The sequence below is a fragment of the Haemaphysalis longicornis genome, unplaced genomic scaffold, assembly GCF_048455015.1.
Source record: "Haemaphysalis longicornis isolate Haplotype H1 unplaced genomic scaffold, Haemaphysalis longicornis Haplotype H1 scaffold_7, whole genome shotgun sequence".
In the NCBI taxonomy this organism is placed as follows: domain Eukaryota; kingdom Metazoa; phylum Arthropoda; class Arachnida; order Ixodida; family Ixodidae; genus Haemaphysalis; species Haemaphysalis longicornis.
The window spans coordinates 9,292,645-9,358,859 of NW_027526422.1; the positions used below are offsets into that span (position 1 = coordinate 9,292,645).

General features: G+C 49.4%; 2 protein-coding genes across 3 annotated transcripts in view; one reads left to right on the forward strand and one right to left on the reverse strand.

Moving 5' to 3' along the window:
- The window catches only part of Thoc6 (THO complex subunit 6), an 18,693-nt gene extending 6,155 nt beyond the window's left edge, over nucleotides 1-12,538 (forward strand). For both annotated transcript variants that reach the window (XM_077675904.1, XM_077675905.1), the window contains exons 8-13: nucleotides 1,540-1,642; nucleotides 2,511-2,563; nucleotides 3,946-4,014; nucleotides 8,085-8,198; nucleotides 11,602-11,727; nucleotides 12,400-12,538. In XM_077675904.1, coding sequence (XP_077532030.1) covers nucleotides 1,540-1,642; nucleotides 2,511-2,563; nucleotides 3,946-4,014; nucleotides 8,085-8,198; nucleotides 11,602-11,727; nucleotides 12,400-12,480 — 546 coding nt within the window. In that variant the 3' untranslated portion in view covers nucleotides 12,481-12,538. The remainder of the gene's footprint in view (nucleotides 1-1,539; nucleotides 1,643-2,510; nucleotides 2,564-3,945; nucleotides 4,015-8,084; nucleotides 8,199-11,601; nucleotides 11,728-12,399) is intronic.
- Nucleotides 12,539-21,032: 8,494 nt separating this feature from the next.
- Nucleotides 21,033-60,686, reverse strand: LOC144145002 (uncharacterized). Its single transcript, XM_077676501.1, has 4 exons — nucleotides 60,468-60,686; nucleotides 44,787-44,966; nucleotides 22,972-23,108; nucleotides 21,033-22,103 (listed from the first exon to the last, which is right to left on the reverse strand). Exons 2-4 carry the CDS (start codon nucleotides 44,854-44,856, stop codon nucleotides 21,033-21,035), a joined length of 1,278 nt encoding a protein of 425 aa, XP_077532627.1. The 5' UTR covers nucleotides 44,857-44,966; nucleotides 60,468-60,686.
- Between the last annotated feature and the right edge of the window lie 5,529 nt (nucleotides 60,687-66,215).

Consider the following 66,215-nt stretch of genomic DNA (forward strand, 5'->3'; position numbering starts at 1 on the left):
GATGTTGCATTCGTTGCGCTAACATGGCTAACCACTTACCAGACGAGGCTTACGAGGCCAACAAGGCTAAAAAAGCATGGAGGAAGAAAAAAAAAAAGAACGAAACAGCCGGAACCGTAAAAAGCTGATTCTCATGCCAGTGGATTTCACAAGAAGTTCCATTTCTGGGTCCGTTTACACGGTGATGCGGAAATTTTAGTTCCGATTACCGAGCGTTTTTTTTTTTTTTTTACATTATCTGAATACAAAACCAACCAAATTCCAGGCAACTGTTCTGTTTAAGCGGCAATTTCGTTTTAAGCGATTTCCGTTTATCGAGATTCTACTCTAGTTGCCGAAGCGAAGGCGAAGCAAGAAAAGAGACAGCAATCACATTGATTGGGCCACACATGCTCACATGCTGTCAGTATATGACTCGGCGCTATTAGTAGATCACGCCTGTGCTGTTAGGAGCAGGCCACTCGAGTGTTACAGCTTGTATTCACTGGCGGGGCACGCATGCAGGCAACCATGTGAGTGCGCCGTTACTCGTTACGTCGGGCTCCGTGGGATGGCGGTACTTGTCTGTGCTAAGCACATGATTTGTATTGGACGTTCCAAACTCTACCCCACTGAACGCAAAGTAATGCCTCAAGTCCAATGTGAGTGCGATTAATAACATCTGTGGTGACACCACCGTTGAGAATTGAGTTGAAACTGAGCATACGACGCACGCCGGTGTCTTTTTTTTTTTTTTTTTCTGTGGCATGCGGGTGCAGTGGCACAAGTCGCACCTTGTCCGTGTGTCGCATCGGCCATGTTTGTGGCTATTTCCAGTGTTGTCAAGCGAAGAAATTGACAGCTAAACTTTTCAATGAATACCACCTATAGTTAAGTGTTTTGCCAACTGTACATTGAAGCCGACATAGTATAGCCAGCATGGCAATCACTCAATTTCTAACTGTGGAGCTTGCAATACATGCGTACCCCTTACCTAATGCTTTCGGTAATGTAGCTTGCATTAAGTGAGTGTCGGTTAAGTGATCTAATATACAGTAACAGTTGAGCTGAGTTACATCTTAATATTTAAACATTTTGTTGCTGGGGCGGCCATTATGAGTGTCCTTTAATGTTTCCTGTTGTGAAATTTAAAGTGTGAGATGCGTGTTGGCAGGGCTTGGCAAGGCTGAAAGTGTGGGCTTGTTGGCTGCCCATGTTTTCAATTCTTATATTTACACAAAATAAACAGTAAGTTACAATTCACAGAAAGCTAGAAAACTTTCCAAGTGGCCTCAGAGGGGCCACAAGCTGGGGAGGCTTTCAGCCCCAGTAAAATCTCCTTGTGAAGCAAGTGCCGAAATGACTGAAGTGTAAAAAATTTGCAAAAGTCCAGATTCTTTGAGAGGATGTTCAGCCGACGAATCAAGTATGTGGGGGAGCTTACAAGCATACCTGCAATAGCATTTTACACTTTGACTCAATGGGATCACATTTTTCTGATGCTGTTGGAATACATGCTGCCGATTTTTCCCAACTCTTGGTAACCTCCTTGGCTTGCAGTCCACCCTGACGCGGCACACAGACTATGTTCACGACCTGGCGTTGGCGTCAAACAACGTGCAGCTCTATTCCGCTGGGGAAGATGGGGCTGTTCTCTGCTGGGGTAAGGGACCCTTGTTTATTCGCCATGGCTGCAGCATGCGTAATCATCTTTGGTACAAGCTTTTACGTCGGTCACCAGTTAATGGTGATCACTGCTGCACAATTCACTAATGCATATCTCTAAATGCAGGAGGCTTGTGTCACACTCGTTGCTATGTCATAATAGCTAACAAATCCTCCTAGTCATTAGTTTTAAGCCAAGTGGGAGTGGTTTCTGCAATTAAATAAAAATGTTGTATGCACCATGTTTCGTGCACTTAAATGGATCTCGGGGGTTATGGATGACGTAAAAACTCTCCACAACTGCATGGCTTGCTATTAAGGCTCGAGCGCAGTTTTAACTTGCTAAACGGTATTTTTTTTTTTCTCTCAGTTATATTCTCAGAAATGTCCCTCTTGAAACGTTGAAATTATTGAGGTGTTCCACGTGGTTACTGGTATACATGAAAGCTATGGACGTCATGGTACGCAGTATTTAACTGATTTATATCCAAATTTTTGGAGTGACCAAAGTCATTTAGTTACTTGGTAATTTGCTTAGCACATTTTCACAGACACAATCTGGCAAAAAGTTTTCTTAGCTTAAACCTTGTTGTCTGCTTCGCATAACATTTTTTTTCAGACCAAAGTGTTTATTTATATTTTTTGGTTTTCATAGCTGCATAAAAAAATTTTTGGGTGTTTTTGTCAGATTTGTATTCCAAAGGTTTAAGTATAATTTCTTTTTATCTTCTTGGGTGCAAGGTGCAGCATGCTTCAAACGTGTTACACATTAGCTGGCTTGGCATAGTCCTTCTCCCTTGACATGCTTGTGCAAGCAGCGCGTTCAAGATTAGAAATTTATGTGATGCACTAATTTTGTGCTGCAGATATCCGAAGTCTTCGTCGCGAAATATTCCACATCGAGCCCTCCAAACATGAGGTATGTTCCTCCAACACATTGCTTGAATGCTGCACATATTTTTCTTACGCTTTCCTTCTATTGCGGTTGCAGGGGTGAGACAGCTGCGCATATTTGCGCACTTTTGATGCAAATCTGCTCTCCTGCTGCCAGGCTGCTCCAAAAGCTTGGAAATTGCAAAAATTGCGCCAAACTGCTCCAAAACGGTCTGAGAGCCAAGGATTTTAACGCTCTCGCCAGTTTCAGTGGGGGAAAATGCTTACTGACGGCATAATTTTCCAGCACCCCCAAGGTGATCCTTGGGGAATATTGGAAAACGTGGCCGTCGGGCGAAGCAGTTGCTCGTGGTTCAGGCGGAGTGCTCCTCGCCGATTTCTACTGTGGTTTTGGTTATGGGGGTGGCTGGGTTTTCATTTAGTCGTTTGATCTGTTGAGGGAAGTTGCGTGACTCGAAGAACGGGAGTTCATCAAAAATAACATGAATTCGCCGTGTTTCGGCCTCGAGTGAGAGGCGCGGTGCGTGCTTGAGGTGAAATTTCGGACTCATTGCGGTGTTATAATAAAACGCTGAGTTATTGCTGCCTTTGACGGCGAGCTTGCGAGTGGCGGAAATGGGACGATCGACACTGCAGAAGTGGCGGCGCAGGCTACATCGCCGCAAAATGTTCAAGCAGTGGCCGATAGCGGGACGGGCTATTATTGCACGCTAGTAATAATGGTTTGTCTATCTGAAGTGAAATTTAATGCCAAGAGGGAGGTGGCTAAACATACCAACATTATTCAAATTGTGATCTTAGTGAATGCGCACCTTGGGGATTGAAATGGGAGGGCTGGTGGGGTGCGACAACTGTCACCTCGCTTTGCGCAACTTTTGCCGTTGCTCGGCACTGTGTAAAGCCGAGTCTAGGATTACAACAATAATAATTTCAGCGTTCACATGATAATGAAAATGCCTTACGATTGCTTAGTTTTTCGATTCGATGCTTTCAACGGCACTCCATGCTGTCTATGCATAGAGCCTAAGAATTTATAAATGGCTTGTAATAAGGTAGTGCAGTTCGTGCCTTGTGATACTCTAGTAGAAAAAACTTCATTGAAAGGCTGTTTCAGTGTTATGTACGTTCAAAACCAATTTCAAAGTGCACTTCCCCCCCTTGAGTTGCCAAAAATTTGATTTTTAGGCTCCTAAGGTGACGTAATAAATGTCATCATTCTGCTCGAAATCAAGGTTCTTCTGCTCCAAAATCGAGATTTCGCTGCTCCAAAAACTGCTCCCAAATCAGATTCAGCTGTCTCACCCCTGCGGTTGTGTGGAATCGTTTCCATTGTGTTACAAACAAAGGATGAATGGGCCTCAAACCCCTTTGACTGCATGATTTACTCGAAATTCTGTGAAATTTTAGGAGCTGCAACGACCACGCTTCGGAAAGTGGATCGGCTGTGTGGGCCTTGACACCAGTGATGAGTGGCTGGTGAGTTCATAAATAGACGCTTGTCAGCAGTGAAATCTTATGTCCCGTGTTTTTGCTGCAATTCTCCCGCTAAATTGTGTGTTTTCGTGACGTTGACAATGACGCATCCAGAGCAGGGCCTTAAAACTAAAGATAGCCTGCTTTGTTTATTGCCCACTTTCATAGGTGGCTCTGCAGTACCACTGCAGTGCCACCTATAAAAGTGCCAGTGTTCGTACTTTGATTCTGGCCGGACTTCTATACCTGCCGTATTTTTATTAGGGTTCATACTAAGTGTTTTTCCTAAAACGTAAGCTATGACTTGACAAGCGTGGTCATGTAAGTGACCGTGCCGTTTATGTCAGTTGGTCAGTGTTGTGTCAGACAAGTCCAACACGTCCGACAGCTCTGTTAGGCAGTGTCAGCCGGCAAAGTGCTGCACTAAGGCCCAAATTTTATAACCTTCCTTACCTTACTAAGGTCGCCTTAGAACTCGCAAGGAGGCCTTGGTTCAATTTCGGAACGTTCCCTACTGAGGCGTCCTTACGAAACGCTCCCTTGATGTCTCCTTACTGCAAGGTCGCTCGCAGGCTACCTTGATGCGACCTTACCCCGCTCTTTCAACTGGACGCACACTTCTCCGCAGCACTCGGCACATGCCTCGTTAGGCCGCGCGGAACGCTGAGAGCTCCGTACGGCGGTGCTGCCGGAGGAACGCGGCGGCTGTGGCGTCCGAGTTTATTGCTTCGTACGACAGCTGGGCGGACTTTGCACGGTTTTGCCTGCGGGTGGACGACTTCATGTGCGGCGACGTGTACAGATATCCATCGCTCACGATGAGGCAGCCGCGAGACCGCCTCAACCCGATGGAGCTGTACAGCGACGACGAGTTTTCATTCCGCTACCGTTTCTCCAAGGCAGCAGTGATGAAAATGCTGGAGGAACTCTGCCTGTGCGAGAACTCGGACAGAAGGGGAGCCCCACTACCGCCGTTGCTCAAGTTACTAGGCAGTTCCCCAAGACGTTAGGGGAACCCAAACGCAACGCGCTCGCGCACGGCGAGTCCCCTGCAGCCCACAACCGGCTTGCGTTGCTCGGCTCGGGTGTTGGGAACTTTAGGCTTAGCATCGGGGCGGATATTTGATCGCCGCTATCTGTGCAACTGCAAATGACAATCCCTCACGCAACTTTTCACCCTACTATCATCCCCTTTCTCGCATGTGAAAGTTTATTTCAGCTATAATTTCCGCTTGAGCGATCGGTGACCAAGACTTCTGCCGTAGCCTGTTTCGATGCTTCCGCGTAGGTAGCGCCATCTTTCGGCCGCTCGGCGCACCGTGCGCCGCGATGATTGTCTTGTCGGACCAGCCATAGCCTCCTGTATAACCGGAGGCTATGGACCAGCGAACCTTCGCGGCCGGTCAGCGTAGTGTTAGCAGTGGTAGCATCGCGGCAGATATCTGATCGCCGTTTTTAAATCAGCGCTGATAACAATCCCTAGCACAATTTTTCATCGCGCTAACACCTACTTTCTCACATGTGGATCTTCTTTTGACGGTTGACGGTGGTCGCGACCTCGTCAACGTTTCGCAGCCCACGGTCAGCAATGTGCTCTGGGAAGTTACGCAGGCGGTGTGCTTGCGCCTGTTCCCAAAGTGCGTGCGGCTGCCAAACACAACGAAGAGGAAACGCTAATGACGTGGAGTTGTTTTACATTCCACGGGCGAATGTTGGGCATGCTGTTGTATTCGTCGCAAAGCCGCTTCCACACTTTAGGTTTCGCTTGCAGCGACACGGCGTTGCTCTTCTTGCACTCTACAAAGTTTTTGTATTTTAGCGCCTGTTCTTGGAGAAGTTCTTTTTTTTTTTTTTTTTTTTCCCTTCAGTGTAATCCACTTTCCCGGGCGTGGTTATATTGGCGCTACGCTCGCACAAAACGTTGGCTCGCACGTTTCGACGCTAAATGCGATGTTGACAGAAATCAACATGAAACTGTTGCCAGACTAGATTTGACTTACCAGCAACTGTAGTAACCGACCGGTACAACTTGTTTCATGAACTGCGCAATAAGCAAACATTAAATATATATGCCTGTATAAATGTAAAACACGACAAATTGAATGCCTATCGCGGCTAATAAAGGCACATTTTAAGAACAAATTGCACTTACCCTCGCACCCATGTGCACGAATGGCTTCCTTGACGGGAGTAAGGGCGCCCTTTGGTAAGGGAGGTTGAGGGAGGCTTTAAAAATGAGGATCGGAGCTGCAAGGTTGCCTCACTGTAAGGGAGCATGAAGGGCTCCTTCAGTAAGGTGAGGAAATGGGGTAAGGTAAGGAAGGTTTTAAAATTTGGGCCTAACTGCTTTGGTGTTTTTGTGTTCGCTTGTAACTTTAACTGTTCACCCCACAATTCTTACTGTTATATAAAAGAGTGGGCGTTAAATTTAAGCGCAAATATCTCGTTCGACAAGCTTATGAGCCCTGCCTAATTTGCATTTGCTTTTGCCGGCCTCAGTCAATCGCACAGCTGGGCATATGACATCATAGGTTCTGTTGTAGGAAATGAGCTAGTTGGTCCCAGTTGTAAAGCCCGTTTGAGTGAAGTTTATGTTAAATGTGTCAGTATGATTCTAACGACACAATCCTTCGAATGAATTCAAGTTGTGTTTTGTCTGCATGGCCCCTTTAAGAAAGAGGGAAAGAAAGCAAAAGCAGGGGATGGTGACCCAGAGTTTGTAAGTTCTTACAAAAGATGAACATTTTAAAGACAACATGTGAAAATATGGCTTCGTCAGAGTAACATGCATGCCAGTTTTAACGTCAGCATCAGTCGGATGAGTTAGATGGAGGAAAACAGAAGAAAGTGCGTGATAAAGTGGTGATAGTTTACAGTGTATAGGTGGTTAACAAGAGGCTACAGTGTAACACGTAGGGGAAATCAACGTGAGTAGGAGGCGAAAACTATGAGTGGCTCTTACAACCGTGTGGCAGCTTTTGAAGCCAAAGAAAATTAGGTAGTTTGCAGTTAAAGCTAATTCCTCAATGGCACCGTGACATTTTTTGTCGAACAAGATTGAAGCAAAGTATGAGGTGTTCAACCTTTTAAATAAAGCCCAGTTGTGTGTTACCCTCGTGGTCTCTTTAAAGGGCAACTACAGCAAAATTTTATTTTTGCCTCACATTTATTCACATTTATTTCGTGTGCCGTAAGTGCCACTAGGGCAACAGGGGCTTGATTTGTAGCTTTTTGAAAGGCCTAGTTGGTTAATTACAAGCTTCAGAAATATCTTTTTAGCAGACGACGCTGCCCCTGTTGGTATAGCGCACAATAGCCATGAAGTGGAAGTGACGCCTGGCTAGGTGGCCGTGTTTGTGCGTACACTTTGACCTGAGAAGCTGGACGAGTCGGCTTCCGCCCGGCTATAGAGGCTGCCCTTTTCTCAATTTAACTTTCAGAAGCGCTCATTTTCACTGGTATCTTGTGATGCACCAATGCATATTTTTCAGGTGTCATATTTTGTAACCTGCAATCCTTTTAACAAAAGCAGCCTTTTGAAGAGGTTGGAACTTTGCTACGGTCGTTGGTTGCCCCTTTGATCGTGGCAGGACGAGCGTGACACGCTGGCATGAAGGGTTGGCACGCAGAAGCGGGTCATTGAGAACGAAGGGCCGAGCCTGAGTTATGCTGGTTACTAGTGCTCGAACGAGCCTTGTCCACAACACGGAGAAGTAAATGCAAGGAGGAGAAGGCCTTTGTCAGCCTCACCGCTATCTAGCGATCCTGTAGTTCTAGTGCATTGTGTGCCGCGGTGGTGTGGGGGTGAGGAGCATGTGGTGTTGAGGGAACAAACTTTGTTATGACCCCAGCAACCGCCCTAGGCTCCCCGCAGTAGTGTTTACACGAGTGAAGCACATCACAGTCGGGCAGTGTGGTGTCCTGAACTAGGGGGCGCAGGTCTTCTTGTAGGGAAGGAGCTGAGTCGGTTGGATAGTGCCTGAAGGGGAATGTCACCTGCTGAACGATTTGGCAAAGTTCCACAAACACTGTGGAAGTGGGTGCTTTGTCTGTACCTGTTGCCGCTGCTGCAGGTGTGTGGAGGGGGCCCGACCCTGTGCATCTGGCACATTCCCATGTCCTCACCGGCCACCCCATTGACGGACTTGGCAAAGCCGGCTCACGTGGCACATTTCTACGACGACATGGTGAGCTCGCCCGTAGTCCTTTTGTTTGCTATTACATGTCCTGCCCAGTGTGTGTGCTGTTCTGTGTTTTGTGTTCGCGTGTAGCACCATATTCCGCGCTTTGTGTAGCCACCTGCGTAATTTTTTACAGATTGGGATCTAACACGTGCAAAGTGGCCTTGCCTTTGGGCATGCTTAAAGTAATTTCTACATAAATAACTTTGGGGGTGTGGGCGTATGCCTTAAATGTAACGAAAGGATAGAAGGGGAGCTTGCACGCCCCCCATTATGCATGCCCGGGGCTTTGGCACTTGCTTTTATCATTGTCACGGTGCTTAGCATCCAGTCGTTGAGAGCATTAAGTGCATTACAAGCCACTGGAATGACCTTTTCTAAGCTTTGCATGTTGGCAGCCCTTGTGTCATTCCCTTCCCCACCTTTAAATTTGTTTGTTGTTCTCATGGTGTACATGTTGTGGTATACAGGATGTCCCAGCTGTCATGCACCAAGATTTTAAAAAAGGGCAGTGGCGTTACTCGGAGAAAACCTAATGCATAATGTTTGCAGTACTGTGGAGAAGTGCGCAGTAATTTTTGTTTAATGAGTCTTAATTTTAATTATCTAACTCGAGAAGTACTGTCCTAATTCTTTAAGTGTCAATGAGGCAATTGTAGGTACCATTGAGAGGCGTCTAACTGGTATTTTCAGCGACAAACTAATTGCATTCTCATTTATTCTGACTGATAAAGAAATCCCGCATAATGTGAAAAATACCACGTGACGGCGCACCCGCATGCATCCTAAAGCACTGCCCTCAAGTAAGCCGATTGAAAGCAACTGCTTTGCCCATCACCCACCCAAAGAGACAGCGCATCGCCTTGATAATGGCATGCATGGGAGGAGCACCAACAGCGAGTTTCGCGGGGCGCGTGTCGGAGATAAGGCATTAACTGGGTCGCGATTTCTAGTTTTTCTTTTTTTTATGTTATTCTGGCTAGCTCAGACACAGCCTGTTAAGGGCATTGTTTTATGATGTGCGCAGGAGTGCTGTCACGTGGTATTTTTTTATATTTTGCCGGGTTTCTTTATCAGTCAGAATAAATGAGTACGCAATTAGTTCGTTGCTGAAAATACCGCAGTTAGATCGCTCTCGTGGGTGCCCACAAGTTCCTAATTGACACTTTAGTGATTGGGAGAGTACTTCTCGAGTCAGTTCATTAATCATAATTAATTAATTAAATCTAATTAACAAAAAAGTTTTTGCCCACTGCTCCACTGTACTGAAAACATTATGCACTAGGTGTTGTTTGAGTAACGCCATTGCTCTATTTTAAAATCTTGGTGAATGCAGGGGGGTGAGACAGCTGTGCATATTGCGCCTTTTTGATACAATTCCATTTTCCTGTGCCAAGCTGCTCCAAAAGCATGAAAATTGCGAAAACTGCGCCAAACTGCTCCAGAAGAGCCTGAAAGCACGGATTTTGATGCTCATGTCAGCTCCAGCGGGGACGAAAGCCTCGCGCATCGCCTCGCAATCGCAAACACAGAAAGCCTCGCAATCGCAAACACAGAAATGGTAGAAATAGAAAGACTGAAATGAAGCAAACGATGGCTTCGAAAACACAATTGGCTTTCCGTCCGGGTTCGCTGAAATGGCCTTCCTGATTGGGCATCGCTGTGGCTACAAACATGGCCACCGCCTGATCCGGCTGCTACTGCTTACTTCACACGCTCAGTGTGCATCGCCGATATTTTCCCTGGTTTATTTTACGCAATCAGCTGAGTTCTAGTCTATTAATTCTATCAGTTGTGGCTCTGAACAGTGACGTTAACCCGGGGTTATGGTTTGAGATTGGTGCAAGATTAGGAGAAGTTGCGCGGCTCGAAAAAAAGTTCATTGAAATGTGGGGCCTAAGACTTCCGCGTGGCTTGTCCTGGAGTGCGAAACGCTGTGCGTGCATCTATAATCGGGTTCGTGAAGTGAACTTTTTGGCTCACTGTGGTGTTATAAAATGCTGAGGTGTTACTGTGCTTCGAAGCGTGATTGCGAGCCTCGGGGGTGGAACGGTCGACACAAAAGTTGCGGGCTGTGCTGCAGTGCCACAACCTGTTCATGCAGTGCCCAATGGCTGCAGGACTGCATGGTTGCCATAGCACGCGACTAATAACACTTGATGTATGCGAAGTGAAATTTAATGCCAAAATCTAGGTGGCTAAACAGTAACGCTACTCAAAAGACCATGGGGTGAACGTGCGCCCCACGGACTGCAACGGGTAGGCTGGTTGGGCCATGCGACCGTTCGCTCAAAGTTGTCAACTGCTGCCGTGACTACACTATACAACGCAGCCTGGGAATACAAAAATAATAATTACAAAATAATAATTTTAGCATTGAAACGGTAAAAAAACACGCCTCAATTGCAGATCCCTTAAATTTGATAATGTTAGTGGCAGTTTTGTTGTCAGTGTTGCGTACAGCCGCAACACTATATCACCAGTTAGGAAGAAGGTAGTGCAGTTAGAACCTTGTGATACTCTTAAAAAAATTATTTCACGTAAGGCTGTTTCAGTGTTCTGTGTATTCAAAACTGATTGGAATGTGTACTTGACCCTTCAAATTGCTAAAATTATGATTTTTTTAAGCTCACAAGACAACGTATTAAATGTCCCTAACTGCTCCAAATCAAGATCCTTCTGCTCCAAAATCGAAATTTCGCTGCTCCGAAAACTGCTCCCAAATCTCTTTGGGCTGTCTCACCCCTGTGAACGATAGCTGGGACACCCTGTATAACATGTGGTGTATGTGTTGCCTCATATAGAACAAGACCAGTTGTAAGGGTACTGCTTTCACATCTTTGCTAACATACTTTTCGTGACTCTCTTTCACTTCACATTATCACAAGCACAGTCCTTCAAGTGATGTTTCCACTGACGAGCTCAACACCGCGCTTTATTGACCACCCAGGTTTCATTCGGGAAGGGTGGGAACGGGTGCTGAAGCGCCATCATCCCCCCTGCCTCCGGTTAAGCCTCCAAGAACTGATCTGTATTTGTAGTCACGTTTGAGTGATACTGTCCTTTTTCGTTTTTTCAACGATTTCATCTTGAGCATGCCAGTGGTGAGCCCATCATGCAGGCACATTGTGTTGTCTGGCCCTTAGATCACGCCCCGTATACAAGTCACACCCGTCTGGAACCGCTGTCACTATTATCACGATCACAATACTAGCATGACATGCAGCTCTTGTAACAGTAGGTGCGGTGAATCTTGTTTATCAGCCGCAATGCCTTGAAGACACCAGTAGAAGTTTAAAAAAAAAATCGCTTTCCCAACACAAGTCATGGTAGTCTTCTTTCCCCCCCCCCCCCCCCTCTTGCTTCATTCCTTCCTTCCTTCCTCACATCAATGTCCTTTTCTCTGCAGGTCATGGCAGGTGGTGGGGAGCCGAACCTGTACCACTGGAGTTTCAGTGGTGACCTAAAGGCGAAAATTGAAACGTCGGCATCCAGCTTGTACAGTGTTGCCTTCCACTTGGACCCACCTCACAGGGTGAAGACTGGCTCGTGTTGTGTTGTTTTTGGTGTGCTGCCTCATTTGATGTGCAGGAACGTCTGTCAGCTTGCCTGCCCCATGTGGTCTGTATGCAGTTTGGAAGAGTGCAATCTAAAGCAACAGCACAGCCACCGAGAGATGCTAGAGGGGCACGCTTTACGTGCATGCTGCTTTTCAGGACTGCACAACTCTCTTTTGCGTGTCTGCTCACGAATAGCTGGTGCCGCGTCACGCTACATAGTGACATTACAGTCGCTTCAAAACAGTTTCAACATCACCACCACAAATTATGGGCAGGTGGAAGTTCCAGACGCAGTATGGTGGCAGAATGCGTGTGATCCCTGGTGGTGCATCCAAACTGTGGGACAAGCGGTCAACTAATGCGTTTTGAGTTTATTGAGACAACTGTCTAGTTTTTTGGTCTTTTGGATTTTTCGGAAATGTTTGATATGTTCAAATAATGCTAATATTCAATCTAAAACCAAGCTGGGTATAGAATTGTTCGTTCAATATTCAAAAGCATCCAATATTTGCAAACTGCAGAAAGATATGGAAAAGAATTCAAGCCTCTGGTGTCTGTCCCTTGAAATGATTTGGCACTCATTTCAAACCGATATACTTCCACTCATTTCAGCAAGACCTCATTTTTTTATTATTAATATTTTTCAGGGCCTGTGCGCAGCAGGGTCGAGCCACAAGATCGAAGTCTGCACGAACTTTCTGTACCGGGACTTCTCCTTGCAGTTCTAATGCACTGGTGGTTTCATCTCCCCATCATCATCATTAAACTTATTGCACCAGTTTTTTATGGCCTGGAGTGTTTTTCTAATCAATAAAAATGTGTTTTGTCATTTTTGAAGCAGGCATAGTGAAAATCACAATTTAAAAACAGAGTGGATAGAGAGAGCGAGAGAGAATAAAATATTTTTATTTATCCAGCAGATGCTGATGAATGGGCCTCGCCCCGTGGAAGGCGTCCCTAGTCTGGGATGCCTTGACTTACTCTGGCCGTCCATGCTTGTGTCACCAGCTTAAGCTGGATATCCGGGTCCGGGCTGGCCAGGGAAGCACCTCCACTGCTCAAAGGTGGGGTTGGGAAGTGGGGGAAAGTTTGGAGTTCGCGGGTGGGATGTGGGTAGGTATTTGTCTGGAGACGCCGCCAAGTTGTAGCTTCCTCTCTGGAGAGGCGCCAGTGTGGTGGTGGGAGGCGACGGCGAGTTTGCCTGTAATGAGCGAAAATCTCCGTGTAGCCATTCAGCGGGTGGGGTTGATCTTGAGGAGGTAAACATTGGCCACCGTCAGCAATGGCCCGGTGTATCAAATCGCGAGCTGCGGCATGAGCCGCTTCATTGCCGGGGATGGCGGCGTGTCCAGGAGACCAGACGATGAAGATATCGGGGGTTGTCGAGCAGTTTTGGAGGATGAGTAGGGCTGATAATTAAATGCGGCCAATCTGGTAGTTTCGGCAGGCTCTTGGAAATCGGTGAGGATAGTAACTGGTTCAGGGCGGGAAGTGGCGGCCAGGGCAATGGCTACTTCTTCAGCGACATTGATTGAGGTTGCAGTAGTAGTGGCGGCATTGATGCATTGGCCAGTATGTGTAACTTCACAGGCTACGTGGCCGGTGCGCGCAGGGTACGGGTAGCATCGGTGTACAGGGCGCTGTGGTCGTTCCCGTATCGCGCAGTAAGGGCTCGAGCCCGGGAAGCCTGCGGCCAATGTCGCAGTTGGCGTGCATATTTCGGGGGATTGGGACCACTCGAATGCAATCTCGCAGGGCTAGAGGGATGCGTTTTTGTTGTTCCCTCGGGGGTATCGGGTAGTGTCCTAATGCTTTAAGGGCTTGTCGACCTGTGGGAGTCAATTGCAGGCACTGTAATTGAGCTGAAAGATGGGCTTCTTGCAGCTCTTCCCACGTGTTGTGGACTCCCAAAGCAAGTAGTTTTTGGGTCGCAGTGGCAGTGGGGAGGACAAGCCCAGCTTTGTACGCTTGCCAAATCATGATGTTGAGTCGAGCCTTTTCTGTTGTTTTGAGAGCAAGGTATGGGGTTCCGTAGGTAATGCGGCTAATAAGCAAAGCTTGCACTATCTGTAGGGTATCGTGCTCTTTAAAGGGACCCAGAAAAGCCTTCTGTAAAAGTTACAAAAGGCCTGTATTGTCACGTAGCACCAATATAGCGATGCAATGCCATTGGAATTATTGATCTACATTCAGTATTAGCTGCGCCAGAAGCAATTAAATGCACCTCTCCCCACTTGCCGATCGACTCCTCCTTCCTCTCTGCCTCCTTCAAAGCAGCTAGCTACATTCCTGCGCCTAGGCTCGCGTAGATCACTGCGGACCCGCCTTTGCCGCCTTTGCCTCGGGATCGCGCAGGAAGGAGGAAGAGCAGCCGGAAGCCAATGGCAGTGACGCCGCCGGCGGCCGACCTTGCCGGCGATTGGGCGAATCAGGGGGTGCCTTCGCCGTTGCGTCAGCAGCGATCGCCGTTGCGTCACCCGCGGTCGCCGTTGCGTCAGCCGCGGTCGGCTCGCTGCGGCGTCGCGCTCATCGGCTGAGAAAGGCGATCTTCAAAAATTGTTTACAAATTATCTGTACAACGTATGGGGCTCACACTTGGCTCAAAAATCCCCCGTTATGTGTTCTACCACCTGAATTCATTTGATTGCCACCTTCACAAAGCTTTTCGGGGTCCCTTTAAGGCCTCGGCGGTGGTGGGAGATGCATTGCAGAAGGTGCATAAGTTGCGACAGGGTTTTATGTAGAGGGGAAATTGTGTGCAGTCCAGAGCCGTTTTTGGGTATTGTGAGACCCAACACCCGCAGTTGCAGAGGACATCGGGGATGGGCTGCCCTGCATTGGCCAGTTGAGGTTCAGGTATACCTCGGCAGATTTGTGAGACAGCTGGGAGTGGAGCGTCAGCAAAGCCGATTTTTCGGGTGTGCACTGGAGGCCTTGTGTCTGGAGGTAGTGAAAGGTAGCGGTAATCGCTTGCTGCAAGGCATCTTGCTGCTCTCCAATGGAGCCAGTAGGCGTCCAGACGGTAAGGTCATCCGCATATAGCGCGTTTGACGAGGGGAATTGACTGCAATTTCGGTGGGAGGACCTTCATGGCGATATTGAATAATAGGGACGAGATGACCAAGCCTTGTGGAGTGCCTTTTGCTTGAATCGTGAATGCGGACAATCGAAGATACCCAATACCAATTGTCGCAGTACGGTCCGTTAAGAAGGCCCTGACGTATTCATACATGTGCTCTCCACATCCAAGAGATGCGAGTCCTGGGAGTATTGCCGAGTGTGAAACTTATCGAAAGCACCCTTGATGTCCAGAGTGAGTATTTTTATGGCATTACCCTAACTTGTGCATAGCTTTAAAGCCAAGTCTATTGACACACAATTTCATACCTGGTCCACACACCGTGCCCAGAGGTGGGCCAGTATTAATAGATTAAACGCATGTTCACTCAGTTTTCATTCTGCAGGTTGCACTCGAATGAGAGCGGGAAGAGGCAAAAAGTGACTACATACGCGTGAGCAGAAAACATTCCATTGGTTGCTTGCAAGTCGTGGAAATAACAGGCCTCATTGATTCACCGCTTCTATAGCCTTTCTGGACGTCGGAGGAATGAGTGCGAAGAAATGTGGTACCACCCATGGCAGCCTGCAGGTAGTGCGAAACACAACGAAAGGGAGACAGTACTGAGTTCGCTTAAACGGTGCCGCATGGTGCTTTAAGTCGTGGGAAAATGTGTTGGTTCGGGCATATCGCACTAAAGCCACCAGCTGAAGGCATGACAAGAATTTGTCTCCGTGATTTAACTCGCGATCGCGGAAAAATGGCCGATTTTTAGTGCTTCCAAAAACTTTTCTCTTGAGCTATTGGATACATTTAGCATTGCTATACATGAAATTGTAGATTGCAGATTTTTCTTTCAGACACATAACAGCAGTTTTGTGAGCGGTGAAGTTATTGAGAGTTTATGGGTCAATTTATAAAAAAAAATGCGCTAAAGAAATATACACAAAACACAAATAGGTGATTTTACTCAGTCTAAAAAAATATTTTAGGAATCCTAAAATGCACTAAATATTTCTACGTTTCTAAGCTATGATTCGATATATATATATCAACGCTGTGCACCAAGTTCTGGATGTTTGCAGGAACCTAACGGCCCTGACGACTGTGCCACTCCGCGAAGCCAGTCGAGAGTCAGTAGGTCTCTAAAATATGCATCCAAGCATGCTTGTATGTGTTCTCACACAAAATCCTTATCACGCCAGCGGTAAAAAACAAGATGACAAAGGTCAAGGCACGGAGTGTATATAGGTTTAATAAATAGATATTACAACAACAAAAAATAGCCCTCTTGAGAAGCAGCCCGCGTCGCTCCGCAGCGCAAATTCAGGGTGTCTAGCAAATTGCCTAATTCAATTTCCCTGACTTTTCCATGTTTTCCATGACCATTTTAGTCGAAATTCCCTGACCTATACAACACGTGCCATTCTATGGAAATGGTCCGTGAAGCAAATAAAAAGCGTAGAGAAAACACATTCTATCGTAGGGAAAAACACATTTGTTGCAAGTGCCCTGATTCTCAAATTGCACTTGGATTAACTTCAGTTCGTTCAGCTTGAGGTTTGCTTGCCTTCATTGCAGTTACGGCTTCAGAGAGTCTTGCGGGATAGAAGCTTGAAGTTGCGCTTCAGCGAGTACCTTTTGCTTTTTTTTCTTGATTATCTAGGCTCGACATGTAACGTGAACCGCATGGTGCGTTATTGCACGCGATTCGGGCGCGTCGGCGTTGCGCGTGCGATTTTTTGACGCCCGCGTCGACGATTCACAGGCGCGGCAGCTTATGCGTCGCTCAGAAAATGACGCGCGTGGCGCGCGGCAGTGGGAGGAGCCTGACGACTTGCGCCAATGGGTAGCCGCCGAGCGCCTCAAGGATGCAGTTTCGAAGCGCTCGAGACAGCCGGCTGGCTCCCCCAAGACGTTTAGGCTTAGCACCCCGGGCAGGTATGGCATGGGCGGTTTCACTAGCGGCGCGTATGATGTTTTATAGTAACGTTTTCGCCCACATTAAAAGCTCCTTTACCGCACAAGCAACTTCGTGCGTGCGATTGAAGTGAATCGCGATCGAGTTTTCAAGCGCGCTCGACGTACTGCCGCTGCTACACGGCACGTTTCAATCGCGATTGAGAAGTTGCACGGGTTGCGCTCGTGTTCGCCAGATGGCGCTAACCATGTACTTGCGGCCGGCGTCTGGTAACTTCGCGCGGTCGTAGGTATACGTAACTATGTAAATATTACCTCACGCTTATTTGGGTCAAGTTATTTGACACAATTTGTGGCGTTAGTTGAAGTTGTCACATTCTATGCCATTACTGAGCGGGGACGAGAGTATCGCCGCTTTCGTTCGATCGCGCTTGGAAGCCTCGATCGCGCTTGAGAAACCAGGATTGAGTTCGAGCGGGATCGAGCTTGATCGCGATTGAAACTGCCGTGTAGCAGGTGCCCGATCCGGATTGAGCTCGATCCGGATCGACTCAATCGCGATTGAAAGTGCCCGTGTGACAGGGGTATTAGAGAGCGCTTAGAAGCGGTCGCTCGAGGTTCGCGGTCGAAGCCGCTACCATGTTGCCGCCGCCGGCAGCACCGCGCGCAACGTGCGGGTGGTTCCGCGGCAGCGGCAGCGCGCCTGTGACGTGCGCGGCGCATTTTCGCGAGCAGAAAACGCCGCATGCGGTTCATGCTAAACCATGTCATGTTCTTTTAAATGCAGGCATTTCTTAGCCTCGCCTGTTCCTGCGTCGGACGGTGTCAACAGTTCCGCGTCCGCAGTAGGTGCGCCTCTCCTTCCCTCCTCTCTCTCAACAGCAGCTGGCGCGCGCATGCGTCGTAGTCAGCCCGTTCGCTCCGTCGCGGTCTCGGCGTAACAGGTGCGTGATAGCAGCGCGGTGGGGTGTGGAAGGGCGCGCGCTGCTTGCGCATGCGCGCTCTCCCCCCCGTACTGCTCTCCCTCTACTGCGCGCGCTGCAAATATAGCGGCTAGCGGTCGCTCGTATTTCAGTCACTGCGTTGCTCCTTCCTTCCTTGGTTGACGCTCGTGCCCACGTTTACTCGTGTCTGCTACTCCAGCATCACGGAAGAAGCGATGGAAGCAACACTGCCTTCAATCAGTACTGAGGCCCCAATGCTCTGCATTTACTCGTGTTCCCCTCGCGGGAAGGCGCGGGAATTTTTTTTACTATGTAATTCTAGCTCCTGATGTCACAAGAAAGAAGTTCTTTAAAGATTAGCTCCCGAAAAGCGCTGCCTTTTAAAAATTGTGCACACAGCAACCTAAGCCAGGTGCGAGCTGCGTGAACCGCACGGTGAGTTTCTGCGCGCGATTCGTTCGTGGTATTTTCACGGCCGCGTCGATGATTTCGTTCTGGCTCCTTTCCTGCACAAGCAAGTGCGTTTGGGCCTTGAGTAGCATTTTAATAAGCGGTAAAAGCGGCCGTTGGAGCTACCGCACTACTTTGCGGCCGGTGCTGCCGCCATGCTGCCGGCGCCTGCCACTCGCACACATCGTGCCGAGAAAACGTTTCATGCGGTTCACGCTTTCGTCGCTCGAGAACGTGTTGCGTTCGTGTAACTTCTTGGGGACTCTAACACTGGTTTCCCCTATTCTAAAACAGTGTGGGCAGGCCCCGAAGTGGTTTTCCCTGACTGGTGCTACTTGATTGAAAAATTCCCTGACAATTTCCGGACTTTTCCCGGTGGCTCAAAATTCCCTGACTTTTCCCTGTTTTCCCGGGTTTCCCGGTCGCTAGACACCCTGAAATTGCGCAGGCTATCTTGAAGGTGATGATGCGATACGGCGCGGAGCATTTGGTAAGATATCCCCACCGCACATTCTCTAGACCCCACACGTGAAATTAATACCGCAGTCGTCAGATATTAGGCACGTTTTGTTTATAAATACAGCGCAAATTAAGTCGAAAACGAACTTTCCCCAACACCTGGCCAAGTGTGAGGCTGTTGAATGGGAGTCTTCATCAGAACTAAATCTGAAAAATCCACATCGTTCCTGGAGTCATCACTGCTACTGGGGTAAAAGAAATCGGCACCAACAGTGGCCGAAGTCCCTGAAACTGCTTTCCGCCTTTGCAGAGCGCGCGCAGTGAAACAGAACGCCATTTCCGCCCAACCGCCTTGTGTTCAAACTTCACTCGCAACGCCGTCTACCCACGCGTCTACCTACCCATCTTTGATTCTCATTCGGAACGACCTCTGTCGCGCGCAGCCGCAGAGCAGGGAGGACAAGCTAAGCCTACCAGAGTTGACCGACTAAAACGCATGAACAACAAAATGGCGGCGCCCATGAACCTTCCACAAATGTCACGTAATGCGAACTGACCAATGGTCATGGCGGAAGCACGGAACAACAACCGGACCATCTCCACTAACGTGAAACCTGGGGAGGTGCACTGCAAAGCATGCATTGTATAAGTGTACGATGTGGTTTCGATGTATATAATGCGGTTTCGTAGTTATGATGAATATTGTTTCGATGCTGAGGCTGAGCGCTCGGCGTCTAAGGACTTCGCGCCCTGGCGTTTTTGCCCACGAAGATGAAGCCGTTTAGGGGTCTACCCCCAACGGTTTAATCTCCGTGTGCATCTCCGTGGGTATACAGCTTCGCTGTAAACTGTTTTTGAAGCACGAAGCGTTCTAGTGCGAGGCATGGGAAAACAAGTGTCCCGGTGTGTTCTTTTAGTACGCGCGTTACGTTCTAACGCGAGGCGTTGGAAAACGAGTGTCTCGATGTTTCAGTACCGTGACTACATGAGACGCCGACAGCCCGACCTTCTAAGGTGTTTCGCCCATAATAGGAGAAAAGAGTGCCGATACTGCCGATAATCAGCACCTTCATCTAGTGACAGTAGCCGAGCGCAAGCGACAAGCCCACCGAGATGACGGGAAACATTTCATACCCTCCTCCATCACCATTTATAGTGGTTTACAACAGCTTTGCTGAACATCCAATTTCGCAGGGCGGAATGGCGACCATTTTTTTTTCGATGTTTATTGCGTTTAACCGAGCGAACGAAGGGGACACCGAAGATGGTAGGAAAACGCGGGAGGAAAGTGTTGCGAAAGTGGGAGGGGGAGGGCGGCATGCCGAGGCGGCGCGAGGTGCTTTCCGGTGGCAACGCGCTGCGAGATATCCCAGAAAACGAAGAGGCCATTGAATATAAGCCCGCAGGAAAGCGGAGGATGAAAGTATGGCGAAAGTGTAAGAGAGAGGCCAGTATGACGAGGCCGCCACAGAAGCCCAGTACGTGCTGCCCGTACCAACGTTTAGCCCGTACATCGGTCCTTTGGCGGCGTCCTCGTCGCGTTGCTCATCCGAACTACGTGACATTTTCGCGGGAGGTTCAAACACAATTTACAACATGCTCAGAGGCGGCGACGCGCTGTGAGGTAAGGCAGAGTAGCGCGCGCCGCCGTGCGTTCGCTGATCACGCGATCACTTTGTGAGACGCAGCAGATATGCGCCGCGTGACCGAGAAGACTGCAGTTCATGCTGCGCACTAATTTCGCACTAGGGAGTATAGCAATTGTCAGCCATTTTAATACGGAGCTGTTACTGGCCGTAATGCGTGCGGTGTCATTAGATAACCTCGAGTCATAGTTACTCTTGCCATCTACTGAGCGCGTGAGCCCGTAATTTACGAGGAGCGCCCGGCGTCGTCCAGGCTTGCGCGAGGTGCTCGAAAACAGTTCACGTGCATCCGCGCCTCAAGAAGGGAGCACAAGACAGCTCGCGCTACAGACGCCCAGTTCGCGAAGCCGGTTTCCGCCGGTTCTAGCACCTGCTGACGCGTTCCACTTTAGAAGAATAGTGAAAGCCCGCCGATAAAACTATCAGGGCCCGCCAGTCATGCATGAGGGAGACGACGATTGGATGGCTATGACAATGACTGCTACTGCCACAGTGAAGAGCGACGATGGTCTCATGTAAATAAACAATTTCAAAGCTATTGCAATGCGTTGTGGTGTGTCCTTCAGTGCTTACATAGAAAGAAATCCCCCAGCTTCGCTATATATATGATTCAAGCCTTGCGCAACTTAGTGCAAGCTTCGCCATTTTTTTTTCGGTTACCAAAGGCTGGTTCTTTTCAATTGAACAAAGTTGTATTTTGTCTTCACGGCCCTTTTAAGCTGACTTTAGCGCAAGGCTCAAGACATAAAAACAGGTCGCAATAAGGAGACTCCTACACCGGGCTGAAGCGCGCAGAAGGCTCTTTATTGGCGGGCGCTGTTCAGGCTCCCGTTAGAGGCCTCTATCTTGAGCGCCTCTAGTGTGGCCACCAGCTTCGTACCGGGCAAGTCCGCCGCGCTGCCCCAGACCAGTTTGTCAATGTTCTTTTCGAGCACCTTTTCTGCGGCACGGCCTCTGTTACCCCTGTGGTGCACCATGTTCCTGCGCAGCGTCAGGTTGTCCACGCTCGACGCGGCGCTGATGGTCCCACCGTACACGGAGGACATTTTGGACGCCGCCCGGCGGGCCAACACCTTGCGGCCCCGCGCCGGTTTCGGCGCCAAGGAGCCCAGCGGCGCGCAGCTGGTATGCCGCACAAAGCCGCGCACGCCGTGGGGAGTCTGTACACAGATCCACTCGTGGTCCCTGTAGAGCGCCGTCACCAAGGTGCCCATCGGGAGCAGCGACTGCGGAGCCCCGAGCCCCAAGTGGAGCCGCGCGCACTGCATCACCACCATGGCCACTTGCGCGGGCCTCTTGGCCGACGCCCTTCGCAGTTCGGTGACGCTGGCCACTCGTTCGGGCACCGGGTCGTGGCGGGGCATGGCAGCCACGACCCCGTCGTCGTCGGGCCAGTGGTCGACCTCAACCCGCACCGAGAGCGGGTCGAATGACGACGCCCGCGGAGGACTGCTCGCTCGGTCGTCGCCGACTGGAGAGTGCTGTCTCCTGGGCCGGGGCCGTCTGCGGGGAACTTCTGGCGCTGGCCTTCTGCGGGGCACGACCACACGAAACGCAGAACTCCCGAGCTGAGTGCTGGCGAGCGAACTATGCCGACTGATCGGTCGGCTGCACGGTAGTTCCGCCGGCAGGGGTGCCTCGTTCTCCGTCAATGGGGAGTCCCTGGGAGAGGACGTCCGCCACCTCGAGAGCTCTCCTGTGGCCGGTAGGCATGCAGTGCCACCCGGGCAAGCTGCCGAGTCTCGCTGGGACGCTAGCAGGGGTTGCCGTTGCTGGCTGGCCGAAAGACCGTAGGCTGGGTTCTCAGCCACCTGGCAGCAACAGCAGCAGTCTTTCCTCAATGGCGCCGAAGAAGAACAGTCGCTGCAGCTGTCCTGCGTTGGCGGAAAATAAGCATGTCAAGTAAAGAGTGCGATGGAAACCCGTGTGTCCGGCACGGTTCTTGAGGATAGAAATGCCGGGGCGTCGCCCACGTGTCACCTTCTCCACAGGAGCCGAAACATGAATAATTACTATTTTTCTGGTAGCCATCCTGAATATTCTGTCATGGTCACGTATAATGTTGCTCGTTAGAGAGCGGTGTATTTCGGTCTACCACGCGTCGGCGTGCTTTGCGGTGACTATTCATGCACCAATCTGAAACGTGGCTCCGGATACAAACACAATCCTAAAGCAGGATTTTAATTGGTTACGACGCAACTGCCGCGTCCAGCAAATTTTCCCCTGTTGAGTGACATAGTCGTCCATGACGCTGCGTCTCGCAAAAGAGCCAATACAGCGACATCAGTAAATAAGGAAGTTCCAATGTTTCAAGTTGGCGTGCATCTGTACCGAAACTTTGTAAAGGATGGTATTTAACCGCGAGAGTGTGCGCAATCAATAAAAGTCAATTTCAGAGGGGAGGACATGGCGGGGATGAATTTAAACCACCTGCAGATGTTATATGTACGTATAGGAGCATTCCAACCCAAAAACACGTCTCAGCGATCAAAAAGATATACACAGTTTTTCGGGTTTCACTGTAAACGAAATTGTTTGCGAACCTTTAGATAATTAACCTCGCAAAATCGCGCGTAATTCTTAATTTTTGATTGGGGACATAGTTTCCTGCTCATACATTTCATCCAATACGAAGCTGCGTTTCTATCTGCTGGGTCACTTACAGCAACAATGCTGAAGATGTATGCGATCTTGCAATTTAAGACAATTATTGAGCCTCCTGGATCTAAATTACCTACTTACATCCGAGCAGTCATTCTCCTCGTCGCTGCTGCTGCAGCTGAAGTCGTCGTGATCCGTGATTCCGTGCAGGTCGTTGGTGTTGCAGTTGAAGTGCACGATGTTGGGAGAGTCCATCGAGGGCTTCCTTCGGGATGACCCTGCGCGTGCGGAGGAACAGAAGAACGCGCAGAAGTAGAGCAACGGATTAGGGCCTGAAAATCGACTCCTCCACCTGGCACCACCATGAAATGAAAAAAAAAAAAAAAAAAAAAAAACGGTACCATATTTATGCTCATTGACAAGAAAAGTGTATAAATGTGATAACATTCGGGAGTATGTTTTTATGTACCGGAGCTGTTGAGAATGGTGAGAGGGGGAGTGGAAAGGAGGAAGGCGGAGGGGGCATCAGGTAGCTAGCGGCCTGGCACGAATTTGCGAGAGAGAGAGAGAGAAAGAGAGAGAGAGTAAACGTTTATTAATACGACCCATGTCCGGCTCCGCGCTCTAGGAGGTTGAGATCAAACGACCTCCCCCCTGAGGCTGGGCGTAGGTTGCTAGTGAGCTTAAAAAATGTCACGCGACTCGGTCGTGATTGTTAGGCCGTACTTCATGAATTGGTACCAAGCAAAAAGAGGTGAGTGGCCGTGGAGGAAGGAGGGCGCACTTCCGGCAAGCAGTGTCTGTTGAGTAATTACCCATCATCTGATCCTCTGGACACTAGTCCTTTGAGGGAAACGAGGAGGCACACGGCGCTGCCCACGCTCATATCCACCGGGCCGTTTCTCAAATAACGAAACAGCGCGATACACGGGACAAAGGGAAGAAAAGATGACACAAGCGCTTGTGTCGTCTTTTCTTCCCTTTGTCCCGTGTATCGCGCTGTTTCGTTAAATGATGTGCCAACTTGCCCTACTACAAACCCTGCTGCCGTTTCTCAAGAGGGCGGAGACACGCAGTCCCGTCGCGTACACAGGCTCACTCCACTTACTACTACATACATGGACTGCCCCCAATACCACCACGAATGACTCCAGTTCCCGCCACCGCAACCCCATCTATCCAGAGCCAAGGTGACGGCCTTTCGCCGGCTGCAAACAAACTCCTATCCCCGTCCATGGCACTCTACTGCATGCCATGCACCCCACCCTCTACTTTGCTGCCTCCCACCGGACGGGCGCCCAACCATTAGCGGCTGAGGCTTGCGTAAAACGTCCAAATAAAGTGGTTGCACTCACTGGTCGCTTTATTTTATTTTGGGGGGGGGGGGGGGGGGGGGGGAGAAGGTCACAACACTTTTTTGTAGGGGCGATAGCACCTTAGGGGCTCTGGCTGTCGGCGTCTCATGTCGTCGTCGTCGTTCATTGTCCTATTCTCATGCGGTCACGGTACTAAGGCACCAACACAGTCGTTTCTCAACGCCTCGCGTTAGAACGTTTCATCTCCTTGGGCAAAAACGCGTACTAAATTAAAGAACACACCGGGACACTAGATTTTCGTTCGCGCTTGCTTGCTTGCTTCTTTTTTTTTAATTCGAAAGTTTGCCCTGCGGCATAATAGATGTAGGCGCTCACGGAAACACGAACAAGTTAGTTTCGTGTATAAAGTTTAGGAGTTGTCGGTGACATGGTCCATGCACCCAGCGTTGCAGGTCAGCGAGGGCGGCCAGGGTGGAGACCGGTTGAACGAAGGTGTCGCAGGCGAACTTGATTCAATCCCGGGCAGGCCCAGAGCAGGTGCTGCACATTCACGCCCCCAAAGGCAGTGGCGCAGAATGGACAGGTGGATCCGTATGGGCCGCGGTATTGCGATGGCCAGGAGGCAGTCACGGACGGCGTAAGGGCCACTCCAACGCGTAGTCTCCGCAGCGCAACCTCCTCTCGGCGAGTTAAGTCGCCAGATAGGTTTGAACCACACGGTGATACGAGTGCTCGTGTGGTGCGCCGAAGGTTTTCCTTTTTTCGTTCCAGGTGCCCGTGAGCGTCTTCGGGGAAAGGTAGTAGCGGCCGCATACACGGAGCCCGCGACACCCAGCGCCCCCTTCGGCAGTATGCGCAACACTGGGTCGGTCCCCGCAAGCCGGTACGCTGCTGGCTCGGGGGCGCTCTTATTTTTGCAGCGCGGATTAAGCATATTAGTCGCCCCTTTTGGGCTTAAACGAAATACGAGATTGTAAAGTAATCCTGCCACATAGTGCATGTGAATGGAGAAATATTTATTCGGTTGAACTCGCGTATGAGAAGGCATATAAAGGCCGCATAGGCGTGATTCTCAGAAGAGAAACGCTTGTACAGCCTGCCTGCGGGGCAAACCTTTCTCAAGATCAGCATGTTTCGCTTAAAAAGAAAACGTAATTTACATTGTTGACTCCGAAAAAGAGGAGGCTTTGTCTGCAAATATATCAGACGTTGCGCGATGTTTCCGCGCGGGGTATTCCATCCATGTGAGTGCACTTGCATGCGACTGCAGAACTACTAACTGGACCACACGGGAGTTACATATAGGTCTTTGATCCGAATGTGATGCTCCATACATGTAACAGTATGAAATTCACGTTTGTTGGGGTATAGCGAAAGTGCGGACGTTAATATATAAGTGCCCGCTTCGCGAGAAACTTTTGGGCTTCCAGTTGTAGCCCAGTATACGTTAGTTGCATATAAGTAAACACGCCCCCAAAAAAGAAACTCATCACGAGAAGGCTATCACAAGAAATTCCTTTGGGCAGGGATGGGATGGGGAGGGGTAAGCAGAACATCTAATAGGCGTATCGGAATAAATTACGGAATATTCATATTCGGGTATTTTTTTTCTCTCCACGCCAACGGGGTTCGGCAGGAGACCTCCGTTAGGAAGGAATAGTAGCACTTATATTACCGTCAACACTTTTGCAACAAAAGTCACGGGAGAAAAAATTTAGTTCCCTGAGTACACCTTTCACTGGTCCGGAGTGACCGCAATCACAACGGATGGGATAAATAAAGTTTGTCTTCCTCCTCCTCCTCCTCCCCGAACGCAAAATTTTTTTTCCCGTGCACATATTGTTCCAACTTTGATTGCGGCACGTCTTAGCTCTATTTTTTTTTTTTTGCTTTTCAGTGGCTTAGACAACAATTTCTTCGTTTCTTTTGCAAGAGGCGGTGATTTTATCATGCTATCCAAATGCTCGCGAAACATTTAGGAACATGAACGCCTATAAGTGTCCGCGCCCCATATGTGGTTATATTTATTTAATTCGGCGGTATAAGCACGTGGAATATTAGATGAAGCAGAGTAGAACCGCTGGGTGATAAAGCTACAATGTTATAACTGTGCTTGGGGGCCCTCTTTGTTACCAAATTCAGAGCGCAATTATGTGTATTGACCGCCTATAACCAGCCTACTAACAAGCTGATCGTACACCACGGCAGCATGTAATCCGCTCGCTTAATGTGGGCCTTTCAAGATTCAGTAACCATGCTCGGTATCTGCGAAAAAAAGACAGAGAAGAAGAATGCGCGGGAGAACGCAAAGCCTTGAACACATACTTCCCAGTTGTGCTAGCCTACGGCTCGGCAGCGAGGCGACAGCATTTTATCAGTGCCCCGTTTTATTTGGAGGCTTCCCTCGACTGTTTATCACTTTGCATGACTTTGGTGCACTATGTAGTACATATACGCGCAAACAACGTTATAACAAACGTTTTTTGCTAAGTTGTTGTTGTTGTTTGTTTGTAGGGTTTAACGCACCGACGCAACGCAGGCGATGAGGCGCGCCGTAGTGGAGGGCTTCGGATTAATTTTGACCTCCTGGGGATCTTTATCGTGCGCCGAAATCTCGTACACACGGGCGTTTTTGCTTTTCGCCTCCATCAGAAAAGCGGCCGCCGCGGCCGGGAATCGAACCCGCGACCTCGTGCTCAGCAGCGCAACGCCTTAGCCACTGAGCCACCGCGGCGGGTTGTTTTTTGCTAAGTTGCGTTCACTGGCGCTGAAGGCGGTCGGCGCGGCGGGACCGACCCAGAGTTGCGCGTGTATGTCGCGGCTGGCGCTGCGCTCGCGCAGCAAACTTCGCTGTCCGGAGCCTACTCGGGCGGCTAGCTGAGTCTGCCTCCGTATTGCCAGGCACAGACGAACGGGGCACCCACTCGATGCGTATCCGCAGCACCGTGCTTCTTGCCAAGCGATGAATGGCATCTGAGAAGGATGTCGATTGTGCAACGCGACGAATGTCATGTATGGCTTGCGTTGAGTCAGTGCGGATGATTAGTCGGGAGTACGGCCCCGCCTTACGAGACCAGTCCAGCTAATTCAGTAAGATATACGGGCGGCAGTGGATTGGCGGCATATGAACAGGTTTGATCAACCTCCGGTAGCTCCGCACTCGCTTTAACGTTAAAATTTGCTCCATTTCGAATTTCACTTCTCCTCCGTCTTCGTAATTGGGATGTCGCATATATCGCGCGCGCCGTGTGGCAAAAGAGAGACCTAGCTACAATCTTTGAATGCACTTACACACCGCATTTTTCGCCCCTGCCCAGGTTTCACGTAAGTAGAGACAGCCCGGGTGTTTTTCCATTCACCGCGCACGAAAACGTATTTTACGTTAAACTGCTAATTGAAGAAAACAAAGGTAAAAACAAAAGCTCAAAGAACTTTTTTTTTTTTCAGCGTGCAGCTCGGCACGCTCTTGTGACGCTGCTCTCATTAATGTTGGTTTATTGGCATACATATAGGTACACTGATTGTTTAACAAGAGTTCACGTTGATTTTTCGTATGACGCAAAAAAAAAAGCCGAAAAATTCCTCTCCTGCACGAACCGGTAAGGAGTACAGAATACGATGGCAGGTAGACAGTTTTTTTTTTTTTTTTTGCTCATCACAGTGGCACAGCGGTTCACTGCCACACCTAAGCACACAGTGCTCGTGGGAAGGCACGCAGAACAGCGGGCTGAGCCGACCAGGTGTTAGTAAAGGTAATTTTGGGGCGTACAGAAAACACGGTATACAGGCAGAAGCGACGTAAAGGAAATCGCGCACACAAGAAGCGATTGTCAGGTGCATTCATACGCGGGCAAACACGCGCGCACTCTTAAATGCGATGGAGCGAGTCCACAAGGCTCGTCGAGCAAAGGATCCCCACCCTTCAACCGTCACTGTTCCCCCTGACGAGGGTGATCGTGTGTCCGTCCCTCTCTCGAGTCATATGCCTCGCTCCTTGCCCGTATTAGCGGAACCGGGATGACCGCTACTAGTGTCACTGAATAAGGTTACGGAGTATGAGCACTCCTTTCTCCTATTGTTCCGTGCCGCCACCATGACTCTTGGTCAGTTCGCTTCACGTGACGTTTGTTTACACTGCGACGATTCGTGGGCGCCGCCACTTTGTTGTTTACACATTTCAATCAGTCAACTGGGGTGGACCTATAGCTTGTCGTGCCTGCTGTGCGGCTGCGCGCGACTGACATCGTTCCGAACGCGAATCAAAGTTAACGCGTGTAGCGGCATTTCGGCAGTAGAATTGCGTCCGAAGATGGCGTTTTGCTGCATCTTTGGTAGTGTCGTAAACAAACGACACGGCTAAAGTTAGCGGTGAGGCAGTAGAAGCAGCAATACTGATGAACACCAAAATGGCCGCTGCTTATGACTTGCGTGCCCCATGTGGCAGTACTCGTATACCTTATCTAGTGACCCTAACCACTACCAGTGACCCCTGTACGAGCGGGATCCGGAACATCATTCCGCACTTTCGGGTACATGAGGACCGAGTCGTCCCTGAGTTGCATATGAGGAGGTCATGCTATACCGCGAGGAGACAACCCGTTGTCGCATACATACATACGCACAGTCTTTGCCAAAATTGTCTAGGCCACGCCAAGGGTTTCTGGCCCACAAAGAATGCAGAGCGAAAACTTAATGTCAATTAACTGTAATTGTATAACAGTGAGAGAGAAAGGCGCTTTCTTCCGTTGTCTGGCATGAAACGTTTCAGCATCGCTCGAGAGGTATAGCTTGTAGTTAGAATTTTTGTTGTGCCTTATGCACTTTTGACATGGCCTAGAAAATTTTGACAAAGACTGTACGTACTCTGAAGAAGCTTTTTCTTGGAGCCGGGAAGGCACAGTACTCTCGAATGAAGCCCTCCTCTCAAAAACTTGCGCATAAACTGGTCCGGCATGCGCGAGATTCGCAGGAAACTTGCGCACCAGCAAAACGCCTTCTGAGCCTTTGCTGCTTTGTGGCCTTACTCGCTACGCCTTGCGACATCACTGCGACAGTTGCACGACCCGTTGCACGTTGTTTATAGTTTATTGTACCTTAATTTAAAAAATAATTAATGCAGCTTTATTTGCACGTGCCCGCTAACACCACATGTATAGACTACAAAGAGGAAAAGAAAAGTGGGACATTATCAGTAACTATAGCGAGAGTATGCTTTAATGCATAGATATTATTCTTAAACATTTTAATACCATTACCATCGGCATTATTACACAGTTTACGCAGAAATACTACATATGGGAAGAAAAACTATCTAGTACTTTATAAGAGCAAGAAGGTCTCGCAATGACTTGCTTGGCAGACACTAAACTTTATTGACGGCATCAAACTTACGCATGCGAAATCATTATTTACGGAGTTTAGTAGGAATACATAATCGGCGCTCACTTGTCTTTCAATATTATGAGCTCAATTATTCTAACAGTCGTACTACAAACCTCTCCGGTCAAGATGATGGAAGCGTCACTTGCATCATGTTGCTCCCCTCGATGCACAAAATAGTCCAGCACTCTAGTTAGATTTCCTTATAGTCCAACAAATAAAGCTTGCTAGCCCACCATTCGATACCTGTTCTTCTGTGTACGTGAAAACATCGCCCGCAGGGCGATGTCATCCGCGTACACAGCAACGGCATTTCAAAAGCCTGCTAGGACGCCTTTAAATACCGCAGAGCTCAACACTGCACGCTCCGAAAGCTCAGTGCAGTACAGCCCGTAGCCTTGTATCTGTGTCTTCCGCCATTGAGGACAGACAAACTCCGGCCCACAGAGCTAGAGGCCACAACCTCCTCCCCCTACTTTCGCTGGTGCACCTGTAGAGATGCAGGCATAAATAAAGGAAAGTTCTAAACATGGTTACCTGTATGTACTCACAAAACTGCCTCTATATTTGCCTGGCGAGCGCCAATGCTCGCTCTTGGTGGCTCACTTTTATTTATATAAGCCGACATGCCGACACAGAAGCTCAGTTTATTCGCACGACTGATAACACTAAAAACAGTGGAACGTCTTCGTAAGCGGTTTTGTTACCTGCAAAAAAAGCATACACATAATATACCTCGATTAATGTTTCAACACTCAGTGTGAAGTATTTTTGTTTCATTTTGTTTTCAGGACTATTCGGTTCCTGCTTGGGCTCAGGCGTGTTTCGAGAATGTTCGTTCCAGCTCGGATTTAGTTTTGATAAAGGTTCTGGAACAGCTATGTCGATCCGATGTCTTGAACAAATCCCCACTGGGTGACATTGGCATCCAAACGAGGTCAAGAATGCGGACAACACTCTGGCGTTACGCTCTCAGCTGTAAATGATTGATTGATTGATTGTAGGATTTAACGCGCCGACGCAACGCAGCCGATGAGGCGCGCCGTAGTGGAGGGCTCCGGATTAATTTTGACCACCTGGAGATCTTTAACGTGCGCCGAAATCTCGTACACACGGGCGTTTTTGCCTTCCGCCTTCATCAGAAAAGCCGCCGCCGCGACCGCGGGAATCGAACCCGCGACCTCGTGCTCAGCAGCGCAACGCCTTAGCCACTGAGCCACCGCGGCGGGTTCTCAGCTGCAATAAGAATGCCAGTGAGTATCAAAATTTGTAGTCGTGGGGATCCCTAAAAATTCCCGCGCCTTCCCGCGAGGGGAACACGAGTAAATGCAGAGCATTGGGGCCTCAGTACTGATTGAAGGCAGTGTTGCTTCCATCACTTCTTCCGTGATGCTGGAGTAGCAGACACGAGTAAACGTGGGCACGAGCGTCAACCAAGGAAGGAAGGAGCAACGCAGTGACTGAAATACGAGCGACCGCTAGCCGCTATATTTGCAGCGCGCGCAGTAGAGGGAGAGCAGTACGGGGGGGAGAGCGCGCATGCGCAAGCAGCGCGCGCCCTTCCACACCCCACCGCGCTGCTATCACGCACCTGTTACGCCGAGACCGCGACGGAGCGAACGGGCTGACTACGACGCATGCGCGCGCCAGCTGCTGTTGAGAGAGAGGAGGGAAGGAGAGGCGCACCTGCTGCGGACGCGAAACTGTTGACACCGTCCGACGCAGGAACAGGCGAGGCTAAGAAATGCTCTGCATTTAAAATGTGCTTTAACTGCTCGGAAGCGACGCCTTACTAAAGTCTCGTTGGTGATTTGTGCCAAGAGAGCGCGCAGTTATCCGCTCTTTCTAGTCCCTACAGGTGGCGCTGCGGAAAACGGCAATGGCGGACGAGACGGTGATCGGGCCCCCGTAGCAACATGCGTGTCAGCATCAGTAGCGGCCTGAAAGCCCCTAGTTCCGCTTGAAAGAACTACTTTCTCAAAAAATAAACGCAGGTATACGATGCTAACTGCGAGACAACATCCGATTCGTTTCAGGGTGTCTGCCGCGGTGTAAAAAGCGCTGCGTGCGAGGCAATCTGCTCTGCATGGCTCAGGTCGCACTGCAGTGGTTTGAAAACAATCTCGCCTCATTGGGCAAACAACCTGCTACAGAATGTGCAACGCTATTGCAGTGTACGTCACTCAGTGCACGCTTTACTTCAGGCGTGTTCATTTTTCCCCGCGTGCATACTGCGCACCATGCGCGGGCGATATGCATGTGCGTGCTGCTTTGTTTTGCTTGGGTGTATTAAAACCTAGTTATGACTTTGGGCAGTAAAACCGCGAAGACGAGGCTCCCATTACGTCGTATCGAGTGGTATACAAACGAAGAGTTAGCATTACGTGAAAAAAATATATAAGCCTACGTATTTACGCGTGCATGCGGCATACACTGGCGTGTGATATTTAAGTGTACATGAAAATATAGGCAGTACTTTGCAGGTGCGCTTTTGGCTTGTGATAAGTAATTGAAGAGAAATCTCCTCGCTGAAATTACGTTATGTTGATTTGACTTACGGTAAGATTTTTGAGTGCGTTTATTGTTATTACCAAAACAACAACTGCGGCTACCAAATGCGTTCAAGAGCTCGCATTTGAACTAGCAGACCCAAAGTTATAATATTGTTATTTCTGAAACATCTTGCTTGAACATAACTGTTTATATATTCTCCCATTAATCAATAAACACGTCCCCACATTTGCTTCTCGCCTTCGCGTGCAAAAAGTTTTCATTTGTTTCCTTATTGAAAATATAAGCAAGCGGATTGGACAGCCTCTCCTGCTTACATGTTTTACATATATGTTATATGTCTGCTGCTTATATGTTTTCTTATATGTTTGAAAGCAGTGGAACTGAGCCAATTTAACAAAACATAATCGAACATCGGTTGACACATTATGCGGCAGCGAATGTAACCGAGAAAGACGATCAAAAGGTTATACAAAAAGCCTACAAAATAGGCGCCCTTGCAGCAAAGAACTATTAAACGTGGCAGCAGTTTCAGCAAAGGATGATTTAAGCGGCACGTACACACGGGTGGGTCTAAAGACTCGTTCTTCTGCCCAGAAGACACCGACCAGGCCCAAAACTCTTTCGTTTATTTCATTTACCCACAGCTTCTATAGCTTCAAGAAAGTTGAGGGAATATGAACGCTCGTTCAGCCTATATTTTCCGATTATTTATACGGCATTGTCGGTTACTATCATTGCTATTACTGTTTTCTTTTGGCTTCTGCGAGGCCGCACGGATGTCGCCGGCCGCCTCCGCCGGAGCGATCGGTCCGCCGATCACCGTCTCCCGGCTTCGGACAAATTCCGCGAGGCGTCGCTAGCATCCCTGGAAAGAGCGAATATGTGTATGGCCCGCGTTGTAGAGCGTGCATCGAGGTCGGGTGGTGGCACATACGGTCGCGGAGCATACAGTATCAAAGATGGGGGCAATGCCAATAAGGAAATATTGGGGCCCGGGCGACTTGCGACCTTGGAACTCCACTGACAGCTATCATGATGATGATAAATGCTGACTGGTTTAAGACGCTGAAACTTGCGGAACCCTCCTGTTACGCTCATTTGTCAGCGATAAAATATACAACATTTTTATGATTTCCGGAAACCAATTTCTTGGGTTCATTTGTAATGTTATTTAACGGCTTCTATCTGACGTACACACTTCTGCCAGTTCATCACGAATTTATAATTAATCTCAGCGCAGCATCGTCACCCAGCACAGGCCAAAGAACGGAAAGACGTTTTATTTAAAAAAAAGAAACATGTTATTAAGCCATGAAGCTTCGAGTTGTAAACGCATAAAATTCAACAAAACGTATGTACAGTCGCAGCTCTTGAAGACTGAAATATTCACACGAATCATATACAATTATTTCAGCATCGCTTTCGTTTAGCTTGAGTCCCGTTCAACGGTCGAAAAAAAAATCGTACTATCGGGTATAGGCGTGCTTTCATCTCGATGAGGCATTATTCTAAGCGCGAACACGTGGCCGTTACGAGCCATTAATAATTGCTTTTCTTCTTGATTGAGTTTCTTTAGACACTTTTTCTGCACCGATGCTCGATTTTCGTTGCACTTCGTGAAGGAAATGCTGTTTAGGGATATGCCTCCGCGGAAGAAGCATTTAAGATTGCACACACGGGATATTACAGGGGTAGATTCGAAGGAAACGCGTTGAAGGAAATGCGTTGAATATTCGAAGGAAACACTGACGTCATTCGCGAGCGAAAAGACAGAAAGGAAGCCTCCTCTGTAGAACGGTTGGTCTGGTCGTTTTCGCTACAGGCGGTAGCGATTCAAGGCCACTCCTGATGCTCTTCCGCGCGCGATCGGGACTAGCAGTCATCCACACCGGAGTGGAACGTGCATGCCGGTTGTGCGGGAAGCGGGAAGGCCGCCTGCTCACTCAGTGGTTGTTGTCGGACATGTGCCGCCGAGTACTTTATTTTCCGTAGGTCTTTTCTCTGAAGAGAACAGATCTCGCGTGGCTACAAAACGGAGCGTTCTGCATCGATTCCTAAACTGTAAGACTTGCCTGAAAAAATCATTTTAATATACAAAAAAAGCCGCATTAAAGGAACCCTAGATGAAACACTGTCTAACTTCTTTTTAAATCCTATCGTTCCAGACAGTAACCTGCCGCGGTGGCTCAGTGGCTAAGGCGTTGCGCTGCTGTGCAAGAGGACGCGGGTTCGATTCCCGGCCGCGGCGGCCGCTTTTCTGATGGAGGCGAAAAGCAAAAACGCCCGTGTGTACGAGATTGCGGCGCACGTTAAAGATCCCTAGGTGGTCAAAATTAATTCGGAGCCCTCCATTACGGCGCGCCTCATCGCCTGCATTGCGTCTGGGCGTCAAACCTACAATCGATCAATCAATCCATCAATCCATCAATCAAACCATCCAGAACGTAGTGAACAAGCAATACTTGGCATAAGGGATCACAAAGTACCTCAGCCAAAAATGAATATAGGCCCATCAGATAACTTAGAAACTTGCTCAAAAGATTTTTCTCTTTCGCGGTCTTGACGTACTTCGAGGTATCGAATTACGGGTTTTCTTTCAGTTGCAACAATAAACGTATTCGATATCCACATTTAAAATAATGCCACAAAAGCGAAGCAGAAACGGATGGCGCATCTGCTGCGACGAGCAAATCAGCCAGTGCCGCGCCGGGCTGGCGATAACTGTATCTTTCGCAGTGCTTCCAGACGCGGATGGAAAGAGTGAAAGCGTTTATCGACAGTGTTGCAGAGTCCCTTTAGCAGATAGATGTACCACATTAGGTGGGTACACAAATAAAAAGTAAAGGCGCATTTCAACACGTCCTGCAGGGTGTCTTCCTATGACCTCTAAATGCTCTATTAAAGGTAACAAATATCAATTTGCCATCAGAAGGGCCTACGCCTCTCCATATGACATACAAGTGCTGCATGAGTGGTAACAAATGACAGTTGAGTATTTGGTCGCCGTGTGACCAAACAACTCCATCGTGCATTTGAACTTGACACTTGCACTTCCCCCTCAACAATGCAAGCCACGAGGTCGACATTTAGTGTTGCTGCGCACCGACCCTGTAATTCCCAACGGTGTATACAAAGCCAGTTCCTCCCTTGTGAATCCCTGCACGGGACCGGGACATCCCATCACCTTCTGGTCAGAAGCAACGCAACCATTTCGACCCTCGAAGTGCGCAGTAGTGCTGTATACTGTTGTTGCGGCACGGCGTTTTTGTCCAACTTCGATTGCATCTGTGATGTTCTTTTTGTGGTTGTAGTAGACTAGCATTTAGACGTGTTTTTACGTGCTACATGAAGCAACTTTTTTCATGCTCTCTTTGTACTGTGGCTCGTTATGTATTGCCCCTCCTGCATGGGCAAGCATCTTGGCCTGCAGTATGAAATGAATGAATGAATGAATGAATGAATGAATGAATGAATGATCGGTGGTGCCTGCACTGCCAAGCTGTGCTGAACGCGAAATGCGAATGGCATAGTGCAAAACAGAAGACCCGTGCTCTGCATCGCCCGCTACACTTCAATAGAGGTCCAGTTACAGCGGGTATAGTCCTTTAACGTTCTCGGGCTTCTAACGGGACATCAGTTGAATTTAAATGTTCAGTATTGTCAGGGCCGGACTACCCTTGTCAACTCGCTTAGTGCCTTTCGCGGAAAATATGTTCTCTCAAAGCCAGTCATAGGCACAGTTGACCTTCGCTACGTCGGGCTTTTACTAACGAATCCAAATCTCTTGGCACTATCCCCCTTGCAGGCAAGCTTGCTCTTTACCTGCGAGCCTAATAATAACGGACAACCTCCGGCATGTGTGCTTAGCGCCGCACCGGCGCCGTACGCGTGTCGGTGCCAAATATGCGGCGCGCGCCGTGCTCTATACTATGAATCACGCTGAAGTGCGCGTGCGTAGAATGGCGGAGCTGGGTGGTGGTGTTGGCGGTGCCCCGGGTCGGTAATTGCGGGTTGGTGCACCTTGTCGACACGGGGCGCGCGGAGCATCGCATGGCGGCCGGAACATAAATGGCGGCGGCTCAGAGGTCGTCCCGCCCCCGGGGTCAACCGCGGGGCGTACGCGGGTGTGTGCGCGCTTATCGCGTGCCGCCATCGCCGCCCGCGTGTGCCGCCTTTGCGAGGGCGGCCGGCCCGGCTGCGCACACTAGCTGCAGCCGCCATGTTACAGCCATGTAGCAGAAAGCCATCGCGCAGGGCATCCCCGGCGCGCCTGTACCTCGACCTTGTCTTGTCGTTCGTCGACCATCTCCCCGCGCATCTAGGATTCACGGCCTCGTCACGAAGTCCGACCGGGTTGCCCTGCCTCCCCCGCCTGTACGGACCGAATTCTTGACGCCTGGCCAGTTAAGCACGCTCCGAACCGACAACGACACGTACTATAGCTGTGGTTACAAGGCTGCGACAGTGGTGCATCGCAGTGTCCAGAGGGTGCATCCAAGTCTGCTGGCGCGGCGACTTCGCCGCGCGTTCCGGGCTAACGCCGGCGTTTACGTCATCGATGCGGAAAAAACTGAGTTCGCAGTGCCCAGCCATCTAACCGCGGCTACGGTCCGCTAACTCCCACCTCGCCTCTGCATTTCTTGTCTTGCAGTTGGTTGCAAGAGCCCCACTTGTAGTGGTGACGCTTTCAAACTTTGTAAACCAGGGGCCCTATTCTCGACTGCATAAATTCATAGTGAATTCGCCATGTTTTTTTTTTTTTTTTTGCGTAGACACAACGTAAGCCATCAGTGACGTAATGCACGTATAGCTATGACGACATGCCGTGTAATTTCACACTCTACTCATAAAGATCCCAACCACGGTATCAAATACTGTACATAAAAGATATAAAAACACTTGGCATGTATTATAAAAATAAGGACGGGAGCTGAGGCTGGAAAGTAAAACGCATTTCTGCAGGTCAAAATTGGCGTCAACACCACAAGGCGATCGAGTAACGTTGATCCAAAAGCGAGCGAAAGGCGGATGTTGATCTAAAGAACATATCACAATTATTTTACCGTATCTATTTATTTCTTTCAATCGCTTTTAGTAACACGGTTGAGCTCTCTGCTTCAATGCACGCTTTGTCGCGTTGTCACCTTCCAGGCCGCCGCCACGCTATCGTCTGCTGCCATGTTACAAGTTTATGGCGTGATCACAGAAAAAGACGGTCGCGACCATCGCTTGTATGACGCACGAAGCGCTACGCCTGATAACCGCGGAGAGTACCGACGTACCGATGTCGCCGATTCACTCGTTCGTCAAGCTCGACTTCAATCAACGCAGTAATGCATAAAATAGTCACTTTTCTTTATTTTTTCTTTTAAGTTCTATCATGTGATTCACCAGCTAACTAGGAGGAGTGTGGACAAATGCCATGCATTGGGTTTTCTTTGTCATGGAGAGGCTTGTACTGCCCTATTATGTTGCTGTTAGGCTAAGCAAATAATTTATATTTTATTGTCAAACATAAAAACAAAATACGGAACGTTATTTGTATGCTCCGTGATCGCTGACTTGCAAACAGTCAAAACTACCATTTCGTTCGGCTGAAAACAGCTTTAAACCGCCCGTCATGTGAAACTGCGCCTGCTGCAAATTCACGGCGATTTCACGGCGCCGAAGGTCGGTGAAATTTTTTGCCCTATTTCACGGCGACAGCAGCAGCCATGTTCAAGCTGTCACGTAGCATACGTCACTTTTACACAGCCTGAAGATCCCAATGTGTGATGCGTTTGTTCCCGCCGATTGTTTAAATTACGTCACGCCTTCTCAGACAATCGGCTGTGTACGGCTTGTATATTCAAGCCGTATAGTTGTTGAATAGCAAAGACAGGCCTACGTTGTCATGTCCGCTGCATTTTGTCTAGTTTTTCATTGCAGGCCAAGAATTATGCGCTTTCAGCAAAGAGAAATAAGGCAAAGTTTGGAACAGGTGCCCGTAAACGTCACGAAACATCAAAATGACGAAAGCACACACAACCGCTTTGTCAACCGGAAGCATGTGACCAAAACTGAAAGCCAATCAGAAAAGACTCCCGGCAATTTCACAGTTCACTGTGAATTTGTGAAGTCGAGAATAGGGCCCCAGGGGGTATGCCGTTGTCCGATACCTCCCTCCGTGGATGCTCCTCTAGGCTATAGTACCTGGATTAGACAGGTCATAGCATAATGCACAAAAGATGACGCAGTTACGGTGAACTAGAATATTGTAGTTCACTGTAACGCAGTGATGCACTGTCGATAGGGCGCCGTCTCGTCGTACATCCGGTGGTCCGTACTGTTCTCCGTATATACTGCCTGTCGATCCGCCTGATAACGCGTCAGCGCTAAACGATATCGAGCAAAGTATACGGCATAATGGAGGCAAATCAGATTGTGCGGGCACTTCGTACGAAGCCGACTACGCTACGTGCGTGGAAAAAATTTTGCCACGCGTCGACGACTCTGTTACCCTCTAGCTTTTTCCTTCTTTGGTGGACAAGTTTCATCACCCCAATGCGGCTGAAGAGTCTGAAGTCATTGGAAGGCCCTAGTATTCTTCCATACGCGCGGAGTGTTCGCAAGCCGTGGCGAAAATCTCAGTCGACACCGTGATAACCGTCACTAATGCAAACAAACTCGCGTGGCGCATCCCAATTGCGCGCTTCATATCATTCTAGTTCCATCACTCCCAGCATCTCAGCGTGCATCCTGTGGAAGCACTTGCGATAGCGACGGCGAGACGGTCGCTGCGTGCCTGCGCGGTCTGAAACGTGCTGGCTTGCGACTGCGCTCATCTATCTCGAAGGTCGCACGAGCACGGACGATGCAAATGTGTCTACACTTTCCGAAGTTTGAGGCTCTACCCATCCACGGCGCCGTCAGCAGTGATGCGTACACTTGGTCGCAGGACTGTGGCGGTTCGTGTATCGACAGTTCCGGCGCGGTTAGGCGCCATACTTATTTCGCCGCATGATCCAGCAACTACCGGTGACAGCAAGCATTGACGTGGTAATTAGCGTGACTCTTAATTAGCAATGGTTTTAACAGCTCTTGTCTCCGGCCTGTTCTGCAACTTGGTTGCAAAATAGGCTCATCGTCATCATCATCACCAGCCTATCTACGCCCACCGCAGGCAAAGGCCGCTCCCATTAATGTCCTATTATCCAGGCCCTGTGCTAACTGCGACCAAGTTGCCCCGCAAACTTCTTGATCTCATCTGCCCGTCTAACTTTCTGCCGCCCCCTTCCACGCTTGCCTTCTCTGGGGATCCATATCTTGCCTTCGCATTACATATCCTGCCCACACCCATTTCTTCTTCTTAATTTCTACTAATATGTCCTTAACACGCCTTTGTTCCCTGACCCACTCCGCTCTATTCTTGTCCCTTAATGTTACACCTATCGTTTTCCGTTCCATTTCTCGTTGAGTCTTCCCCAATTTAAGTTGAACCCTCTTATACCCCAGTCGCACGGCAAACCTAATGGCATTCAAACTGAATGACATTAGCTGTAAATGACATTCGGCTCGGCCGTGCGGGTCTACACGGCGGAACAAATGTCATTTGATTGTGATAGCGGTGACGATTAGCGAGCTCGCAAAACCGCAAAATTACATTTCAAGCGCATATAGAATGTTTTCACACGTAATATTATGTAAAAAAACGTAACAAAGGTATATTTTTTAAAATAAAAACAAGAAAACCACCAATTTAGATGACATCAGTAGGCATCACAAGCTGAGACAAGTCTGCAAAAAATCCGGATTAGGGTAGCGCGCGCACTGGGGACGAGATTTTCTTTTTTGTTAGTACTTGCTGGTCCGTCTTTATTAGAACAACAATACAAAAAAGAAAATATAAGTTTACTGAAAGTTTTTAGAAACAGTATTCTTTGGTTTGTTACTGAATATAGGGACGCGCTACTGCTGTCGAGGCTACTCATTCGGCCGCCAACTGATGTCCGGGACGGGGACCTCAGTTGGCCGGTAAATGTCATTCGCCTTGAATGTCATTCGGCATTCTCGTGTAACGACGAATTAATGACATTTAGAGCGAATGACATTTGCTGTAAATGTCATTAGATCTGCCGTGTGACAGGGGTATTATAGCCTCCAAGTTTCTGCCCCGTAGGTGAGTACCGGCTCAATTCAACTCAGTTTCCATACGTTCCCTGTCCGCTCCCTCGCCACTTTCGCACAGCCGGGTTGCAGTCTCCATACATTTCATTTTTCCTTCCTTGCTTTCTTCATTTACTTGCGTATTACTTGCTTAACTTGCTTCTTCGCTCACTCCTTATTTATTTGCTTGATTGCTAACTTTACTAACGTCCCTTACTTGCTTGCTAAATTACTTACTTCACTTACTTGGTTAAATATTACTTGATTTACTTGCTTGGTTACGTACTGACTTTGCTTAATACTTTGCTTGCTCACTTGCTGGCTTACTTTCCTTATTTACTTACTTAATTCACTTATTTACTTGACGTCCTTTCTTCTTTATTTTCTTCCTTTTGTCTCTGAGTAAAAGCTTTTTTTCTTAATACTGCCGGCCTCAGTAAGGAGCACCAGCCCTCTGTTCTTCCGAGCGGATGCTGCAGTAACAATTATTTTCATACGGGTGTAAGGGCTGCGTGATAAGTCTTCGTAAAGCCCTTGACTTTTGCGCCCGCCCTTTCATAAAGAGGGAGGCAATAAATACCACACCGCGATTGCTATGAGCGGGCGTAAAGCACCGCCAACGCTGCAGTGTGTGGCGTACTCGAGAACGAATTATCAAGTGCCCCCGGCAGCTCGCTGGCCACCACCTTCATTGCGGTTATTATGGCGGCCACATATATGATAAAGAATGAAACGTGGCTGGTCCGATGTACCTTGCCACAAAGTCGCACGGATAAATCCATAGATGCCGGAAGCAAGCCCGAGCAGTCCGCTTTGTCTATCTAGTTCGCGATTGCTGCGAGCACGTGCGAAAGAAAGCACCCGCAAAGAGACTGCCTCGACGACATTAATTTTCCCTCCTGCCACGTGCAATATCGGAGCTCCGGCGGGGGCGTTTTGTCAAGGAGCGCCCTCAATGACCGAGACGGGCGCACGAGAAGACACTGCACATCTTCGCACCCCACCACCACCGCCAAAGGGGGCGAACAGGTTCTCTTGGCCGCCCAACAGGGGACTCGTGGAAGAAGGCGCGCCAATGAGCGCCGCTTGCGGCCGGCCGGCAAGCGGATGTCGGGCGCCTCCTCTGCCGCCGCAAGGGGTCAGCGACGGTGCCCCCCACGGGGTCGAGTCAGGCGCGCCTAAGCAGAGCGCGCGATGATGCCGGCCGATTCCTATCGGCCGTCGTGACCCGGCGCAACAATAAATAATTACCATAATGACGCTAATCGCGGCGCATTCCTCGCGGCGGTGCGGTACCGGTCGCGTGCTGGCCGGTACCGCGGGGGCGGCGGAGAGGCGGCGACCCCTGACCCCGCCGGGTCCCGAGGATGTCGGCCCGAACCCGCGGGGTCCTTCCCAATTAGCCGGCCTCGACCCCTTCGGCGGAGCGGACCCCGTCGTGTGCTCGAGTTTTCCTTTTCGCGGCCTTCGGCAGATCACCCTCGCGGTCGTGGGTGATGGCGTCTCCTCGTCCGACCGGCGGCACGTCTTCCGCGGCGTGCGCTAATGTTTTCCGGCTCGGGGAAGACAATGCGCGGAATTTCGATGCTCCGGGGCTGTGTGGCCTGGAGCCTGCGCTTTGAGAAAGAACGGAAAGGTCGGGAGGTGTTGGCGAATCGGGTTGAATGAAGACGCGGGGCGCCTCGCGAATCGTGCCTCATACGGCCGGAGTGCGGCTAGTGGCCAGCACGGATGGCGGGATTGATGGGTGCGTGGAATTTTGGTGTGGCATATGTTGCGCAATCAATAGAACTAAAAGTATGAGAGTGAGCAAAAAAAGATAACGTACTGCCGCCGGGGAATCACATCATCGACTGTCTTGCAACAACCTCAAGCAAAATCAACTCCTTACATAATGATCGATCATCACGCCGTTCATGTATGGCCGACCCTTACACCCCTGGGAAACACGTGAACGCAAAATTGCGGTGATTATTGGTGTGGGGCGCTCGCTGAAGTGTGCAGAGCGGAACGTCCAGCGCAGCGTACCGTCTCGGAGTGTTCGTTTCTCAATGGTTCAGGTGTTTTCCAGTCTATGCTCTGCTACTCGAATGTTTGAAACAAAATCGCCAAACGGGTTTATTTTGTGTCGTAACACGCGTGCGTGACCTAACCGTTGTTGTTTAAAACTAATTGTGACTGCTTCTAGTATGCAGCAGCGACAAAGATCACGTCGAAAGCTGCTTACGAGGAAATCGCCTCTTCGGAATTTGCGGAAGCCCCCCAGAAAGACCTGGGTGCGCGTCAGGGCGCTCCGACTGGAACGGCTTAAAAAAGCCGCTATAAAAAAAAAAAAAAAAAAAAAAAAGGCCTCGTTCCCGGCTTCCTCCAGTTGCAGACCGCGAGTGTTCGCAAAAGCGCAACGGTCATCGCACACTGGCGACGAGGTTGTCGCACTCGATGCCTGCCGAATCGGCCCCTTCCCTTGCGCGACATCCTTTGCGCTCAGTGCGAAACCGACTTCTTCCAGGTAGCTAGAAGGCCTCCTTAAAGCGCCACCACAGTGCGGCTGATGGCAGCCACTACGCCGTTTAGACGCCGTTTTTTCAAAAGGCTGACGTCATTAAAGTACGCCCGAAGTAACCGGTAACCAGCAGAGACAATCTGGGGACGAGAATCTCATGCACAGGCCTTTCGCAGATTAGAAGGTGTTAGCGAGACAACCACGGCCGAGCAGACACAAAAGTAGAAGCAAGTAGACCTCAACCCACAGTCGCCGGAAAAAAAGAAACGGGAGAAAAGGCAGGCAGAGACAAGAGTTGGGCGAAGGAAAAGAATTCGCAGCAGATGCGACTGGGAAAGCTCGTAAACGGCCGGGCGTATGTTGATAACGCGCGCGCGAATGCGAAGCAGCAACGCTCGACTTGACCGGTGACGACCGAGACTACTCGGAGGAGAGCGCGGATGCGCACAGAACGCAGCTCCCAATGTGCGACGCTGTCGTCGGAGCGCGGCGCTTGTCAGTGACGTCACGCAGACCAGGGACGGGTGAGTGGGTCTCGAAAGGAGGGGGCCCTGTTACTGAAGCTGTGTGCGTGCCGGTCCGGCCCTACTTTTCTTTCTTAAGTGCGGCCTTTTAACTTTTAAATCTCGTTCGAGTTGCCGCCACGAAGTCCGCGCACTTGCTGCTCGGGCATGCGTGCCAGAATTAAAAGGTATTAGCGCTCGACGAGGAAGTCTCTGCTGTGGCCTGTCCTTTATTTGCGGGTACGGAGGAAACAGAAATCTTGACAATGTTGCCCCGGGTGGAAAAGGAGATGCAGGCGGCATGCATACATTTCGTTACGTAAGGCTTTGGTTCGATTGTATTAATGTCGGTTATCTTAAAAAAAATCTTAGGCCATCTCCACTAACGTAATCTTGGGGAGGGGCGAAGCATGAAGTGTATGAGTGTAATCTTGGCGCCTTGGCGTTTTTGCCATCGGAGATGAAACCGTTGGGGGGTGGGGGAAGGGGGGTAGAGGTATGCAGCTTTGCTGTAAAACTTTAGTCTCTTCTCTTTGAAGCACGAAGCTGTCTAGCGCGAGGCGTAAACGAGTTTCCCCGCTGTTTTAGTACAGTGACTACATGAGACGCCAATTACGACGACGTCGACGACGACGACAGCAGACGCCAACAGCCCCAGCCCCTAAGGGGTTTCGCCCCTAAAAGTGGATAGGTAGCCGTTAACTTCCGGATTAGGTGCAGCAAAGTAATGTGCATTCAAGTTGGTTATTTTGCAACGTTTTACGGTAGAGCTGTATGAGGCTAGTTTTACATACATTTTTCGATGTCCCCACATCAAAATGCACTGCGGCAAATCCAACTTTATACACGTGTGTCTGAAGCGCCAGGCGTTCCACAGAGCGAGTTGTTCCTGTGTGTGCGTGCGTTCCATTGTTTGTCTGTTGTCTGCGTGCTTGCTGGCATATAGGCGGCTAAAACTTCTGTGGTTCCACGTGCCTTGCAAGCGCGAGGCGTTTAAATCTGCAGACGTTTAACGCGCCTTTTAACCCTGCAGAGCGAAGGAGAGCGGACAGCTTTGCAACGCATAGGAGACAGCTCGAAGGCATTCGAAGACGCAAGGCAGAAGCGTATCGCGATGCAAATCGTGTCAAGCGGCAAAAGGGCGAATGCCTTCAAGAATGCTACCTCCACAAAAATGCATTATCAATGCTACATTGCCTGCCACGTCTCTATCCATGCTCCATATTTCCATTCCCCATCGTGTCTACGACATTAACGCGTATCTCAAGCAGCGGTCGCATCCGACTCTGTCCCCACCCGAAGCTTCGGAAATTGTATACACCGTTCGAGCGAGCTCGGTTACTCTTAGTCGAACAAAGAGCTACAAAGAGCATGAGTTGTTTATCACTTGTGCGCGGGTCGTGGATTGTATTGCTAATTAGAGAAATTTGCGTGGCAGTCAACCACTTTAGCTTCGACGTGTCTAGTAGCTGGACGGCGATAACGACGCGTTCGGAACTGGGACCTCTACCTCTGTCCCTCCAACCTTTTTGCTTGCAGTTTCTTTCATCTGGACGACATCAGCGTGCAGAGTGAGTAGTGTACGGGTGCACTCACTGGAGAAGTTCCTCCTCCACTTGTGACTCGGCTTGGGCCACAGCTGGGCACGACACAGCTGCGACAGCATCGTCAGCGCCCTCCGAGAGGGCTGCGGCGCTGCGCCTCCTCGGACACCCACGGCAGGATGGGGAGGGTGGGGAGTCTATACGGAGCAGCCTGGCCACTCGGAGCGACTTCCTGGACGAAAGAGAAAAGGAAAGCCCGCGCACTGAACATCGGATGAAAATTCGGCTTAACACCCTGCCACCTGATCACTGGATCTCCAAGACCTTTACGTGGCAGGTGTAGAGAGAGGTCTATCAGTAATTCACATCCCCATTCAATGCAAAGCACTCCACACAACAAGTCGCAAACACTTTCCAGAGCTGTACAAATGCAACATTCCACTGCACCTACCATACTTTTTAGGAGACTATACCATGTTTTCTATTAAGCGTAGGTTTAATTTTAACAGCGAAGCTGTTTAGCAAATCGTCAGAGGTTGCGAAGGAATACGAAGGAAGTGTCGAGCGCACGTGAGCGCATGCCTCGCGGCGATCGCCCGGCAGTAAAACAAAACAAAACAAAAAAAATTACGCCCACCTCCTCTCGCGGGAACCCTGGTGTGATGCGACGCTGAGGGGGGTTCAAGCGCAAGCGAAGAGCAACCGTCGACCGAAAGGCCGCCGGAGAGCGGCACACCGGTTATATGCGCAGCGCGCCCGAAGGAGAGGAGACCGCGGAGAGAGAGAGTACTGCACATGCGCAGCACCGCGCGCAGCGCCGCCCACCGGCGGAGTGAGAGCGCGCTCAGACTGCACAGACTGCACAGCCGTGTACAACCTCCACGACCTCAACTCAGAGGAAATCAAGCTGACCGTGGGCCTCAAACAGGGATGCCCACTGTCACCTACCCTGTTCAACATCTACATAAATAACTTGTTGAAAACGCTGGATGAAGAAGGCCCAGGACTGAGACTATCCACAACCACAACAGAGGGAAAAGAAGTGTATACAAAAATATCAAGCCTGGCTTTCGCAGATGGCATCGTGCTAATGGCAGAATCAGAAGCGGACCTGCAACACCTCCTAGACATCTGTACCCGAGTGGCAAGGGAAGACAAGCTTACATTCAACCAGGCCAAGACAAATTGGATGGGCCTGAAGGTAGACGCCACCGTAAGCCGTACATTCCTGCTCCAAGGCAAAAAAATTGAGCAAACCTCAACATATAAGTACCTTGGCGTAACAGTATCCGACCGACCAAACTACCTGGAACAACAAGAAAAGTCCCTACTTGCCAAATCTTAACGCTTAAAATGCCGTGTTTGGAATCTGGCAAGGCACTCGTACAACCCCTACACAGTGGGACGCACTCTCTGGAAGGCACTTGGGGTACCAGCAGTAACCTACGCAGGGGACGTGCTGGCCTACTCCACCCCAGCAATGAAGTGCCTTGACCGCCACCAAAATGAACTGGGACGGTGGCTACTCGGAGGAAACTCAGCCACGGCAACAGCAGCGGTCACAGGGGAGATGGGCTGGTCCCCCTACGAAATTCGCGAAGCAAGGTCCAAAATCCTGTATGCGGGGCGCCTGAAATTCATGCCAGAAACAAATGTGAGCAAACGAATATACCACCACCTGCGCTACAGAAACATCAAGACGCACTGGATTAGGAGAATCACAGCACTGGAAGCGAAATACGGCCGGGACTCCAAGAGACACGAAACAAAAAGTGCAGCAGCTTGGGCAAAAGTAACGATAAAGGAAATAACAGAAGCTAGCACAAAAGCCTGGAGAGCGGCAGTAGCAAAAAAGCAAAGCCTCACTCTGTACGCACAACACACTACAGAGCCACAAGAACGGACGTTCTACTGCGGAGACCGAGAAAGCGGCCTCTTCTTTCAAGCTAGAACCGGGTCGCTCCTTACACAACAGCGCCGACACGAACTGTTCGGGTCCTACCCGAGGTGCCGGCTGTGCGGAGCCCCCAGCGAAACAGTGGACCACATCCTCTACGAATGCCCCAAGATGCCCGTAGACGTCTGGGCAGCCAAGGTCCTGGCCGAAAGCTTGGCTCTGTGCGGGAACTCTACACAGGACCGGGCCAGAGAGGCTGTGCTCACGAAGCAACGCCTCCGCCTCTGGGAGCAGCACTGCCGGCACGCTGACGCCGACAAACTCTGCGACGCAGCAGCTAGCCAGCAACGAGCGGCCACAAGCCCCAGCGACAGCAGTGCCGATTAGACCAGCGAAGATACACACTACACAGCGACAGTGTCTTCGATGAACATCGGAACTATTTGGCACACTCATACGCGAAAGCAAGCCACATGCCTACGAAGGTCGGCTGACCCAATTGACACCGCCGCCGACTCGACATGGCTCGGAGTGGATTGGGAACGGAGAACAGCGACCGGGCAAAACGAAAACTTGAATGCGACGAACAAACTGCAAACTGACACTCTTTCCTGTGGCGCTACCTAGCGCCTGCCCCGCATCAAAGGGGACTAGGAACTTTTACTTTGCTTTACTTTACTTTTACGCGCTGGGCCGCACGTGCTCTCACCTGGGCACGCGCCGGCGCCAGTGCGTCTGCCGCGGCTATGACGCAACACAATCCAACACAATCCACTTTAATCCAATCCAAGTCAAGCCAAGCCAAGCCAAGCCAAGCCAATCGAATCTAATCCAATGCCCCTCGCAAGAGAGTGTTCGCTATCGGAGAGGAGAGCGGGAGAGTGGCTGCGGACAACAACGGACGCACGCGGACAACAACGGACGCACGCAGGAAGGACAGGGCCGCCGACAAGAGATGCTCTGAGCGTCGCATCTAAAAAGCCGAGTGCTCACGTGTGCGTGCCTCGCGATGACCGACCAGGGTCCGAAGCACGTTTGTCAAACAAGCATACCCACTTAGGAAGATTGAAAGTTGAAAGTTGAAAGTTTATTGCGACAACATGTACAGGAGTGACTATACAGCTGTCGAGGGAAACGGTCAAAAAGGCTAAAAAAAGCCTGATAAGCCAAGCCTGATTGGCCAAAATACCCCCCCCCCCAAAAAAAAAAGACAAAAAAAAAACAAGAAATTCCAGCGTTCGCCGTGATTGTGGCAACGCTTGTTCGAGAAAGACACGTCATATCGTACGCCCCTCCAAGGTGATGTCCAATGATTATCACTCCAAAAAATGGATGAAGATCACACTTATAGCAAAAATGATGGAATAAAGGTTGTTACGGCAGCGAAGAAGCAAATCGGCTTAAACCGTCGTGATGGTCGGGAAGGTTGCGTACGTACAGCTTCGCTACCTTCAAGTCCTAGGCGTTAGTGTGAGCTTGTTGCATTTTGAGCTTTCTGCATTGATTGCTGCTTCGCCGCTTGTATTTTTTCCTCTTGTTTATAGTGGAGCTCAAGTTCGCTCCAACAAATGTAATTTAAACAATAACCTTGCTTCGTTCTTGAGCGCGACAATACTATACCACCTCGGAATAATCATTCAGGGACGTTTACAGCAAAGCTGTGTATGTCCAACCTCCCAGGTTCCCGCGGTGGTGTCGACGCTCTATTATGCTGTGTGGGTTGAGCGTATGAAAAAAGATTCACAAAAAAAAAAAAAATGTCTTCGGGCCTCCACATTTGGCAAAAAACTTTGGTTGATTCCTCTGTCATAGGAATCAGTAAAACGCGAAAGTGAAATGTGCAGCGAAATCTGCAGCTGAGCATGATTTGCGGGTCGGCGGGTGTCTTGTGGGTGTGCTTGGCGAGCAACGTCCTGCTGGTGGGTCGCTTCGGCAAAGGTGTACATGCGTCATTTTCGTGACGGATATGTCGTCAGTGAAGTCTTGGTGTATCCCGGCATAGAACACATTCGTGTTAAAATATAAAACCCGAAAAAAGAACAACCCTAAGTATAACGTACCCTTTAGTAATAAAGGTTGCTTCCCCGCAAGAAGACACTGTGTGCAGGCATGCACCCTTTACAGGCCGCTTGCCTCGTTGTACTGGCGTTACCTCCGTGACGGATATGACGTATGGGAAATCTTCCTGTATCCTGTGTCCGGGAATAAACCACTGTCGTGTTAAAATATGGTTTATATTGCCCTAAAGAAATTGTCTGGCCAGCAATGCATTTTTTAGACGGGTTTAAAAGGATCGGTGTAAGCTTGGTCTCTCGAAGCTGGCTTTGTCACATCGTATGTTGCGCAGTGAGGCGTGGGCATCTACAGAGGGAATATGGTTACCGCTCCTCTTTGTACTCCTCTCCACCGCAGCCGTCTCTTTCCCGCCTCGTGTACACTGTTCGCCACGGCGTCGTCTATCGCCCCACTGCCATTGCACAATATCGTGCGCACTCCGGCGGCTACCTGTGCGGAGCACAAGAGCCTGCGCCGTGATTGGCGTAGCCGCACTGTAATAAAACGCCATTGTCTCTGCCCACCAATCGTGTGTGTCCCTAGTCTGTGACGTGAAGATCGGACCACTGCCCTCATAATTCAATACAGCCCAATATAGCTAAACTCCAACATAGCAAATACCACCAGAGTGCCAGGGTGGAAGGGCTCTGGCTTTGTTGGTCGTATTTGGTTACAACAATGAGCAAAGACAGGCCCATAGAGGAGTAGGGAACCGCGCCCATACTTTTTTTAAATGTTATGATGTTGCCGCTTCCCTGGCATCTAGGCTCCATACCGGACCTGCATTTCCTCGTCTACGCGGACGACATAACGATTTGGATCGTCCACACATACCTGCGTTCGCAAATCGTGTGCCTCCTTCAACAATCCTTTACAGACATGCAGAAATGGTGTCAATACGCTGGACTGACACTTTCAGTGAAAAAAAAAACAGCCGTTATGCCTGTGGCCAGTAATTGGGGCCGTCGCAAACTGGCTATTTCTCCCGTCATACTCCAACTCTCCGGCCAATCCGTACGCACTGCCACATCTCTTCGCGTGCTAGGGTAGGAAATTTCTTCGTTTGGGTTGGCTGCCATGTGGCTTCGATCTGCCCGACAAAAAGCAGGCCAGATGCTTCATCGGATTGGACGAATCTCGCAGAGGTCTGGTGGCTCCTGCTCCAAGATGTCCTGTCTCTTGGTGAGGTAATGCAGTCCTCGACTCGTTTATCAGGCCCAATTACAGTACATGACTCAGACGGAGTGGGCCCGACTTGAGGCTATTAAGAGAGCCGCAATGCGCACCATCACCTGTCTCCCTAGAATGGCCCCGATACCATCTCTCCTGGCTGAGGCTCAGCTGGACACGCTTGACGAACTGGTTAAACAACGTCGCTCAGCCCGATGCACAAACGTACTTTTGTTGCGGAAGCAGCGGCCTTTTCTATTTGCATGGGCTGTTCCCTACCTGTTTCATCAGATGGCCCTGTAACCAGGCCGCCATGGCTGTATTATCATGTTACCGACAATCGACCACTGACTCGACTTCATACTCGATCTACCGGAAACGCAGTTGCGAGATGAATGCTACTGACGGCTGAGACCCAGTACCAAGTGGTAGAGGCCTTCGTGGACGCTGCAGGGCCCACAATGACATTTTATCTACTGTGATGCAGTGTCCCATCTACCGAGATGCCTCCCAGACTTGTCTCTACCAAACCATCCGCACCCTGCCATCTCTACTGGCTGAGATCACCGTCATTTGGAATGGCCTACAGGTACCAACGCCTGCCCTATAGCGCGCCCCAGTGGGTTCCATCCTGCATCTTTATACGGACTCCACGGCGGTGATACGGGATTTACGCCGAGTAGCCAACAATTTCACTATTTCAAGGGACATCCACACACTACTAGACACGTACCCCTGCCCTCTCAGGGTGTTGTTGGTTCGGTGAAATACGCTACCCGCTCACATTGCAGCGAATAGGGCTTGTCACCCCACGTCTATTCCTCGGCCCCTGACAATGCTAACAACCGGTCCACTAGAAAACTTTCTCCAACGGAAGGACGATCTGCGTCGCGCCACACGTGCCCTCATACCATCGTGTGGAACGGACCTCCCCTTGCTCGCTGGAAAGAGGGTTTGCTGCGCAGACTTCGTGTTGGAGTGGTGCTTTCACCTGCTGTGACCCGGGCGTGGTCACCACGCTACCATGCCCCGTTCGATGACACCCTGCCTCTTCTGCACAGATCCTGCCGAACAAGCTGATGGGGATGATCAAATATGGGCGTGTCCTTCACTGGACTCAGCCAGAAGTCGACACCTCGGAGGCACAGGCCTCCATCCCGGAAGACCTCCCGACCTCCAGCGGAGGCTCTGGGGACCCTAACATCGCTCTCTTATTGCCTTCCTCCGAAAGACGGGTGCCCATATCTATCTGTAAATGTGTTGTTTTTATGCCAATGGTCATCTATCGCAAATTTTAAAAAAAAGTGCATGAATGTGGGCACGATGCACGGCACGATGCAGCGGTCAACGGCCAACTGCTGTCTGCAGTCTAAGGCGTGTTCAAACAGGAGTCTTCTTTCCACCCCTTTCCGCATCACCGCCATAGCTAGTAAACGTGGTACATAAATCGCGATTTTCGGTCTCTGTAAGACAGTTAACGAAAAACATGAGGAGGATTCTTTAGGATGTTCCCAGCTGCTTCAAGAAGTGGGAAACCGTGAACATGTTACATCCCAGCTTTCGCTCTCAAAGTTCAGACCACAGATAGACCTATAGTAAAACCATTGCAGGAAAGTGATAGTCCGCATATAGGGAAAGGCGTCGACTTGGGTGTGATAATTTTAAAAATATTTTGCAAAACTCTGAATAGTTTTTTTTTTTTTGAAACTGTTGTCAAAAGTTGTTGCCCATACACTTGAATGGGGTAGCTCCCATGGGGGGAACCTGGTAGAGAAGCGTGCTAAACTTGTAACTGTACACGAAGGAAGCTTTCGCCCTCGGTATTACCAGAGCGAAAATATTTTTCATTAAAAAGAGTAACTCCAGAGTAACCACTTCTAAAAGAACTGCAATGAGCCGGAAAGCTGCCCCAATGTACTTGTGTGTCGACCTAAACGTATACCTCGGAGTACGTGACTACTGCTATAATTTGTGGGGCGCGTCGTTCAGCCACAGGAATATATCAAAAGCAGTTGCTCTAGAAATGCGGCTGTGCTAGCGATATAAGTTATCAAGCTTGCTTCACAAAAGCGTTGCTGTGTGCAATGGCCGTAACCCCGTCTACCGACGGCGCACATGCCCGTACGTTGTCCTGCCGGCGCGTGAGCACTGATGCACACTTCCAGTTCCGGTTTCGGTGGCCCGGTTATGGCCCTGCAAATTTGCATTGTTTAATAGCTGGCACATAGCTGTGTATGATCGAACCGTCCCACTAAAGCACCGTTCCGGACGAGCATGTACGCGCGAACGCCATGACATCATGTCGTTTGAAGCGTTGCTCTGATGGTTGACTTCCTTCAGTTATTCCCTCGTTATTCGTACCATTTCACGCTAACCAGTGCAACTTGAATTTCTGCGGGTTACCCTCCTCTGTGGTTTAGTGGCCAAGGCACCATGCTGCTGTTCCCGGGGAGACAGGTTCGATTCCCGGCAGCCGTGGCTGCGTTCCTGGCGTAGACGAAAACGAAAACGACCGTGAACGAAAACGCCCGTGTGTGAAGATTTCGGTGAGCGTTATAGGAGTGGTCGAAATTTAATCCGGAGCCCTCTACTACGGCACGACATAGCAGGTTGCTTTGGCACGTAGCACTTCCCGTACACCCCCCTCCCCCTTCCTGAATAAAAATGTATTTCTACGAAGGTAAAGCACAACCGGGGGATTGTTCGAGGCGTGTTTTTCTTTTTTTCTTTTTTTCTTTTTGCTATGTCGAGCCCTACAAATTTGTGGCAGAAAACCCTTTTTGGCAAAGTATTGCTCAAACAGGATTGCTCTGTTTGGCAAAACGTTGTATCGTTTCTCATCAAAGGCTGAGTAGAGTGATAAAGCCCGCTCAACACGACACGAATTTACCTGCGAATTCGCAGTTGCGGTGCCAGTCGTGCGGGAAAAAAAAAACATACCTATTTCCGTAGCTTCGGCCCCAACGAAAATATAGACCGCTTTGCCGCACGAGCGGCACAGCAGCTGCGAATTCACACGTGAATTTGGGCCACGTCGAAAAATGATGTGTGTGAACCCCTTGGCGAGTCTACGGGGAATTGGTATAGTCACAGGGGGGCGCTGTTTCTCTGCGCAATTTCGCCTGCAAACCTTTCGTGATTTCTGCATGTGCTTGCGGGTTTCTTGATAAAAATAAGCAACAGACAAAATAAATTAAACCCGCTGTTTCCCATTGCCACTACATCTGCGGTTCAGTGATTTGCTGAAGGCAGAAAAAGCATAAAAATCGCATCTTTGTAGGCCGTCACGAAATGTAAAGCACCCTATCTATACAAAGGCGTGCATTTACTCTGGTGACAATTATGCAAATGGCGACTCTGGGAATTACCAGTGGAAGGTGGAAAACAATTCGTCGTCTAATCTGCACATCCTTTATTTGCGTAAGTATAGTCATTGCGAGTAACTGAATTCCTGACTACATTTACATACACATGGTGTTTGGAACAAAGCGGTTGTTATAAACGAGATAAAATGACTGCAGGTTGATGGTGGTCCACTCTTGTTGACATATTCATTTGCGTTACTTGAGCACCCGCGCAACGCTCTTCTCAGCTATTTTCTTCTTTTTCCCCCTAGGCCACAAATGCTGATATGACTGCGGTCGGATCCCAAACCGAGCGTGAACGGCAGGCAGAAAGCACACGCAACGCACGTCACACGCATCCATCTCAAGGTAACAGCCGGCATCACGCACGTAGTTCAGTGCTAGCGAACGGAGCGAGAGAGATGTAGAAAAAGCGGGATAATTGAGGCCAGTTTGGGTTGGACAAATACTGGCTTCTGTGTCTTTATGCGGGAAACGCGGGGTCGCTGTGGTTTATGATTATAGCTACGCACGAAACACGACTCCCAAGCTTTAGGCACACTACCGTGCATTAAGCGTCCGCAGTGCACACGTGTATAGAGGTCTCAGATGTTGTAATCTTCCCGTGCTTTATTAAATAAAATAAGCGTGTCCCACTATGCGTTTGGTCTTGCGTGTGCAAAGCGGAGTCGAGTGTATATGTAATAATCTCAGCGGTATGCACATCATGGTCTCACGGTTTTAAGCCCGTATTTCTTCGTGGTAGGCAATGCACTTTCGACACAGTTTGCGCATGAACAATGATGCGGTGGATCGTCTTCATCACCTCAGTGGTTTAGCCCAGCATCCTAACGGCCTGTTTCGAGCGCACAGTCACAACCATTGGCGGCGATAGCCTTCCGTTCTGCAAAAACACAGCCCCTTTCTTAAGAAAAAGATGGTTCAAACGCGAAGCTTTCTTTCGTGCAACCTGAGTCGAAGTCCCAAATCCCAGCTACTTCGACCGTGCAATCGGAATGGAGCAGTCGACTAGACGTAGGCTTAACAACACGAGGAACCCAGGTTCGATTACGACAACGGGAAGCGTTTCATTAGTGTAAAACTTATTGTGTAAAGTCGGCCTTCCTGTAGTGCGCTTTGCGCCACGAACGATGCCATCAGTGAGGCCCCGAAAGCTTCGCTTTAAAAATCCTTCGTCGGTGGCGCAGGCGTGACTAAGGTTGCGCCAGAAATGCTCTTGGCTAAGATGTCAACATTACCGCCACAATTTGCATCCCATTGGCTGCGAACGCGGGTGCGCACCAGCCTGACGTCCCCATTGGCTGAGAACGCGTTTCTGCAGCGCCCCATAGCTGACATCCCCAATGGGTATGCGACGGCCCGACGCTAAGAGCTCTAACGTTAAACATCGGCAACCGATACTCGCAGCTGGACGCACAATAATATTTACGTCGTTTGGCACTTAGGATTAAGCTTGAGGTTATCTCAAGGTTAGGTTGAATATAGGACTGACAATTTACCCGCTCGAGGGGATCGTCCTGTGGCGGTCGCAGCTGCAGTCAGGAGCGCTCGGCTGATTCCCCGATTTCAGTTTGACTGCCAGCTAGGTCAACATACTTCCCATCCCCCGCTCCTCACAATCTCTTATACACGCTCAGGTGGGTTGGCAAATGGCGATAACAGCTGTCGTCAGAGGATCACAGCCGATTCACCGATCCCCAGTACCACAATGCTTTCGCATTCAAATGCCTGCCCATCCATTGCGTTGTGTTTTTTTTTTCTTTTCACTGCGCTCTTTTTATGCCTGGACTTACATGACTGATTTAAATTGCATGCGAACTGCCCTTTTTCGTTTCTAAGCAAGGGTCGCCTTTCGTCATATGTGAGTGAAATGAAATTTCGCCTTGTTAATTTTTATCACACCCCTCCTCCCATAAAGCTGGAAATAAACTGCCTGGTTTTGTTTTATTTCATTGCTTACATTGGCTATCTCACGCTGAATTGTGCTACTTACGATGTTGCATAAATGCTCACGTATGCCTATAGCCATGCGTCAAAACGGCATTCCAGTTGAACCCGTTTGAATATATATATGCGGACTTGCAGCCCATGGTTATCATATTCCCGGACCCAGAGGCGGTGTTCCCTGCGGAGCTATAGATATAAAAATCACCGGGTACGCACTGTGTTCGCTAATCTTTTAACAGGAAAGCTGTTTAGCAAATAGTAATTTTTCACGCTCGCAGTTAAAATTGAGTGGTCGGAATTACAAAGCAGATGTGTCATACCTCACCAAACGCGCATCACTGCGTGGCGCGGGACATGCCTATTGCACCCTTACCTCTTGCAAATAGCTTCTGATTTACCGAAAAACTCGTTTTGTGCTTCAAGTTCCCACATTGAAAGAACTGTGCACTTTCGTACAAAGCGTAGCGCGTAACGACTAGCCGGCAAAGCAGCACTCTTGCAAATAAATATGTATAGGCTCACACCGAAGTGATTAAAGAGTTTTGGACGGGAAATTGAGACCCTGGTCCTCGGTAAACCCAATTTTTTGTATTCCTCCGCTTGCGCGGGATTTCCCTTCCTTTCCTTTCGGTGCGATTCACATACGGCAAAACTGAACACATGTCGGCATTTTCAGGTGCGGTGTGCATTTCTTCATCGATGTGCTTACAATCTCTACAAAGATATATGGTAAGCTCTCAAACGTCACTTAAACGAAAAAAAAAAAACTAAGACTACGGCTCACTGTGTTTGCTTTCGAGTGCTTGCTATAGGTGGTCAGTAAATATTTAGGGTAAATAGTTGAACTTTCAGTAAATTGAGTTTAGATAAAAGTTGCCTCAAAAACATTGTTATAACTAAAGTGACCGACAAATGGTTCAATGGCCATTGTGACGACATTTAAAGCGGTTCGCCAGTACCTGTTAAATAAATGTTTATGCAATGCTAGTGCACACTGTCCGCGTTGTGACTTGCGTGGTGACTGCACTATTTGGAAATCACTCCAGCGTCGCTTCACATGTTACAGAGCATCCCATTGTTCTGTCATCTCACCGTGGCATGCCTTTTCACCGAAGCGGTTACGTGTCTTATCTGCTCGCTTCCAATTCTGTTCGGCCGCAGGATACGCTAGTTTCTCACCGGCTGCTGCTTTCCTGCGTTGCACCAGCTTTACCGGTGGTGGCGCCACCGGAAGTAATTATGCCTCTTCCGGTTTTGTTTTCACGTCTGCCATTAAAAATCTGCGTCAGACCACCCCTCAGCAGTCTCCATTTCTAGAACGGGGCCACATGACGAACTGGTCTATATCATCTATGGACGCGCGGGCAAACATCGTGCGGGGTAAATCCCCGTTTACATCGGCGGACGCTGCTACGCTTGGTTAGCTTTCGCTTACAGTGGGCCTTGACACAGTGCTTTCCGGCATGCACTGCGGTCACAGCGAAAGCTTGCACAGCTCCCACTAAACAGTTTTTGCTGTAAAAAGTAATATTACAGAGGCCTTCGACATGTTTTCAGTACTAGCATGTCTTTAACTTTCTTCAAGGTCCAACTTTGCATTCCAACGGCTGTTCCAGCAAATGCCTTCGGTAATAAATACACCGCAAGATTTTGCATAGTTTCAAAACGTAAATCATTAATTGCGCTTTACTCTATTTGCTTCTTTCTTTGCGGCCATTCTTGTAATGAAATATCCTATCTCGTGCAAAAGGTGTAGGCAAGGCACTAACTATAATTAATTAACACGAACCTATTTTGGGGGCACTATGAGTGACTAATTGTGATTTATCCTCATGATTACGCGAGCTGCCACATTTCCCTTCCCCTGCACTGGGTTGTATGCAGGTGAGCTCCCTGCCGAGCTCAAAATATCCCCAGTGAATTTCCTTTCATTTTCCCGTCGCAAACCACAACCACCTACCCGCGTAAACAACCCACTCAACGCAACCCTCTGAAAGGAGAAACCAACCGTTGCACGCATCTTGCGTTACCACAGCGTCAAAGAGCGATTCGATAAGGTGGTGCAATGCATAATTCCCTAAAGCGTATCTTGCAAAGGTTCAATTACAATATTTGTCTTTGTAAACAGTTCATGCTATATCATGAATCATTAGCTCGCTTGAAGCTTCATTTGCTTATACAGAAGCCAGTGAACTTCATTTTGAAACCCCGGTACACAGACGGGTCATGACATGTGCCAGCGGTTACGCGAGATATCGTTCCACCTTGATCGTGTGCTGCATGTGATCAAGGCAACGACGAAGAGCGTGGTGCGGCAGCTAATGCCGTCACGATTCCCGTCGAGGGTGCCACTTTCATCGTGAAGTGCATCCTTCGGCACGCTACGCATCGATATAAGCCCCGTTATTGAGCTCGCATACCCAACAAGGACTCAGGATCGTAAAATGCCTTTCGTTCTCCCTCGAGTCATCCAAATCATGACCACGCACTAGGCTGAAGGAGAGAAATGCCTACGAAGGCTAGCCTATAAATTGCTAAATTGCATTTAGACTAATTTGCCAATGTTCAATGAAAGTAGACTCTCGTTAAGACGAACTCAGTTAGGTCGAATTCTATGGTTAGGAAGAAGAACACTTTTGATCTCTTGTAACGTGCATAAAACAAACAAAAAAAAAAACGTCCACTGAAGAAGTTTTTATAATACGAAGAAAGTTTAACGGGAGCTTACTGTATAGTTCTTGTGTGATAAGAAGCCATCTAATTTATTTTAAACAGGGAGACACTCTTTTCTAACACGACGCTTGGTACAACGACGCTTGGTACAACCTACCGACAGCAAAGGTGCTTGCGTGACAATCGGAGTGAGCTTGGCTTCCATGTCAAGATGCTTTTTAACAGCGCAGCTGTTTAACAAATCGTAATTTTCCTCGTCCGCAGTTAAAAATACCAAGAAATTGCCGAGCGCGCGCGCGTGAGCGCAGGCCTTGCGGCGACCGCCCGGCAGTTAACAAAACCAAAAAAAGGCCTTGTGCTCGTGTGTGCGTGCCTCGCGACGGCCGCCCAGCGTCCCCTGTGCACGTTTTTCAAACCAAGCACGCCCACTAGGAAGATTGACCAAGATTTGCAAAAAAAAAAAAAAAAAATTCCACCGTTCTCCGTAACCGTGGCAACACTTGCTAGGAATCAGAGAGGCACGTTATAGCATACGCCCCTCCAGGGTGATGTCCAATGATTATCACTTCCGAAAAAATGAGAGAAGCTCACACTTGTAGCCACAATGATAGAGTAAAGGTAGTTGCGGCAGCGAAGGAGATGCAAATCGGCTGCAATTGTGGACTTACACCTGCGTGGTGGTCATGAATTAAGGTTGCGTACAGCTTCGTTACCGTCAAATCTTACGCGTTAGTGTGAGCTTCTTTCATTTTTCTTTCTTTTGTAGTTGAGTTTCGGTTACGCACCTGCCACGCACCAATACATCGCGAGCTTTGTTGAGGAGAACCGTTAGACGCATCATGCGTAAGAAAGCAACAAAATTCGGCCCCAACACACAGAGGTTCTGCGAGTTTTACAGCGGAGCTGTTATATGCTACGTTCCGACCGAAACAACGTGAGTCGACAGGAAGTCACGTCACCAAATCTGAGGGCAACGGCAACTTTCTGATGAACGCTCTGTAGCTCACAATCTAATGTAGCTATTTAGAAAAAAAATAACTCTAAAATGGGCCGCTAGGACGACTCCATCATTACGCCACGTTTTATTTACTTGTCACAATTAGTTAACAGTGAAGTTGTGAACGTTACAGAACTCCCGGCTGCTGTCAATACCTGTTCTGTGTTTGTCCACGTTTCAACTCGGCGCGAACGACAGCGCGAAGTTACGGGCGAGAACTGTCAGCATGGAGGACTTTTTAGGTCCCTGGAACAGCGAAGACAGTGCGGTGCGGGGTTTTAAAGCTTTTGTGCGTTTCCTCAGAGACTCTGGACTCGACTCCAGCCTGTGACTGCCTCTGACTTTTCTTGTGTTTTTTTTTATGTGTGCTCATGTGTCTGTCTGGTGGAGTTTCTTTCGTTTTTTTTCCCTTTTCTTATTTGTATTATTCATGTAAGCATATAACCCTCATCACATGTCCACCAACAATCTGAAGCATTATGCAGGGCTGACTTCTTCGGTATCATTAAAGAATTTTCTCTCTCTCTCTCATGGCCATCTACGGAGGGAGTATGGTTATGAAAAACGGCTGGAACTTTTGTTTTATCAATGCTCTTCCGAAACAAAATTTATGACAATGAGCCGTGAATACAACCCTAACATTACGCCAAGTTTCTTTTACTTTTCATTTTCAAATAGTCTACAGCTAAGACGTAAATATTGCAGAGTTCCTTCTGCTGTCAATACTTGAGATTCTACGGGAGAAACACGGACAAGTTTGATTGAACTGATTACCTAAAAAGTATGCTCAATCACAAATTACAAACAAACGCGTCTTGTTTCGTGGCCTCCGTGAACTGCGTCCCAGTGAACGAAGACAATACAGCTCCGACGCCTTCACAAAGTGGAATGACACTGAATTTTTTAAAAATTCAACCCTATTGTGTATTGATTGCGACTGATTTGATTCAACATATTTATTTTATCAGCGTGTATCCCCTAACTTGATCCAATTTCCCTCTACATGCATGCGCTGCTCGGTGTACGTTTCATGGACGCCTACGCAGGTGGGCTGCCAATTTTAGCGTTCGGTGAAGTTATTGTTGACTAAAATTATTGGGGAATTATTATTGATTAATTGATTGTTTCAAAACGTTTATTCTTTTTGCAAATGATTGAAATAGGTTGCTTTATTAGCTGTTTCCCAACCCTTGGTCAGTCCCCCTTTGGTGGCATGTGACGTACTCTATGAATGTAGGTATACACTGGGACATAAGCTACAATAAACTATCGATATATCGAAGTCCCCAGGACAGGGCACTAACTTCGTTATAACTTCAAACTTCGCTAACTTCACTTCTTCAAACTGGGATGATTTGCAGTTAATACACTGCAGTGGAAACAGTGAAAAAGTCTGAGTAAAACGAGAGTTCGAATTCAGTGATTTCGTTCTATTGCAGCAATCGCGAACCTTACAACCGAAACCGCAAAAAACAGTGTAATACAGTGAAAAGGACAGTGTAACCCTGGCCTTTGTCAAGCTGTTCAAGCAGCTTTTAGCCAGGAAGTCGTCCAGTTGATTCTGGGAAAAATAAATCAGAATTGAATTGAATTGAATTGAATTGAATACAAGGGCGGATGGGTACTCACCACCGCGCGGCTTCTTCTCAGCGGGTCAACCAGGGGACGGTCGATCTTTGTTCTCGGCCGCTTGTGTGCCGTCGGCGCGAGAAGACGGCCGTTGTTTCCACCGGCCAGCTGGCCAGCGTGCGAAACCTCCCGGACGACGCGAAGGACGGTAGTACTCCGAAGGCCGGTGCGTTCAGCGCGGCGAGCTGTCCGCGTGTGCCCGATCGGAGAGGCGCGCTCTTCCACCACCGCCGTCCGGGGAGGAGTGTGCGAGGCGGAAAGGGGAGCTCGGCCCTCCTCGCCTGTCCATCCCACGTGGTCCGACAAGGCCACCCCACGTGGGACCCATTCACCTCTGTGGCCGTATGATGCTAACTGTTTCCTGCCATGTACCGAATTGATTGAATGAACCTAAACACTTTTTACCGCGGCTTTATCTGGTTCGGTAAATACCGTCGGGTGTAATTAGTGCCGGCGGGGGTTTATCTGGTCGCTTTCGTTGACCGGCTAGTGAGTGTGGCTTACGCACTGGCTACGTTGTTGCCCGGGTACGTTGTGCGTCTAAGAAATCACTGCATGGAAGAGAGAGAGAGAGAGAGAGAGAGAGAGAGAGAGAGAGAGAGAGAGAGAGAGAGAGAGAGAGAGAGAGAGAGAGAGAGAGAGAGAGAGAGAGAGAGAGAGTGTTGGGTGAAGATGAAGGATAAAGCGCTAATTACGGAAAAGAACAGTACATGACTCAAGATATGTTATACTGAGCTCTGCTTGATCCCTAATTATGGGTATGCCCGGAAATGGAGGAAAGGAAAATGTGTGTAGCTTGGAACCGCCGTGTTAAAAATGTCCAGCATGAGGGTGCCACAGACCGCTTCGCAGTTTGCAGTTTGTGGTATACCCTGACCTGAGCGAATCAGACCATCCTTTCGTGATCAGCTGTCATCGTCAGTGGCAAATACCCCTGAGTGGGTATGTGTGAACTGAAAAAGATACGACCGTGATGAATACGACTATGGTGGTTATGGTGGTGAAGATGCCCTCAACAAGTTTGGCACGACCACTTCCTAGGAACGATTAATTTCTTCGACTGAGCGATGAACGCGTCATCATCCCTCGCCAATCTCCTCAGTTGGTTTGTGTGATTTGAGGAGAAGTCACTTGAGCAGGTAAATCGGCATACCCCCTCGTCGCCATTGGCTATTACCCCCATGTTGTTATGCACGAAGCAAATTTATTTAGTCGTTCACGACGGACACGATCGATTTTTTCGCTACAAAAAGAGGGGAAAGGGGGCGGAAAGAAAACAACGCGATAAGCACGAAAAGGAAGGGTGCGGGCAATAAAATGCGTGATATCTGCAACCCCTGTCATTGACTGCGTATGCGGGGCGACCATTTGTGCCACTATGCGGCCCGCGAGCACACTCCGGAACGCGGGGCATACAGCGTGATACATGTGCGCGATATCTTGGCACAAATTACACAACGAGACTGCAATCAGACATCGCTCGTCAGCTCTCACACAAACGTAGGAGTTGGAGCGCATTTTTAAAGCTCCCCACAAGTAGATATTTGAATACTTGCTGCTATTCCCGTGCAGCTGGGAGCGCAGCGCGGGAATGTGGCCGGCATTCTTGACCTTATTTACATGGCAAAGCCACCGGCGAGGATTTATTCAAGACGTCGGATCGAAGCCGGATAAGAGCTGTGCCAAAACCTTCAGCGAAACTAAAGCCAAGCCGGTACCAAGGTTCCCGGAACTCGTCCGAGCTTACGCGAGGGCCTAACTGAACATAACTGGGGACAAAATGGAACAAAATAAAAGTAACAGTTGCAACTTGAGTGCTGAAACATTATTCTAAACATAATTTGTTTTATTCTTTTTTTTTACTGGTTGAAAATACGCTTACGAATACGTTCCACAATTTTACGAATAAACTGAGCTTCTGTCTCGGCCCGTGAGCTTAGAAATGAGGGCGAAGCTGCGGAGCCAGCAAGAGTGCACATTGGCGCTCGCCACGCGTTCTTCAGAGTCGGTTGTGCTAATAAAAAGTCCCTTCAAAAGCCGATGAAAGGACTTCACGCGAATATAGAGGCAGCCATATTTCGAGCTTTCCTCAATCCATGTCTCCAGGTGCGGCAGCAAGAGTCGGGTGGTGGCCTCGAGCTCCATGGACCGGAGTTTGACCCTCATCTTCGGTGGACAACACAGATACAAGGCTACGAAGGCTACGGGCTCCACTGCACTGAGCTGTCGAAGCGTGACTCATCGTGGTCATGGCGAAGCGGGCAGTGGCTCATAGTGCCTTGCCCCTTCCTTCGGCGGAGACGACGCTGAGTGTTGCTGTCGTCGTTGCTGTTGGAAATCTTTAATTTGAGCTTGGTGATGTGGAAGTGGTCTCTCACTCCAGGAGACCGTGGGACGACGGTGCTGTCTCAGCCCTGGGCACCAGGAGTTGCTGGGCATCCAAGCCGGCGCTGGTCGACAGGTTCTGCCGCAGTTCAGGGAGTGGAAGGGAAGTGGGTAAAGGTGGGAGGGCGGAGTTATGTGTGCACCGCAAGACCATGTGGATGAGTGTACATGGGTGCGGGCAGAATTTACAGTAGCCGACCGTTTTCTCGGACTCCAAAAGTTTGGACTTGCTGGATATTCCGGACTTTTCCGAGGAACCGCCAGTTGTCCCATATATAAGTAATGTATGTGAACAACAGATATTTCGGACAAAATAAAGCCTGGAGTGAGTTCATATTTCCGGACAAGATTTTCCGCGACATAGCCACGGTGCAACTTCAGGACGACGCCATTTTGAATCCTAACCTACCTGGTTAGCTTCGGATTGGATGGGGATTGGTTTAACTCCCGGCGGGGTAACAAACTGATGTTGGAGGCCATAACTATAGTCTGTCGCGGAAGCTTTGCACAACAACATTGGACAACAACGCCATGTCCAATGTCTACGAAGAAAACGGGACTCTTGCAGTGGTGCAAGCCGACGTTCTCACTCGAAGGGGGAATTTAAGGCGAGGAACCATTCGCGACTTCTTCTTCAGTCCTATTTAAATGAAATAAAGTTCTTTTTTGCGACTCGAGGATTTTTTGCACTGCTTTTTTATTCGGACTATTTTTTGTTCCCCTCTAGGTCCGTAAAATCAGTCGGCTACAGTACATGTGACAGGGTATTTGGTGGGGTGTAGCCAAGTTGGGCGAGGAAAGGTATTTGTTTGGAGCCTCCGGAGTATGAATTCTCTTCTTTTAGTAAGCTGCGGGTGAGGAAATGGGAATTCCTCTCTTGAGAAGCGGCGATGTGGGGTAAGATCTTGAAATGTGATCAGGGAAACGAGTCTCGGTGTTTCCTCAGAGGCCTGGGAGGAGAGTTCGCAGGCTTGTCTACGGGCAAAATTATTGCCCGTTTGTGAGGAATGCCCTGGCGTCCACACGGTGTGGATCTTCCGGTCGGGGACGTGTTGAGTGAAGAACTTCCACGTATAGTGGGGGTCATGTTACCCACTAGAACGTCACAACAAGCAGGCTGCGCCGGTTCTTTCTCGCGGCCGAGTGTAAATAGGTAATTTCAGCCCCGACCATGGTTCGTCTAATTTGCCTTGCCGTCACGTATATGTGTGTGCGTGCGGGCGATATGTCGGCATATACAGATGACAGGTTTTGGAGTTTCAGACTCGACTTGCGCGCAGTGTGTACACTCGAGAGTTTTTGAAACATGTAGAGTGTTTCCTTCAAGCGAGCCTATTTCTCTTCTGCGCACCGCCTCCCAGCAATGTTCTTCGCTATCCCGTGATTCTTCCTACAGACTCGGCGGAGAGTTCACATTTTATGCAAAAGCTAAGAATTTTTTCTACTTACACAGCCCTTAAAAGCGAGTCAGTCTTCCGAGTTTCGCACACATCCTTCTCTTTTTCCTTTTCGTAAGCGCAAAAAAAAAAAAGAAAAACAAAGGGCAGAGGACAAGGAAGCCAGCAAGATGCTGCATCTGTTACACATCGTCCCACGCAAGCCCCTGCACAATTTGCGCCGACCCGGTGCGTTTTTCGGCACTTCCTTGAGCACTTTCAGGGCACACTGGCAGGTTCCGGCATTGAAAGCGCCCTCGTTATGCGCCATACGGATCGCGTAATTGCTGCGGCAGCGTCTTATTATGTGCGCGCGTATGTCTCGCTGTTAGCCGAGAGCGGGGCAGCAGTGCACCCCGACGCACCGCCCTCAAAAATATGATGAGAGCGTTCCGAGTCGCTTCATTCACTGAGTGTATACATGTAGCGACCAATTTCCAGGCTGAGCGGAACGACGTCCACGGGTGCTTTAGTGACTGAGACTCGCGCTGCAGTCATTAATTTGGATTCTAAAGAACGCCAGCTTATTCATTTGTAACGATCAGTGATTTAGTAAATGTGCACGTTTCAGTTACAGCGTCAGCTGACAAAAACTTATCGACTAGCATGGTTGCTGTTGGTACAGCGTTGCGTCAACTGGCTAATTTGACTACTTTGCCTGGCGATGAACATTTCAGGCTGGCTTCGAGCCTACTTCCCGACTTCTGCCAGCCCATAGTTTGACGCACTTGTGACTCGGTAGCCGCATTTGTTGTTAATTACCGACGCGGCAATACGCGTTCATGTACACCGGTAGTTTTTTTATTTGTGTTGTTTGGGCAGGTGCGCTCTGAGAGAATCCCCCTTCCCGTGTGCGTAAGAGCCGCTTCAGCTTTCGCAGCCGTCGTTTTTTAGGGATAACCCAGCGACAATTTTTTTCGTCGGTAAATGGGATGAATGAGAAATTCGTCTTTCAATCAGATACGAGAATCTCGCACATGCCGCATCCTCAACGAGAATATCGCACATGCCGCGACCGACGATCAAAGCGCCGTTAGGGAGCGTCACTTCGAGTTGGCTGTACAATTAAACAGCGCGTGCCAAACACATCGTCCCCATGTCGGGGGTCGCAGCCATAAAATCTGAAGCAACGGGAAGGGTGAAGAGCCGATAGGATGTACATTCGCCGCGAGATCAACATGTACTACGTGGCGACAGCGTCGCGCTGCTAGTGTGGTGTTGCGTACAGGAAGGCCGACCCGAGCCGAGCTCCGCCGCCTCCGACATACGTGTGGTAGCGTGGTGTGAAGCGAGCGCCCAGCCAATGTTGCAGCCGTGAAGTCCAGAAGCCGTAGGCAAAACTTGTTTACTTCATAGCGAGAGATGAGCCGAAGCCAAAGAACAATGCCCCGACGGGCGAGGTTACAGTACAGAACTCGAGCAGAGTGACAGCATTGATTCACTGCTCAAACAGGAATGAACTATAGTGCTTGGGGGCGGTCGTATTTATACCCCAAGCGCTAACGGTCGAAACAAGCGTTCCCTCTAGATTGTGAACTCGACACGAACGGCACAGACACGCACAACACTCTTTCCAGAGTTCATGAGCAGTCGGTAGTAGCGGCGCACGCTGAGTCCGAGAGAGGGGAGTAAGGAGGTCTCTGCAGCGGACGCGGGGCTTGTGTGTCCTTGGGGCAGTTCTCTACGTGTTGCGTCGGCACGCCATCGAAGGTTGATCGCGCCGATAGATAGGCGCCAGAGATCCAGACAAGTGGAGACGTGCAAGCGTGAGTCAACGACAAAGGGGGCCTGCTTGAAAGGTGCACGTTAGTGGTTGCTTCGCCGCACAGCCGAGGAATATTGAAACGAAGCCCAGCGGCGGGCTTATTCGTAACAGTGGATGCTCCGCTGAGCGGACCGGGAGAATGCACACTGTGGGCGCGCTTCG

What these genes read in the sequence shown, in the direction of transcription:
- LOC144145002 (XM_077676501.1), bottom strand. Translation starts at nt 44,856, where the DNA reads ATGCTGTCGCAGCTGTGTCGTGCCCAGCTGTGGCCCAAGCCGAGTCAC. An exon ending in GTGGAGGAGGAACTTCTCCA is followed by an intron (nt 23,109 to 44,786) that starts GTGAGTGCACCC and finishes CCGCACGCGCAG; the next exon opens with GGTCATCCCGAAGGAAGCCC. An exon ending in AGGAGAATGACTGCTCGGAT is followed by an intron (nt 22,104 to 22,971) that starts GTAAGTAGGTAA and finishes CCGCCAACGCAG; the next exon opens with GACAGCTGCAGCGACTGTTC.